The sequence below is a fragment of the Poecilia reticulata genome, chromosome 2, assembly GCF_904066995.2.
Source record: "Poecilia reticulata chromosome 2, P_reticulata-male-v2, whole genome shotgun sequence".
In the NCBI taxonomy this organism is placed as follows: domain Eukaryota; kingdom Metazoa; phylum Chordata; class Actinopteri; order Cyprinodontiformes; family Poeciliidae; genus Poecilia; species Poecilia reticulata.
The window spans coordinates 42,888,299-42,960,387 of record NC_088831.1 but is presented as its reverse complement, the minus strand read 5'-3'; the positions used below and the strand labels follow the sequence as shown (position 1 = coordinate 42,960,387).

At 38.6% G+C, this 72,089-nt stretch overlaps 2 long non-coding RNA genes across 8 annotated transcripts; one reads left to right on the top strand and one right to left on the bottom strand.

Annotated features, from left to right (window-relative positions):
* Positions 1–12,238: 12,238 nt before the first annotated feature.
* LOC103461807 (uncharacterized) lies at positions 12,239–45,216 on the bottom strand. 6 transcript variants are annotated; one of them, XR_001777589.2, is made up of 7 exons: positions 44,275–44,413; positions 39,812–39,927; positions 33,072–33,228; positions 31,434–31,541; positions 14,262–14,435; positions 13,549–13,652; positions 12,239–13,476 (listed from the first exon to the last, which is right to left on the bottom strand). It is a non-coding gene; the product is annotated as an uncharacterized LOC103461807 (long non-coding RNA). The 6 variants fall into 6 exon arrangements; XR_014086679.1 differs by lacking the exon at positions 31,434–31,541 and adding an exon at positions 23,779–24,262; XR_014086677.1 differs by lacking the exons at positions 31,434–31,541; positions 44,275–44,413 and adding an exon at positions 44,439–45,216.
* On the top strand, positions 37,581–48,216 carry LOC103461806 (uncharacterized). Of its 2 annotated transcripts, none has more exons than XR_014086680.1 (4): positions 37,581–38,248; positions 43,809–44,021; positions 44,239–44,384; positions 47,029–48,216. It is a non-coding gene; the product is annotated as an uncharacterized LOC103461806 (long non-coding RNA). The 2 variants fall into 2 exon arrangements; XR_533205.3 differs by lacking the exon at positions 47,029–48,216 and adding an exon at positions 45,294–45,489 and having other exon boundaries at positions 37,582–38,248.
* The last annotated feature ends 23,873 nt before the right edge of the window (positions 48,217–72,089 follow it).

Sequence of the window (72,089 nt, the reverse complement as noted above, 5' to 3'; positions counted from 1 at the left end):
TAGTGTTTTTACAGTTAATGGGTTGCACTTCTGTGGTTTTTGTCTCTAATTTACAGAAAACCAAAGATGCAAGATGTTTTCCACAAAGTTGTTTTTGCTGTGTTTTAACTTTATTTTTTTAACAGTGTTATACAGCAATTTACATCATTATCTGTTTCATTTTTAATCATCCATCCATCCATCCATTTTCTTTACACCCTTGTCCCTCAGTGGGGTCAGGAGGTGCTGGTTCCTCTCCAGCTAACGTTCCGGGCGAGAGGCGGGGTCACCTGGACAGGTTGCCAGTCTGTCGCAGGGCAACACAGAGACACACAACCATGCACACACACACTCACACCTAGGGGCAATTTGGAGAGGCCAATTAATCTGACAGTCATGTTTTAGGACTGTGGGAGGAAACCGGAGTACCTGGAGAAAACCCATCACGCACAGGGAGAACATGGAGACTCCATGCAGAAAGACCGGGGCCGGGAATCGAACCCAGAACCTTCTTGCTGCAAGGCAACAGCTCTACCAACTGCGCCACTGTGCAGCCCGATTTTTAATCACATCATCTCATTTGTTTCAAACATTAAACTCTTCCTGTCATGTTTCTAACCAATTTTCTGACCCACATGAATCATAAAAAGGTAAAAGGGAGATTATTTACAAAAATAAGCTCAAAACTGAGGATGGCTTCTGAGTTCATGGCTCAGCAGCGTCTGGAGGAAACAGAGGATCGGTCAAACGGAGCGAAGGACAAATATGGAGATGAATATTAAACAGGGAGTTTAAGTAAAGGTGGTTTCGTGTTCGAAGGACAAAACAGAGTTGCAGAGGAAGATCAGCCAAAGAACGGAGATCCGGGCGGATCAGAGCTGAAGTGGACGTCCGGTGAGCTGATGATGACCCACCAGACGTCTTACAGGGATTCAGGGTTTTTGTGGAAACCAAACAACTTGAACCTGGGAGGCACGGAAAAGACGAGTGTTTTGAGTTCAAGCTGCACAACCTGATTGTTATATTCGCACATGAAAATGACAAATGTTCATCTTTGAAAAGCAGAAGTGGAGCATCCTGCACAACCAAAAAGAATGCAGATAAGTGTCAACAACAAAACGTTTTTATTTTCCAGCTGCCATTGTAGAGCAGTAATAAAGCTAGCTGACCAAACATGCTGAGAATGCATGATTGAAATAAAAAGCCATTTGTATTATTTTTATTTAATCTATTAAATTTAATCTATTGCTGATTCATCTATTAAATCTATTAAAATCAAAAATCTTCTTTTGGATAAAAACCATTAAAATTTTATTTTCAAGCCAGCCTGTAGCATCAATGCAAGCCTGAAAAAGTGAAACCCACCCAAATGTTTCTGTTCATCTCAACAGGACTTGAGAGCTTACTTTATGAAAACTCAAACCTAAGACTCTTATTTTGAAGAGTATCTGTCAGACTACAAACCTTTTGGGCTTAATGACTTTAATATTTAGTTGGTTGCACTGTTGTCTTGCACACATTTTATGGCTCTAAAAGGATTAAAATTTAAGTCATCATTAAGAAAACTGTTTAAATTACATGCTTTAAGAATATAAAGGTACCAAAGATTTAATTGTGAAAACATACTTGATCAATAATTAATTGATAGCAGCAGGTGGTCTCCAAAAACATCAGAAAAGACTGAAATACAATGAATGCCGCCGAGTCCAGAATGTCTGTAGATGAGCGCAGCTCGGCACAAAACCCTGGAAAACGTCGTTTTCTATCTGTTTATTAATTAATTCCTTTGATGGAAAATGGCAGCTTAATTATTTTTTATTATGTGTCCAATTTTTGTGCAATTAAGCAGGATGATGGTGTGATTTGGAGACGAGTAACGTAATTGCTGATAAAGTCCAGGCGTCTCATTTTAAATGCCTCGGCTCTTTCTTTGAACTGTGAGATTTTCTCTTTAGGAACATTCAGGAGTTTTTCTGATTTCGTTCAGGTGGCTGTAAGAAACATTTGCCGCTAAGCTTTTCTTCCCCGTTCTGCTACTTGTGCAGTTAATGATTGCAATCTGGACATTTTCAAATTTAATTAACTTCCTGCTGTACTTTTAAGTTCTGAGGTTTGTTGTGAGGAAGTTAAAATATTTCCTCTTTCTGAGGTAAAAGCTGGAATCAAATGTAAACAGACGTTGACAGTAACTTTCCGTTCCTCCGGTGGGATTCAGGGTAAATTGAAATATTGGTTTTTATTAAACATTCTGAGCTTCAGGCTTTGAAACAAAATGACTCACAATTTGATTCATTCATAAAGGAAATCATAATTCAGAATGTTTTCTTGCAGAGGTCAATTCCAGACATTTAAATGTTTTTTTCTTACATGTATTAATTAATTTTTTTAAATTGACTTTAGTTCCATAAACCTGCAGAAATTTGTGTAAAATCAGAATATGATGCAGTTAAAGTTGAATTATTCCTTTGAATCATCTTAAAATTTGTAAAAAGGCCTTTTTGTGACACAAAAGTGAACTAAATCACCTCTAACTCCACAGATTGGGCCCTTTAGATTCTTCAAAATGACTGAAGTTGTGACATTTTGTGAAATTTGAGGAATTATTATTTTTTTTGTCTGCTGAGGTTACTGAATCTAACTTCGTTCTTTTCCCTCAGAAAGAATAAGAAAGAATATTCTAGTTCTTGACATCTGTTTTAAACTTGTTCTCATCATTTATCTCTAGAAAATTTTACTGAGAAAAAACAAACAAAACGTTTTGGAGAAAAGAAAATTTCAAACACCGGCTGTCTGTGTGATTTTTTTTTATATTGGTAAAGTGAGAATAAGTGATGGTGGCAAAAGCAAAATCACCAAGTTTCAATTACAAATGTGTACAAAATGTTTTACATTCTTACACATACACAGGAGTGATTGACAGCACTAAGTCCCTCCTCCTGGCTCTGATTAGTTGTTTCTAGGTGAATTTCTGCAGAGGAGCTCAGTTTTTTTCTGTTCTTTAACAGGCGATATGTACAAAAAATAACATTTTTATAAAAGTTACATACTGCAGCTTTAACTAAAGGACTGATTATTATTTTTAAAACTCTTTGCTAGTGGGAGCACATTAAAGATGGAGCCTTGAGGAACCAAAGATGATTTTTTTTTGTCTACTCCAATGTAAAATTGTCCACATGTCCACAGTGTCTTTGGCGTTAAAGCCCGGAGCCCCCCTGCGGTGGCTGGCTTCAATGCCACAGATCTAGAGGGACTTTACACCAGAACCGCTGAGCTCCTTCATTCAACTCGCTGCTCTCCGTGTGATTTCTGGAGGACAGGAATGCAACGTAACGACAGATGGATGCTCTTTAAATTCGGGACATTACGTGTAACTCTTTCTGTGTCCACACAGGAGCACAAAGTTAGGATCGAGTGAAGAAATAATTAAAAGGTAACGGAGAAAAATCAGGTAAAATTTAAAATTGAATGTATTAAATTGGTAAAAACAAGTATGACTTATGAATTACATTAAAAAAAAATTCCAATACAGCGCAGGGCATTCTGGGTAAATACAACCAAACAAACGTGTTAGCCTAGCATTAGCAGTTTAACCTTGAGCAAAAACAAAACAGAAATCCTACAACTGCAAAAATCTGACTCCACTCTATTTCTGTTTACATTTCGTGAAATAGGAAGTTTTTGTTTCATTTCTTTCAGTGGTTCCTGCTGCAGCGCCCCCACAGGCGGGGAGGGGAACAGGTTTTCAAAGGGTTTGGTTGGTTTGACTCAGTGCAGTGAGAAAGAAAACAGCAGCAGCTGGAAATGTAACAAATGTTGCAACTTTTGCTCCCAGCTATCAGGTGTGAAAACAAAATAAGACCAATTTGAGAGCTTTGCTAAAGTTCTTGAGATTATTTTTTCTGTCGACTCGATCACTGACTTCTTCCTTATCCGACCAAACTCACACAGTAAAACACAAAATCTTAATATAACTGACAGAAAAGAATAGTTAGCATAGTAATAGTCTAGCTGAAGTAATCTGCCGGTGGAAAAACGTATTGTTTCACTGGCAGATTATTTCACTTTTAACTCAAACTTTTCCATTAATATTAAGGAATGATTGACTTAAAACAAGCTCATATTTCTTGCTAAAAAGATACTTGTAAGTTATTTTTGTTTTCTTTCAAGTGCATTAAGATATTTGCACAAGAAACTAGAGCAAAAATACTTGGTAAGATTTTGTATTTTTGCAGTGTACAGACTAAAGTATCTCAAAGGATCAAATCTGATCTGTTTTCAAATATTTCTCCATCAATTTAACTTAATAGTTAAAATTCAAGAACATTACCACTTATCAAGGTTTAACTCCCATTCCTGCAGAATCTATGAAAAAAGATGTGGAGAAAAATCCAGAATTGACATTTGATGAAGGAAAACAGGGCATAATTATTTGACTAAGTTCACAGGAAATGTTTATTTTTGTTCTTTAACCCACAGCTTTACTGCTGCATTTAAACGTCTGGTTCCTGAGAACCAGCTAATCCCAGTCTCGTTTCTTAACGGTGCAGCTTCAACAAGCACACAGCACCAGAAACATAGATCATTGTGAGTTTGGAAGAACAGACTGTGGAAAGACACGGGGAGAAGGTCACGGGATGGGGTCAAGGGGAGCGGGACACAGATGAGCCATGAAGAACTAGGAAGAGGAGTGAGGAAGATGGATGGGAGGTAACGTCATGTCCGCTCGTCATTATCTGACCATGTGTGTTTCTCCGTCAGGATCTGTTTAGACAGAGAGTTCAAATCAGATTTCTGTGTATTTTTGCTAAACTTTAGGGATGAGGGAATGACGTTTTTAAAAAAATCTATGTTTTCGCTTGTAGGCGGCGTTACTTCCTAATGCTGCAAATATGGTTTTAATTACCAGGCAACCAGAAACAGTTTCCATAACTCAAAAACACATCATAATGCCAGTGAGCCGCAAGGTTAGAGAATCATCTGAGGTTATATTTACTGTATTTTAAGACATTAAGTCACATTTTAAAGCAAGAATAGCATTTTTACTGCGTTTTCAATCATCTGAGCCTTGCTAGATGATTGAAGTAAAACATGCTCCAGAGTAGAGCTGCAACAAATACTTTCCTAATTTAAATTATTTGGTTGATTAATCAATTAATCTGATTTTAGTAGAATATTAGAGCAACATCAAACCAAAGCATGATTCAAGAATGCTTTGCTGCAGCTGGATCCACCATGAATGCCACCACGGATCAGAGAAAACACAGAAAAATAACAAATTGAAACCGATCTCTGTGGCCGTGCTTCCATCAACATTTTATTAGCATTTTTTTTAAAGTATTGCATTGCAAAAGCGTTGAGAAAAAAAGCAGAATTTGAAACAACAACTTCAGTTTTTATGCTAACTAGAGATGTTTTTATTTTTTTTTGCTTTTCTGAAAATGCACAAAGGTGGAAACACATTTGCAGAATAAATTCAAATGCAGTGAATTTTCTCATCCACCGATTGGTCTGTGCCTTACCAGAGGCACGGAACTCTGAGAAATTTCGAACCCATGACATGTGTGGTTCATGCTAATTAGCAACTGCTACTTTCCACTGTTATGCGGATGACACCCAGCTCTATGTTTCCAGTAAGCCTGCCTCCAACCTCCCACCGTCTTCGCTTACTGACTGCTTGACTGAAATAAAATCCTGGTTCTCCTCAAATCTGCTTAAGCTTAACAGTGATAAAAAAGAGGTTCTTCTCATTGGTACCAAATCTACTCTGGCCAAAATCAAAAGCTTCAGTCTTGTAATTGATAACTGTCCCATTTCTCCCTCCCCTCAGGTAAAGAGTCTGGGTGTCATCCTTGACAGCACCCTGTCTTTCCAGTCTCATATTAATAACATTACTCGCTCGGCTTATTTTCACCTACGCAACATCAACCGCCTCCGCCCCTCCCTTACTCCCCATTCCACTGCCATCCTTGTTCACTGTCTTGTGACATCACGCCTGGACTATTGCAACTCCCTTCTGTTTGGTCTCACCCAGAAATCTCTTCATAAGCTCCAACTGGTCCAGAATTCAGCTGCCCGTATCATTACCAAAACCCCATCCATGCACCACATCACTCCTGTCCTGCAAAGACTCCATTGGCTGCCCACCAAGTTCCGCATAGAATACAAAATTCTTCTGTACACTTTCAAGGCCCTTTACAATCTCTCCCCACCATATCTTTCAAATCTTATTCATATTGCCATTCCCTCTCGCTCCCTCAGATCATCCTCCTCCATCCATTTCACTGTCCCCTCTGCCCGTCTCACCACCATGGGGAGCAGAGCTTTCAGTCGCTCTGCTCCCCAACTATGGAACTCATTACCACCATACCTTAGAAACATAAAGTCATTATCAAATTTTAAAACCGAACTCAAAACACACCTTTTTAGATCTGCCTTTTCCACATGACACAATTGGTTTGCCTGATTTTACATAGTTTTTATATAGATACATTGTTTTGTTTTATTTTTTTTAATCTATTTTTAATTGTTACATTTTATTTGTTTCTGTCACTGTTTTTTTTTTTACTATTGTACGGTGTCCTTGAGTGCCGGAAAGGCGCCTTTGAAATAAAATGTATTATTATTATTATTATTACTTCCTGTTTATTACAGCCATGCTTAGCGTTAGCATCTGATGAAATGACGCTCTGCATAGCCTGGTTGCTTTGCTCCAAAAACTGATGGAAACATGCATAATTTGCAATTTTTGCTCCGTTTTTGCATAATAATTGGATGAAAACATAGCAGTTATGACGCTGTGGGGTTATTTGAAATGAGTTGTACAGACAGACAGTTTCCTCAGGTTGGTGTCAGAGTCTGGTGTCTCAACCATCTTGTGATTCAATGTCCTAACTTTTCCTCAGCTATAAAACACTTTTCAGTTGATATCTTTTGTTGCTTTGCTGGAATTACATCAGTTTATTTTCCAGATATTCATAAAACATAACATTACACATTAACTTGTGAACATTTCATCTGGAAAAAAAGCTTCATATTTTATTTGTTTACACCTGATTGCATGCTAAATTCACTTTCTGGGTTTCTAATAAAGAGCATAACTTTTAAAATAGTTTTTGTTCAATGTTATGTTCTGCTTCTACTGTCTTCTATGTATGTTTAGTTGTGCGTGTTTTGATTAAAATCAGTCATATTCGATGTTGGTGATTCCTCAGTGACATTAAATACAGTAAGTGTCTGATTATTAAAGAGCAAACTCAATATTCACAAGGAGCTCTACTCTTCATTTCCACTCTGATATTAATGAGGTTTAATTTGTGATCGCAAATAAAAATCAGTGGCTTCTCCAGCTTTTAATAAACAGTCAGTAACAACCTTATTGGATTCTTTGTTTTAATTATCTCACATGGGTCTGCGCCAAAGCAATATGACACTTGGGATGTTTTAATACACTTATTAATATTTTCCCTTCATTTTACCTCTCAGGAAGCTTGGCCGCAGTTCACAAAGGGTTTTAGTAAGTCTCAATAGAAACAGCTAATTAAGTTAATGCTGTAGAAAGGGCTATCGATGTTAAACTGCTGATTTTGGATAAGAATAGTCTTTTGTAATGAAAATTTAGAGCAGTCATTTAAGTTTTTTAATGTTATTTATGCCTGAACATTATTTGTTTTTTGTTTAAATGGAGCCTGGTGTTTCCAAGGAGTGTTGAGGGATCATTATTTTTTATTTTTTTTAATATTTATTTGGGTGATTACCGTTCAGTTTTACAACTGCAGTGTTTCAATTAAATGAGAATTGAAATCACACAGAATAAGTTTGTTTGTGTGATAGGAGCAGCGCCATCATCCTTCCACCACTTCCTGTCGTCTTTTTCGTAGTTTCTGACAGCAGTAACATCCTGTTGTTGATCACGTGACTTCTCTGACGCGAAAAAAGTAACAGTAAATTTTGATGAAGCCGAGAAAACCACCTCATCCTGGCGCCAAAACCTTTTATCAAAAAATTTGATTTCCAAGTCCAAACCCCTGAGTGTTAAGAAAATCTATATTTGTAATTACAATTTGCGTAATATATATGGTCAGTGGAAGCGCAGCTTATGACATTTGTTGTTAATTTCTGCTGTATGTCGTTATGGAGATGAGTTGAGGGTAAAATGAAGCTCTGTTCCACTTGTTAGGATCAGGAAAACGTCTTATGGTTTTCATCAGGTCCAGTTTTCTGGAAGTTTGTTCCAGATTTGTGGTGCATAGAAGCTGAATGCTTCTTCTCCATGTCTGGTTCTGGTTCTGATGTAGATTAGAACCAGAACCAGAAGACCTGAGAGGTCTGGAAGGTTGGTACAACATCAGCAGATCTTTAAGCCGTTCAGTGATTATAAACTAACAACAGGATTTTAAAGTCGATCCTCTCTGAGCTACAGGGACTAACGAGGTCCTGTGACGTCTGTGCAACACAAATCTGGAGCAAACTTCCAGAAAACTGTCAAACAGCCGAAACGTTGAGTTCCTTTAAATCTAGACTAAAACCCGGCTGTTCAGAGTTGCTTTTCAAATGTAATAAATGGAAAATTGACCAACATGTGTAGTGTGTAGCGATGGCTCTTGACTGAATGTAATGTTCCTGGTTTACTGCGTGGCATCTTCTAAAGTTTTTGTGACGTAAAGCACTTTAAACTTTCTTGTTGCTGAAATGTGCTGTACATGTAAACTTGGTTGATTGACTGATAAGTGAAACCGTTCCTTTCACTTTGGAGAACCTGAGGTAATGAACTCAAAACGTGTTGTGTCTCTTCATGAGCCAGAAAGCGACTCCGAGCGAGCGAACATCCTCCGGGACTCTCCTTAGCTCCGTTACAACCATGTGGTGTCCCTAAGCTGCAGCCAGGGCCACCTGATCCTCCGTCCCAGTGATCACAGCACCATGTGTTAGCATCAACCATGCCTCCGCCTTCAGCTGGGACTCTGCGCAGACGGACTTAGAAAGGGAAAACATGTCTCCACGTCCGCTGGAAGTGGCACCGGACGCATCTGCAGATTGTGGCCTCCGCAGTGAGAAGATGATGGAAGACGTGATGGATGCTTCCCCGCTGCCAGATCATCCACTTTGGCAAGCCATAAGATATTCTCTCAGTTATTAACTTGGCTGGATCGCTGCCTCATAAAATAATCCTTCATCCGTTTCATGACGCGATGCCAACTGGTCTGAAACAAAATGGCGGTGTCAGAATATAACAGCAACTCATCAGCGACTCCCGTATCACCCGGTGAATGCTGAATCTTTGTGTTTTTGTGCAGATTTAACCTCATTTAAAGCTGGGTTAACTTTCCTCCCGAGTCACAGATGTGAAAAGATTCTCCTCAAAGCCCCTCATTTGCAATTTGAAGACTGATTTGCAATGTTGCATCTCATTTCCATAACGAACGCTTGAGCTTATAGCGCGGAGACGTGGCTGCCAGAGAGGATTCATTGTCTGCTTTATGGTGAATCACTGTGGTCTGGAAATAATTCATCACAGAGGTGAAGCAGCTGTGAAGTGAGAAGTGAATCTCTACTGCTGGCTCTGCGGACAGAAGTTTGGATCAACGCGGGTCAAACTTTATCTAAACTGTCAAAGTTTGGAGTTGATGGTCTGGTCCGTAAAGGACAAAACCAATAAAGAATCTGCTTATACAGAACATCTCCTCTGCTGCTGCTGCGTGTGTCGAGAATGTGTTCAGCGCGAAGCCGGAAGGTTGGCCCAGAATTCCCTGTCATTCCTCATCCTAATGGCTGCTGCCACAGACTCTCGCCAACACGCGGCTGGAAGAGAACCAAGAGCCAGGAGGAGAAAGGAGAACTCAACAGACGTTCAATCTGTCGGCTAACCTCTCTCTGAGAACAAAAGTCACTGTGTGCTCCGGAGGGAAGCGGCGAGGTGGCCGCTCCGTCTCTGCTCCGTCGTCTCCGCTCGCGCAGGAAAGGTGGAGTCAACAGCTTCATTGTCGAAACATTAGCGGCCATGTTTTTTTACATTTGTTCACAAGCAGAGAGCATGACGCCGACATCCAGGTGAAGAAACTGAATCTCACTGTGAAATAAACGGCTTCCACTTCTTCACGCCTGTAACGGCGAATTACATAATAACCAGAGAACCAAAATACTCAAGAAAGAGAAGAAAAGCTTCAACGTGTTTTTACTCACATATAAGAGAAACAAAGTAAAAAGTCTATCCTAGTAACTTATCAAATTATAAATCATTTAATATTTAAATATTACATCATTAGATGGACCAAAAGATACAGTTAAGTGGAAATTTTGGTATTTTAAAGACTGAACTGACAATAATTCATATAAGTAACAAAAAAGAACAAACTCAGGCAAAATAAAAATGTTCCAAATCAGTTTCTTTCGGTGAAAAACTTATGAAACTTTAACAAAACTGCAGGTGTGTGTCTGTATCCGGAGGAGTTTTGGTTAAAATGTTTCTGTTTTTCATTCAGTGGGAAGAAAATCCAGGAATTTTACTCAAGTAAAAGTAAAGAGTAGATAAGTAAGAATATTCCTAAAAGTAAACTTTTTCAAAGAAGTTACTCAAATAAGTGCACTTGAGTAAATGTAACCAGTTATTATTCTGATAATAATGTAATGAAGTCAAACTTCTAAATGTAATAAAACATCATTAAAACTACATTACGCTTTTTTGAAGTAATTATAATGACAATATTCATGTTCATCCTAATCAATAACAATCATGTTGTCAATACTAAATGCACTTAAATCAAAACTTTGGTCAATAAATGGTGAACTTTTGGTTATTTAGTTTCCATTTCAGACTCAAATGCAAAACCGTCAGAATTCATTTTGTTCAAGACAAAACGATTCAAAATATGTTCAAGGATTTTATTACATTTGCATAATTTATTACATAACGCAGTTTGATTGCATTTTAAAGCCAGATTATTACAAAATGTGGCGTTTGCTCCTGTTTAGAAGCGATAATGTGATGATGTGGAACATTAAGTAGTTATGTTCATGCTCATCATTATTCTCCTAATAATAATCATGTTGTCGATACTACATGATTTAAATAAAAACTTTGTTCTATAATTGCCAAACTTTCCAGTCTCCTCCTCCTCCTCCTCCTCCTCCTCCTCCTCCTCCTCCTCCTCCTCCTCCTCCTCCTCCTCCTCCTCCTCCTCCTCCTCCTCCTCCTTTCTGTCATGACCCAAAGCTCATGATCTATGGTCATGAGCTTTGGGTCATGACCGAAAGAACAAGATTCCGGGTACAAGCGGCCGAAATGGGTTTCCTCCGCAGGGTGGCTGGGCTCTCCCTTAGAGAGAGAAGCTCGGTCATCCTGGAGGGACTCAGAGTAGAGCTGCTGCTCCTCCACGTCGAGAGGAACCAGTTGAGGTGGCTCGGGCATCTGGTCAGGATGCCTCCTGGACGCCTCCCTGGTGAGGTGTTCCGGGCACGTCCCACCGGGAGGAGGCCTCAGGGAAGACCCAGGACACGCTGGAGGGACTTTGTCTCTCACCTGGGAACGCCTTGGGATTCCCCCCGGAGGAGCTGGAAGAAGTGGCTGGGGAGAGGGAAGTCTGGGCCTCCCTTCTGAAGCTGCTGCCCCCGCGACCCGACCCCGGATAAGAGGAAGAAAATGGATGGATTTTCCTTTTCAGACTCACATCCAGAACTTTGCATTAAACAAACCAAAATGTGCTCCAGGATTTTATTACATCTGCGTCGATTATTAGTTTTAATTATGTTTTATTACATTCTAAAGCCAGATTTTATTACATTAATACATGCGGTGTTACAATGTTTGATCTTCTGAAGTCATTTAATTTCCGAAACAGGACCCGTAGATTATGGCTCTTATTTTAAAGCCAATACAGTCATAACTCTGCAGCAATCTGCTTCACGGAAAATCACAGATATTCTCTGGATTCTACAAAACATTCATAGTTTAAGTGTGAATGAATCACTGCAAATTAGAAAACCTGCTTCAGAGTTTATGGAACTTCTTTCAGGTGATTCTGTCATCAGATAAAACTTAAACAACCTACATTTGACATAAAAAGGGAAAAACTGACCAGATTTAGTAAGAAAGGTTTTGTCAAAGTCAAAATTACAGCAACTGTTGTGAGAAAAAAAAAAAAAAAAAAAAAAATCATCATTTAATTTGATCAAGATTTGGCCAAACGCAGCTGTTAGTACTTCCTGATCCAAAGTGAGGCTGAAACTCACCATGCAGGTGCAGAAACCTCCCAGTTTAAACCAGTTTACACATAAACTGGGTAAAATGTCCCATAATGTTTATTTCTCACTTTCTGAAAGTTTTCATGCTTAAAGTCAGAAAGTTTCAAAAATAAATTCCAAGTTATTTTTCTTTCCTAAATATCAGAATAACAAGAGAGAGACTTTTACACACGTTACATTAATATTTAGCAACATTTCCTTTAATTTAACACATTATTGAATTTAAACTGCTGTGTCAGCCAGTTTGCTACACACTCAGCAAGAAAATCACTTTTTAAATTATATTTCTTTAACTTTATGTTTACCACGGTGCTCAAAACTTTTAATTTTACATTTTTGTTTGAAAAAATATGACGTTCCAGGATTTGTGACGCGTTTTTGTACATTTGAGACGAAGTTAAAATAAGTTTATGACCTGCTGACTGACAGGTGATGTTCAGAGCTTCAAATGAGAAAAACTCTCCAAATTAATGAAGTGTTACTGGAACCAACTGGATATAAATGGTTTGATTGACTGTAATTACAATATTTTATGTAAGAACAAATGCCCAGTCACTTTCCTGATACTTTTGCACCTCAGTAATCAATGTTCAATATAGAAAATATGCAGTTTGGATTAAAAGCTGTGTAATTTACTGACAAAGCAATAATCTCTCTTAGAAAGGCAGAAAAACACTGGAATAATCCCAGCTGTTCCAAGATGCTTTAACGTGAATTTCATCAGGTTTGGTGCAGCTTTGAGGCTAAAAAATTGGAAAATTGTCTTCCAGCATCAAACACAGGAAGAAAATAACTCAGGATTTGCACAAATCTTGAAATTCAATAGAGAGAATGAGAAATATTTTTCCTTTACGTGACAAACTCAGCATCAGAGCCTCCATGTTGGGTTAAATGACGGCTCTGGAGCTTTCAGTTGGCTGATAATGAAGCTTTTCAGCAGAAATTACAAAGAGCCAAACAACTAGACTGAAGGAAAAACAACAGGTACGAGAGGGAATAAATGGTTTACACGGAGAAACCATCCTCTGTGCTAAAGTAACTGGGTTTGTTTGATTAAAGTCTTAGTAAACCAGAAACTTGAGTTGGCTTCCAGAAGGGTCTGTCCAAAATGACAAAACGGAGCATTTCGATAATCTCGTCCTTCTTTTCTCATCTCCTTGCTGCTTTCCAAGGAGATTAAAAGAATTCAGAGCGTTTTCATCGTCTCCCGCTCTCGCATTGCCAAAGTCAGAAATTCAAGGCTTCACTTGTTGCCACCACCTGTCAGCAAGAGATAACTTAATTTTATTTTTTTAGGAAGTTTAAAGGATTTAATTAGCTGCTCTCACATACCGTGACAAGCTGGTTGGACCCGTTGGCAGCTGACTGGATTTAAAACGCTTCATCTGCAGGTAGCGTCTGCTGCTGCAGCCATCTTTGGCTCAGTTCATCTGCTGCTGTTAGAGGAGATGTTTTACATTTTACATTACACGTCAAGACTTCTTCCAAATAATAAAATACAAATTCCTGAGAGAAAATAAATTTTGGCCAAACTGTTTCTTGGTTGGATCTCTACGGAAGCAGATTAGTGCCACTGAGATAAATAAAGAATTCAGACTTTTTTAAAAATCTGAATTCTGAGCTTAAAATCCGGCAGAAAAAAAATAGTCAGAAATCTGAGAAAAAAAGTCAGAATTCGAGAAGAAGAGTAAGATTTTTAAACAAAATTTGTAAGATTAAAGACAGAATTGTGACAGAAAAAGTTAGAATTCGGCAAAGACAAGTGGCATTTTGGAGACTAAAGTCAGAAATTTGAGTTTAAAGTCAGAATTGTACAGGAAAAAAAGTCAGAATTCTTTTTTTTCCTTTGGCCCTATTGGTCTTCCGTAGATCTCACCCAGAAGACAAAGGAAACTGCAGTAACTCTTAAAAATGATTGCCAACATTAACTTTGTACTTTTGGGCGTAAACTCAGGACTCAGCCTTCTCAGCTTTCTCGTCTTGATGCAACAGTTTTCAGCTCTGAAGAGCCTCTTTGAAAGGCCTGAAATGTCAAATGCAAATACCTGCTGCCCAGGTATGCAGACCGTCTGTGTTTTTATCTCCCCTCTATTCTGTCAGTCGGCTGCTTTGAGAAGCCGTCTCAGTTCAGCTTCGTCCTCAGAGACGTCACACTCAGGTGTCAGTCACCTCCGTCAATGGCTTCAACGTTTCACCAGCCGTCTCGGCATCAAAGCCACCTGCGGCACAAAGAGCACATTGTGCGTCTCACAACAATGCTTTAAAAAACTTCTGAGAGTCTGTTTTTAACACTCGAGCCTTAATTCTAATGTGAGAACGCAGAGAAGGTGGCTTTTTCCAAATATTTCCTCTGGATACGAGTCAAGAAACTTCAGTTTTCACTGAAAGCATCTTCGTCTTCTTGTGTCACTTGGCAAAAAATAAGTGTTGTGAGTCGCCTGATTAGCAAATAAAAAAGGAAACATAATCCTCTTAACGCTGGGGGGTTTATGAGCATTGTTTATGGCTACTTAAGTGGCTCTTAGAAGTCTAAATAATCCCTTCTGAAATTACCAGGAAAAAAAATACAGAATGTTAAAGGTTTTCGATGCGTTTTCCACATATTTGACATGTTCCAGAACAACTGAAAACAAAAAAACAAACACGTTTCATGTTGAGTCACACTGAGCCGTTGCCTAGCAACCTCAGCTGAGCTCCAGCATGTTTGGTCAGCTGGTTTCACTGCTGTATGCGCTGTACAATGGCTGCTGGAAAAGACAACTGTTTGGTTGTTGGCTTGCCATCCAGAAACCACTTGTTGCATTCATTCTTGTTGGCTGTGCAGGAGGTTCTACTTATGCTTTTCAAAGTTGCACAGTTGTATAACTGCGTATCTGTTTGCAGCCATTTTGAAAATACTGAGTCGGGGAGGAGGTGGCCTTCAGCAGTTTATTTGAATTTAATGCGTCAAGAGGCCCTAAAACAGCTAAAGTCTTATGATCTAAGAATAATTTTGCGCAAAAAATGTAGTGAACATGTTTTATATAGACCATAAACCTACAGTACGCTAACCTGTTCAGGGAAACATAATGAGTCGCCTTTAATCTCCAATCCGGATCAGGTTACCATGGTGACAAAACCGGGGTAAGAAGGGAAAATCTCAAACTAAACTAACGTCAGAGACAAACTAGAAAGCCTGTCGCAGTAAGCAATAAATCAAATTAAAACTGACTGAAACAAACAATTTGGTGTTTTAACTGGAACAAAAGCAAAAGGTCAGCAGAACGCAAACCAAGAAACCAATAAAGAAACAAGATAAAGAAAAACTAAACATAAAAATCTGCAGGCATCAACATTAAAATGTAAAGTATCCAATTAATAAAGTGAGCCAATGTTCCCCACCCTTCCTCTCTCCGCTCCTCTAGTTAATGCCTCGTTGGAAGCCATTAGCCACCCTGTCCTTAATTGTGGCTAATAATCCTATCACCGTCTCCGTATCATTGCACCAAGCACCATTAAGATAAAATGGGGCCATCAAGGAGGGAAGGAAGGATGGCCGACTAATGACACTCAGAAGAAAGAGAGAGTTTGGCTGGAGCTGAAGGTCCTGAGAGCCGATATCATCGAGATTTAATGACTATCAAACAGACAGCAACATTTATTACTGACATGAAAAGGACAACTTTTATTCTGCGTCTCGGAAACAATTTCATCAGAAGGATCGTCCTGCTGCAAAGCTGTGACGTTAAGCTTTTAGACTTGCTTTCTCATAAAGGAGATAATAAATCTTGGCTGAATCCCATCTAATTAAGTGAATTAAATGTTTGTTTTCCATGTATTATTCATTAAAATACTCTTATTTAAGCATAAGAGACACTCGACGACTAAAACATTTGATCAGGAGGAAACACTGAAGTTTCTAAGATAGTTGGAAAGAAAGCGACTCAACATTTTAGTTAGGTTTATTTATTAGCAGTTCTAAGAGTTTATTTTTTTTCTAATTATTTTAGTTCAGCTGCGACAGACTGGCGACCTGTCCAGGGTGTACCCCGCCTCTCGCCCGGAACGTTAGCTGGAGATGGGCACCAGCAACCCTCCCGACCCCACTGAAGGACAAGGGTGAAAGAAAATGGATGGATGGATGCATTTTAGTTCAGAAAATATGTAGAAAAAGTTATTTTCTGAAAAACTTTTTCAGAAAATAAAGTTTAAGATTATTTTTCTGAAATAATTTTAAAATATTGTACATTTTTTTAATTAAAAAATAAATCTAAAATATTTTTTTATTAAAAATATATATAAATATATACTCGAAGGCAAGAATTGTCAAAAATTAGGACTGAATTTATGTTTTTTGGTGAACAAAAATTGAAAAATGTCCTTTGTGTTTATCAGTTAGACTCACTAAAATAATTTACAACAAAATATTAAAATGTTTAAAGTTGCCCCCCAAAAAATAATAGAATAAAAAAACATTACAAAGTTGACTTAGAATTTAATTTCAACTTGTTAAAATTTTGTGGCAAGTCAACTTGATGTAACAATATAAAAACAATATGAATACTTATAAATAAGTTGAGGCAACTTTTTAAATAAAGTTCTTCATTACGTTTTAGTTTAATTAAGTTTTAGTTTAATTGCTAAAGACAGATGAGGCAAGTTGAAGTTGTAGAAATAGTTTTTCTTAAATGTTTTGAACTTGACAGTAAAAGTTGATACAATAAGGAAACCGAGTCAAGTTCTGTCAGAAAACATTTTTTACAGTTCATATTTTCTCTGATCTGCTGATTGGTATTTTAATCAGGTGAAGTGGACGTCTCCACGTGACTGATTTACTTAGATATGCTGTATAGTAACTGAACATGAGGCAGTGTAATCTTTAGATGTTTCAGTGATGGTTTTAACCAGGTTAACCTTTGTTGGACCTGCAGAAAGTCCAGTTGGGACAAAATGTCCGTTGCTGTCAGGAAAAGGAAGAACAGCAGAGAACAGAGCCTCACCGCTGAGTGAGCTGTAAGAGTGATGAAATAATTGTGGAGTATTTGAGTTTTTCTGCACCTCAAAGCCCCAGTTTGAAAACCTGAACATGGCAGTGATAACGTTACCGTCACAGCGTGAAGCGGCCAGGGCCAAAACATTTTATTCCTGTTGTTTACGGGATCAGGGACCACGACTACCCGAGCTTAAATCTGCTAAAACCGAAGACATTTTCTAAAACTAGTAGTTCAAACATTACATGTACTTTAATATGCGCTACTGTGCACAGTGGAAACTGTTTTATCACAGAAGCTAATGTCTTCCTTATCTCTGCTTTTTTTTAACACTTAGTGAAATCTTCTGCAATCATAGCGGAGGCTCACATGCTCAGTGGTGGAGTAATGGCCGCCGTCGATAAAAAGGAGGAGCGAGTCTCCACCGAAAAACTCAGGAATGTTGAGAAAACGTTGAAATGTCTGAGCTCCAAAAGTTGAAGTTTGAAAGAGAAACACAGACATTTTGGGATTAATCTCAGAAATTTCCTAAAAAAGTTTTGTTTTGGAATGTTTTGACCTGGAAAAGTCGAAAATTTGCGAGAAGAACTCTGAACTTTTGGGATTAATCGCAGAAATTTTCTAAAAAAAATCTTGGAAATGTCAGAGATTCAAAAGTACAAAATATTTGATTTTCAAAGGTGGAAAATTGTTTTTTCTGAAGAAACTTTTTTTTTTTAGGTTAATCACAAAGTAATGCTTTTTTGTGCAAATTTTAGACTTTTCAAACTGACATTTTTGGACTTTAGGAGTTCAAAATTTCCCACGTTTTTTCTAAAACATTTCTGAAATTAACTTCAACATTTGAGATTTGTTCCATCAATTTTTCAACTTTTTTTTTCTTTCTACTTCTGTCCCAATTTTACATTTTATGTTCAGTTTTTATTGACCAAGAAACGTAACAAACAGACGTTTGTTGGTATCCTAGCAACAAAAAACAAAATGGCCGACAAAAGACAAAACCAGATCCTGTTAATAACTTTTCAAAAATAAAACTCTTCCTCTTTTCAAATCAAATCATGCTTGGTACTTAAATATGTTTCACTTTATCCTTTTGCCATTATGTACAATTATGATAAATTCAGTGAATAATAATAAACATGCAACATAAATATATAATTATGTATAACTGATGGATGTTCTTTCCTTTGTTGTTAGCAAAGTCAACGTTTTCCATTAAGTTCTCCTTTTTCAACAATCCATTGGATTCTGTTGCAGCTGTGATCAGCATATGTCAAACTTTAATGTTCATAACTCATCTAGTCAGACTGGTTACCAGAAATCAGATCAAATTCATGTTATTGGAAGTAAAGCAAAAACAGCAAAAAAGGGAAGATTTTTATATTTCAGGGATAATATTTACTGAAAGAATCAAGATGGTGAACTAAAAGATCACTAAAAGGAACGAAGTACTCGTTTAAATTTGAGATGTCAAGAGGAAGGTGATGGTCTATTTTAAGGGTAAAAACCAAAGACTGACCTCAGAGTTTCAGAAACTTCTTGACCCGTCAGTAAACTGGACCAGAACTTCCAGTTTAGAACAACGGACACCGTTACTTTCTTAAAACCAATTCAGTTCCTGCGGATGACTTTCATCTAAACATAAAGTTTTTTTAAGAAAAGATTGACCCCCAGTGGGCAGAGAGAAGCGACCTTATGATCCTTTTCTGTTTGTGGATGTTGGTTGCGCGTCAGATTTACAGGCGTACCAGAAACATGGGAATACAAAAGTTCCTGGCAGAAAAAAATATATTAATGCCCTTAAAAATTTTCGCGTATTAAATTTCAAGTATTCAATTGATCAAAATTAAAGGTGTAGTTAATACGACACTAAAAAAATCCAAACATGATGTCTTCTTGAAGATGTACATTCTTGTGTGAGGATCAACCACTAGTTTTCCATGAAATTTCTTGCTAAATGAATTTTAAAGCAAAAAATCTGTCTTCAAAAACAGATCACAGAAAGTGCAAACTGAATGCGCACACAGAGGTAACATCAAAGCTGTAAATACTTGAGCGAACGCAACAGTCCCAGAGTTTCTTCTGCATATTTTACAGAAGAAACACAACAGCTGCAGCGGCATGTTGTGAGACATCTCTGAGTAATCTGATGTCATTATGCAGCTGCAGCAACCGAAGCAAGAGCCGAGATGGTGTAAGGAGAAAGAGGCTGGCCTTGGGGAGTTTGCTTTGGCTGATCGGGGATTGACTTTGTAGCCAAACAAGTGTGAGACCATTACAAAGCTGCCAGGCACCTCAGTGTTTCTTACTGCGCTTAGTGATTTCTTTTTGGGTTTTTTTTTCTTGATGTATGCATCTTTCCCTCCAAAGCAAACGCAGCATTTTAATTAGGCTGCTGACGGCTAACCGTGTTGCCATAGAGAAGGCTTTGATATTTGCTTTAAAACGTGTTTGGCACCTATTTCAAAATGCAAGCTGTCCCAGACACCCTGTTATAGGTTTGACGGCAGCAGAACAAATGTGCTTGGGAGAAACCCAGGGCTAATTTAGCCCATTAATTTTATAACAGTTTCTAAGGTCCACTTTGGAAAGTTGAACGCTCTCCAGGTGAATTAGCATGGCTGGGACGGCTCGCTCCAAAAACAAATGTGGTCAAAGTGTAACTCGGCCCGAATAATAATTTTTCTTCCACGGTTGAGGGAAACGAAATAATTGATGCTCTGTATGGTCACAGTGTTTCAATATTTGTGTGTTTGGGTATCTACGTGCTGCTCCGAGGAAGAATATGACTTCTGTTTGCCTGTCAGTCCGCAGTGTGTACAGCAGCTCTGCTAAATTACTCATGAGGTGGAGGAGCAGCGGAGAAGGTGACCCATTTCCCCGTTCCACTTCTGTGGCCTCCCGATCCTTCTCCATCAGAGTCACTGTCACTCAAAAGAGCCGAGATGGAAATTCGCTTTGGAGGTGAAGTGGGTCTGGCCAGTGAAAGAAGTTTGGTTAATGTTTTCCTCTTTGATTAAAGTGGACGGTTATTTATCTCAGATTCTTAGCAAAGCAGGACTTTAGCAGCAGCTGTAAGGAGAAGCATAAAAAAGCAAAGAGCTACAGATGAACCCAAAGGTTGGGTTTCACTCAACGACAAGTTAACAAGCAGAAGAAAAGGTGTGGTTTGGTTAATGAATTTGGTTTCCATGCAGACTGGAGATGTGAGCTGATCTGGTTTGAAGTGGGCGACGCAGGAATCAAATCTCATTCGTTCTCAGATCTACACTTTTTCATTATGCCTCACAATCAGCTGACATAAACTGGGAGGTAGGAAAATTGCAGCTCCAGTCCAGATTGGGAGGTTTTCACAACCCTGGTCACCATTTGAACTGTAGGAAATAATAAAAGATCCAATCTCATGTGGCGATCTGTTCTGGAAAATGTGTTTCTCTGACCAATCATGGTGCACAGTAGCCTCCCTTCACGCTTTGACCAGATGACCAGTGCAGGTTGTAAGCCAGAAAAAATCCACACAGAAACCAGTAAGAACTGGTATTTTCCAGAATATACTTACCGCAAAACCACAAAATCTTACCCAGTAATTTTGGTTTAATTCTAGTTAAACTATCTATTAAGACAAGAGGAAACTTTTCAGCAAGATATAAGAGCTTGTTTTAAGTAAACAATTCCTTCATTGTGATGAAAATGTTCATTGGCAGATTATTTCACTTACAACAAGACATTTTTGTCATGTTATAACATTTAATGCATCAGTCAAAAAATGCGTCTCGAAGAGGAAAATGTAAGTCACACGAATTTTCAAAGGGGAGCCGAGGAAGAAATGTTCAAACGTGAGAAATGAAAAAAGACCTGAAGGAGGATCCAGGAAAGTTTTACAAGTAAAGAAAGACAATCTGGCGAAGGAGAAAAGGTCACACTGATTCTTTTAATATTACTGCAGCGCATCAAGTTTACGGTTATTTGTTGATGACCATTATATTCAAGACAAAACCCTCACTAGCTTAAAGTGACTTTGGGGAATAAAAACCAACATTTAAAGTGATAAAAATGGTCTTTTAATAGATTATTGTGCTGTAATTTAGTGTTTGGTGCCATTCGGTGCATAATGAAGACATGATTCACCAACCTTCAAGGATCCCACTAAGAAGGACATTTGTGAAGATGAGGCCAGTTTGTAGGAGATGATGGAGGTTCAGGAATATGAAAATAAAACCTGAACGAGGCGAGAATCAGACGACGCAGCGATCTGACCTCTCAGCAGCGTCTTTCCTCCTTCAGCCAGTTTCATCACGCCAAGGCACCGACCAGAAGAGCCCCAAAGAGAGGACACATTATTTAATAATTCATCTTGTTTCATTATTTATCTGTGGGAGATTTCCTGAATGGATACCGTCGCCATGTCCTGTAACTACCGCTTCCCTCAGATGATTTTATGCTGCGTGACAAGCTCTCAGGAAGAGAGCTAATGACCAAGCAGCACTTTTTTTTCAACTTTTATTCCCAGCCGCTTCTCGCTCATCACCTCATAATCATCTTTTTATAGCTGCTTTCTTTTAAGGACTGTGTCAGATCAAGTTGGATGCCTCTTTCACTGCAGCCACAGATCATCCTGCTTTTATTCCTCCTCCATTAAGGTAAATGTTTAATTTGTCCTTGTCTCTGCAAGAACATCTAGAGGACGCTGCGGCTACTTTCAGCTCAAACCAGTGTAATGGCTTTCACCATCACTCCTAAAATCATCGGGGCTGTTTAGATCTTTGATTGTTGCAAGTTCTTGAGATTTCATGAAACTTGCATCATGTAAATTTTATCCGCACTTTGTGCGAGTATTAATTGAAGAGCCCAACGGGCTAATATCTTCATGATTATGATCGGTTTGAATGATCGTCAGAAGGAGATCAGGCCATCTTTGAAATTAGCTCTTCCACTTTTAATCAACTGTGAAGCTTTGAGAGGAAGCAGCTGCATTCTGGCCTCAACTATCACAAAGTTGACAAGTTATGCTGCATTAATAGGAGCTTAAAAATCCTGCAGGATGCTGGCAAAAAAAAAATTAGATGTTAAACGATTTTTAGTTTAGAGAGTAAAAGGTGAAAACACGCTGAGATGAGGAATGAAAAACCTGGATGTGACCTTAAAATATATCCACAGGTGTATTAACTCCAATCCATCAGTTAGCCTATCAGAAGCTTCCAAAGTCATGACATCATCAATCATTCTGATTTTGAAGACACTAATAAATAAATTCTCTCGTTGTTGTTGCACTAAAAACATGCGAAAAATATCTAGTTATAAGTGAAATAATCTGAAATAATCAGTCTCATGGTGTTTTACCAAAGACGAAAGAAAAATCCTACAACTGCTACAATTTACGTTGTGTTTACATTTTGTGCTCAGTGTCTTCAGAGGTTTTTTTTTTTGTCATTTCCTTCAGCGGTTCTTGGTGCAGCGCCCCCACAGGCCAGGAGGGGAACAGGTTTTTCAAAGTGTTTGGTTTGTTTGACACAGTGAGGTGTGAAAACAAACTGCAGCAGCTGGAAATGTAACAAATGTTGAATCTTTGGTCCCCAACCGAGTCGACTGGACTGTCAGGCATAAAAAACACTTTTAATGGCAAAGCAAAAAGTCTTTTCCCTCAGAGGTGACCTGTAATTTTGTGCAGAGAAGTTTTAAGGTTACAAAGAAAAGCATTTGGACCCTAATGGATGGTTTTTAAATGCTCGTCTTAAAACCCATCTATTTTACTTGGCTTTCAACTCCAGCAGGTTTTAAAGTGTATGTTTGTTTGTTTTTAATTTATTTTATTGTTATGTTGTGTCTTAATGTACAGCACTTTGCATCAGCTGTGGTTGTTTTAAAGTGCTTTATAAATAAAGTTGGCATGGTAATAAAATCCACATGAGAGACTTTTGTCAGGAATAGACAGATGTACGTAAAAAAGTCTGAATTAAGGTGAACTTTTTCTGTCTATCAGCTCAGCAGAGTGGTGCTATAATCACCACTGCATGTCAACAGAAACACTATGTTTAGCTCGGCTTTGCCGTGTCTCTGACTCAGACTGTCAACAAAACTCAACACTTCCTTGTCGTTCTCACATTCAAAGCCCTCTGGGAGAGCTGCGAGACTTCTCAAGTGAAAACTCACTTCTTTGATGGCGGTTTAAAAAGGTTTAGGGTGAAGTGGAGATCCTGACGCAACACTCGCTGCACCGGTGGGAATTAGAGCTGTGGATGTGGGCAGTATCCTAAATTTACCCACTCAACAGGGAAACATGAGGAGGATTTTGAGTTCGAATCAAGTGTGAAAAAGGGAGAAATTGGATATGAGGACTCTACACTTGAAATAGTGTTGCTTTCTCAGCCACACGGGGAAACAAAAATCTCCAGTCGACTTTTATAGGATAAGTTTATGACCATTTACTTTTAGGTCACAGTTTGTATCTGGATTTAAAACATTCACACATAAAAACAGCTGATCCTCATGTATTTCCACGCGTGCTCTTGAAAGTGGTTGAAACAAAGTGCAGACAAGCTTTTCGTCTCGACACTTGCAGCCTTTTAACACCTTGAGCCAAAGCAGGACTCACCAGGATTTCCCCTGATAGTCATAACCACGTTATTATCAGGGGCACCGTAAAGCCTGCAGTATTTACGCTGTACATACGAGCCTTTAGGTGGGACCACAGACTGCTCCCTGATCGCTGACAGGCTGGAATGGGGAGTGCTTGATGAAGAGGAGCGAGTTTCTCAGGACGGAAAACGGAGTTGGTTTCTGATGCGTCCGCCATGCCTGGGCCAGAACCGGAGCGCTTGTTGTTGCCGTTTGCCCGTTTTTGATCCCCCACCCAGGGAGAAATGAGTCTCGGGTTTCACAGGTGGCATTTAGGCGCTCCCAGTCAGGAGAACCGACACCGGCTCTGCAGAAGTGGCCAATTAGGATCGAGTGTCGGCTCGCTGACACGTGAAGGCCGGAATGTGTGAGTGCAGGGACAGGAAGTCACGCTGGTGGTGACAGGATTTGTCACGGTCATGAAGGAAGGTTTTCAAACACATGGCCGCCACATGGAAACCCTGGGTTGGGAATTAAATATCGCACATATATCAAACAATCATTCACTTTCTTAACTTTTCTTTAACCTCTTAGTCATTTTATTGATTCAGTTTATCTTGCTTCACTTGAGCTAAAGCTTCAAACTGCTTTTTGCATCTCAACACCAGCAGGCGGAGTTATGATAAAATACACGTACAAATTAAATGCAACAAATACGTTAACGGTACAAAAATAATGCATGACAGAGACTGGGGTCCTGGAATGCCTGCCGCTTATGCATTCATTTTAAAAATGTCGGCCATGTTTGAAGCCCATTCCACCAGCTAGACACCACAGATTCAAAGGCTCTACATGACCCTCGTTTGTCAAAGGTTAAAGGTCATTTAGCGCTGATATTTTGTGACCTATTTTTAGTAAATGTACATTTTCTTGACTTTGTGTTCTGGGTAATTTGTAAAGTTGCACAGTCAAAATTTACCAACAAAAATGGAGGTTAATTTTCCAAAGTTGAATGTTATTTATTCATTTATGTCAGTTTCAAACTAAATATTTAATTAGTAAGGTAAATATTTAGCCTCCAAACTAAGTATTTGGTTTGCAAACTAAATGTTTAGCATATTTATCTTACTATAGTTTATAAATATAACATGTAGTCTACAAACTAAATATTTAGATAGCAAAATACATTCATGTGTATTTTAACAGTTCAGCACCAAACCAAATATTTTGTTAGTTAGTTAAATATCTTAACTTTTAACTAAACATTTAGCTTATTCATCTTGATAGCTAAATATGTAGCTTGTAGACTAAATATTTAGTTTGACAATTAAATATTTAGATATCAAAATAAATAAAGACGTAGTTTGTAATTCAACTGTTTAGCTCCAACCAAATATTTAGTTAGCAAGTAAAATATTAAGCTTCAAACTAAATACTAAGTTCAATGCTAACGCTTTTGGTAGTCCAATTTGCTAGATATTAGCTAAATATTTAGCTTGCTAAATTAGCCACATAATGTTGCTAAGTTTCACCTGTTAATTGGCCAAAAGACAATTTGGTCTTGAGTGGAAATTATTTACCTCCACTGGAATAAGTCAATTAAGATAAAATATTTTCAATTAGTTACCAGTCAACACTTCAGTAGCCAGTAGACAAGATTTATTTATTCAAAACAAAGCAGGTTGGAGCTGCTTTAATTCATCCACTGCTGCTGCTGTTTCTCTCTGTTTATTAGAAATAAGCGACTGTAACCGTAGTTACAGATTAAAGATTTAAAAACTCAGTTTCCTGTCATTAGCTGAAAGTGGAATGCATCATCAGATGCAGACATCAGCCATGCCGCGCATGTAAGACAACAACCGTAACGCAGATTAAAACGAGCGCGCTCATTCCTCACATTTTAATTTCTTAATTTGCACATTGTTAACATCGGCGTTTCATTATGAGGAGAACAATCCGCCGCTGCTCTCGGTGGCCTCCCGTCCTTTGTCCCGCATGTTTTCTTCTTCCCTCTGTGCTCACAGCGGCTGCTGTATCTTTTAATGAGATCACACTTCATTAAAGAAGCCCTTCCCCAGGTCTCTCAATGCAAACACTTCAATTAGCCGCAGCGGATAGCAGCAGAAAGGAAACGCTACGTTGAAGAAAGACGAGAGAAACGAAGGGATAAAGCAGCGAGTTTACATCCGCGTGTATCCCGTCTGATTGCTGCGCGGAGCCAGAACATGGGTCTACAGTCAACTTCTTCATGTAATCGATTTTCTGGAGTCGCTTTCATATCGTTTGCCACATAAATAAACACTTGTGTTGTTATAGCAACAACACAAGTGAAACGTCTCCCATGTCACTATGGTGATGGAGTCCATGAAGCCTTTGTCACAAGGAGAAGAGACACATCTGTGAGGAGCGAAATGCTGCGGAAACTCAGAAACTCATCAGCTGAATTCAGCGACTAACAGAGGGATCGTTTCTGCAGCATCATTAGTCACCTGGGGATCATAAACAGCCACTTAGAGAGCGGCTGAGTCACTAAACGCTCTGAATGATCGGCTGAATCAGCGCAGGCCTGGAAACCTTGAAAAACAAACCTCAGAGCCCGTTTTCTGATTCTGCCAGTGCCGACTGGCACACGTTTTGCATTTTGACTCTGATCATCAACAAACAAACAGCGAGGATCTTGATCTGCCTCTGTAGCTTATTTGAAATGGGAGGAAGAGACAGCGGCGAGTTTGTCCCCGGGGACGTTGTCCAAACACTGCCGGAGCGAGGGCCGCCCATTTGAAGCTCCGCTGTTTGGACCAAACCGGGTTCTGTTTTTAATCCTCTTAATCTTTTGAGAGCTGAGGCTTCCTGAAACAACTTGGCAGGTTTTCCGGCTCCACCGTTCAGCAGCAGACTGAGTCTTCCTCTGACCGTCCTGCCGTGTTCGTCCCTCACTGGCGTGTTTACAAAGCTTGGTCGCTCTCACCGAGGATTATCTGTTTCTAGAGATTTACCAGATTTTGACAGATTAAAATCTTTATTTATCAAACATAATATGGCTGCTTAAATCTTATTACTCAGAACAAACACTAAACAGATTTAAATGGCATTAATTTCATTCTGGTTTTAAGGGTGATCTATTATGCTTCCTTAACAGATTAGGTTAGGTCTGTGTGGCCTAAACAAAACATGTCGATTACATTTAAGCACAAAATCATTCTTAGATAATGACATTTTAGTTGTTTTATGGCATTTGTTTTATTTTAAATTCAAATAAGCTGCAGCTGGCCACGCCCCCCCAACTCAATGTTTACACTCGCACATGAAAATGGCTGCAAACAGATGCACAATTATACAACCAAACATCTTTGAAAAGCAGAAGTGGAGCCTGCTGCACAACCAACAAGGATGCAGCAAGTGGTTTCTGGATGATAAGTCAACAACAAGCCACTTTCCTCTTCCAGCAGCCATTGTACTGCGCTTACAGTGGTAAAACCAAATGCACTGAACCTCTGCCGTGGTTCCTAGGTAACGAGCTGAGCTGAGCCCGGCGTTGCTAGGTAACAGCACAGTGGGAGGTTTTTGAAACAACTCGTTTTACAGACGCCAGAACAAAACTTAGCGTCTGGGTTGTTTTTGAAAACTAGATCTCAGCTAACACTACCAAAAATGGTTCTTAAAGCAAATAATTAGCTTGTAAATTAGCTGGAGCACATAGAAATAATTAGCTTTGCTAACAAAATGCTACAGAAAAGAAAACAAGTGAACAAAACACTGGAAACAAGTTAGTCCACCAAACAGAATCAAACTGCATCGCTGCTTCGTTTAAGGGTTGGGTCATCAACTCTCCATTACGTTTATGTTGATTTATGACCTAATTCACAAGCTGTGAGCAATTAAAAGAAATATTATGAAACATAACATCACATGGTTTCAGCTGGAGGCATTTCTTACCTGCCAGCCTAAACCAGAAGACTCTCAATCCAGCTGACATGTTTCTTAGTCTTCATGATCTTGTTTGCTTGCTGATGTCCTCTAACAAAATCCTGGGGCAAAAATATTCCCCAAAAACGTTGAACCATGAACAATGTGCCTTATGCAACACTGTTGGCTTGATCACGTCCAGTCAGACCGAGCAGAACCAGAACATCTTCAGGGGAAAATCTTCTGTTTTTCTGCTCTCAGAAGTCTTTATGTAAATAGCAGAACTGGAGCAATAGGAACATCCGTCTCACAGTCGGGGCTTTATACTGAATAATTACAGTCAGTCTAATTGCTCCAATCAGGCTGAGCATTAAAAACACCTGCAGAACATTATTTAGGCGCCCCTTATGGTGCAGGCAGCTCAGAGACGAGAGAAACCTGCAGAACAGGCGTTCCACCTGGAACGTTTTGGCACAACACCAGTTCTTATCTACTGCAATGTGATCGCTTGATTAAACCGGAGAGCAAGCTGTGATTTTAATTAATCTAGCACGATGAGTTAACCAACGCTTCATGTCGGATTGTCCTTGCCAGGACCTGTAATTTCCTCACCCCGACTGATCAGGTCAGTTTTCAGGCTGGTTGGTGTAAATGAGACCGAATGAGGTTGATTTAGTCGCTCCTGAACATGCTAGCTGATTTTTCAAAGAAAGTGACGTTTTTATTTTTCCTCATGTAGGAAGATAACACTCTCCTGCAGATCTGAGATTCATTATTTTACCAACATGTGATCTGCTTCAGCCAAAAATCAAACAGAGCTTCTCTTCCTTCTTCCCTCGTTGGTGTGAAATCAGGATCAACGGTGTTGGCAGTCATCAGTTTTTCCATCTGCTGTTTGAGTGGCTCTACATGAACTTTGCATTGATTTGGAAAGTTTAGCTTGCTTTGATTTCAATCAAACAATTTGGGGATTCTTCTGTTGGGGGAACCAAACCGTTATGTTCTTCCAGTGGATCGTACGACATTAAAAGTTTGTTTTATGACGGTTGGTAGCGCTAAGCTAACACATTTAGCTTCATAGCTGCAGCAAAAAGCTACATTTGGAAACTAACTTTGTAAAATTTGGTGATAAATCCCATTGGTCTAAAACGGGAGATGTCCGTTCTACTAGGACAAAAAAAACCCCACTTTATTTTTGGTTGTTTCATCCATATTTTTTTAGAGCTACTATTCAGATTTTACTGTGATGTAATCTTGTCTTTTTTTTCAAATTATTCACTATGTTGTTGTTTGTCCAACTCATAAAATCCCCCAAAATACGTCAAATTGTACGTGAACAACACCTGATAGGTTTCTGGGAATGTGAGAAAAGCAGACGCACTTCAAAAAGTAAAAAAAATATTTTATACCATATCAAACATACTAAACATTATAGAGAATGTAAACATGTCATAAAATAGTTCAGAATAAAGTTGAGACATATTTTAACCTGTGTGAACAAACAGCCTGTGTTTGTTGTTAAGCGTCTTATCGCCTTTATGGAAAGTTAAATACTAAATAAACAAACATTGTGCGTCCAGCAGCCATTATACTCGATTCATTCTGTCAGACAAAATGTGAAAAGCCTCTGGCTGGACCCTCAGCTCATCTCAAACATCACTGGCCCAGTTTACGGCTGACGAGAGCATGTTGACTTCTGCACATGCAGAATTCATCTTCAGATTCCTCCGACTGGTCTTTATGAAATATTAATATTTCTGTGAGTGCAGAGTAAATGTGGATTATAAAAGGAAAGGGCAACAGGACCCGAGCTGGAGAACACACTAATCAAAGGCCGACCGGGGTCAGCGCAAATATCTCACAGAGAAGAGAATTTCATTTTGAGGCGTTTTTATGAAGCTCGACCACACTATAAAAATATATACCGCTAAGCATCATGGGAAATGTTCAGTCGGTTATAAAGTTGAGTTTTAAGTCACGCTGAGCTGGAAAGCTTTATTGGTTCCATGTTATTATTATTTCATCTTCTTTCATGGAAAGTCCAAGTTTTCACGTTCTTCAACAAACAACTACACATTTAGAAAGTTACAGACAGAAAACTTTGATTAAAGTACTATAAAAGGTTTTACAGTACTCACACAGCAGAGGGATCTGCACTGCAAAAACACAAAATCTCACCAAGTATTTTCTGCCTGGCTTCTAATATAAATGTGAGTTGAAATGCTACAAAACTACAAGGCTCCTCTGTTAACCCTTTAACAACGTTTTTAACCGGCGTTGCTTTGAGAAATGGCTCCTATGATGAGCTCAGCAGATGCTCAGCTGTTTCGCCAGGTGTTTGCTAATTGCTGCTGGCTAGTCTGAAGGAGCTGAGTGGGGTAGCGCTGCTCTGTGAGCTGGAAGCTCAGAAACTTTGAAAATATGACTTTTAGGAGGAGCTTCATCCTCAAAGGCAAAGCTAAGTCCACCCAGGCGTTTGAATGGTTGCCATGGAGATCAAGTGATTTCTCAAACATGAAAGAATCAAGGCAACATGTTTTGATGAGAGAGTAACATTCTAACATGATGTAAAGCTCAAAAGTAGTCAAAGATTTGGTTGATTAGATTATGAGGTGTTGTTGCTTTATGGCAGCGGTGTCCAAAAATGTGGCCTGAGGGCCACATGCGGCTCCTGGAACAACACCGTGTGGCCCCCCGACTGCAGTTCAAAAAAGCTACCATTTTGCTTTATTTTCGCAAGAGAATTTCAATGACAAATGTAGTTCTTTAACAGACGTGCCATCTTTAGACTAAGAGATTGTCTAGATCAATGGTTCTTAACCTTTTTTGAGGTACCGAACCCCCAGTTTCATGCGCATTCACTGAACCCTTCTCATTTCCCCAGATCCCCCCGCCGACACAAAATACTTTGCGGTATTCTGATTTAGTAATGTAATTATATTAGCTGTGTTACCACCCCCTAGAGCTGTAGCAACCCCGAAAAGATGCGACTAAGGAGCAGATTTAGACTATAGAATTTGGTAAAAACGGCGAGGTTTGCTGACACAAGTTCAAATCCATGCTGAGAGTGGAGCTCCTTCAATCAGCTCCTCCGCAGCTATGATTGGCTAAGCAATGTAACGTGATCCTCTGATTGGCTAAGCAATGTAACGTGATCCTCTGATTGGCTAAGCAATGTAACGTGATCCTCTGATTGGCTAAGCAATGTAACGTGATCCTCTGATTGGCTAAGCAATGTAACGTGATCCTCCGATTGGCTAAGCAATGTAACGTGATCCTCCGATTGGCTAAGCAATGTAACGTGATCCTCCGATTGGCTACGCAATGTAACGTGATCCTCTGATTGGCTACGCAATGTAACGTGATCCTCTGATTGGCTACGCAATGTAACGTGATCCTCTGATTGGCTACGCAATGTAACGTGATCCTCTGATTGGCTACGCAATGTAACGTGATCCTCTGATTGGCTATGCAATGTAACGTGATCTTCTGCAGCAAGTGATGGCAAAGCGGCACGTCATCACGACTTTACACAAGTGTGTCTTTATCTCCAGCGGCAGAGGCTCAGCCGAACCCCTGAGGTTCTATCGAACCCAGGTCAAGAACCACTGGTCTAAACCAAATATATTGAAAAAATTACCCAAAATGTTAGGAAACTGTCCAACTTTTGTTAAGATTAAAAAATAGTCAGTTTGCTTTATGGGCTGTTGGTGCAGAAACACAGAAGCTCCTGATGGAGTCTGAGCTGGCACAGAGCAACCCGCACCGTCTGCTGGATAGATTTACCTTCAGGGCGTCCTGGGAGAGCCTTGGAGAAATCAGCTGGGGCTGCATGAAGAGTGACGAGGAACGGGCAGGAAATGGCCCCCGGGCCGCACTTTGGACACCTCTGGACTAAATTATCAAAACAAATCTGTTGAAAACATTTTTATTCCTTCTTTTACATTAAATCATTGCAAGTGGTGTTTGGATTTCTTAAAAGTTCAGTTAAGACGAGAGTTTTCTTTAAAAATAATGAATCTGGAATAAAAATAGATGTAATAAGACAGAATGAAGTGGATGAACTCTGGATAGCTTATCGATCAATTCTGGGAGAAAAGTTCAAGTTCATGAAGGAAGAGCAACCTAAACCCTGCGCCTGTAAATGTGAAAGTGATTGTAAAATTTCTCTCTTGGCAGAAATGTTGACTTTAAAAGTAAATATAGGCTTTTAGGATTTGTATGTAAAGGATGAAGCAGCAATAACTTCCTGGAGGCTAATGGAACCTCTCAAGGTCTTTTCCAGGATAAATAAAACAGAAAAATCAAACGCTGGTAGAGACGGTTTGTTTCTTACTTTGGCTAACATCAGCATATTTCAAAATCTGTGGTGCTGAAATAACAACATGTGGCCAAAAGTCTCACTGCAGCTATGAAGCAATAAATTTAGTATCTGTCAGATCTGCACATTATAGCCTGATAAAGATAATTTTCCTTTCATCGGATCATCTGGGTTTATGTTCCCTCCATCCGGTATGCGACTCAGGAAAAGGTCGTATCAAGTCTCTGCAGACCCCACACATCCTGGACACAAACTGTCGAGACTTTTACAGTTTGTGCAAACAGCATTACGGCGCTTTTAATTTAAAAACTCATCCCAGGTTTTCTGTTTGATGAACAGGATGCCACGTATTAACACTGATTTAACCTTTTCTTCTTAATGACAACAATAAATGTTATGACGGTGCAACAGGGTCACAGTTTAAAGCAGCTTCGTTTTGTTGGAGTTCTCATAAAATAACTTTATTCTGGTTACATTATGTCTTTATTCTCATAATATTTTTTTTCTCATATTTTTCTATAAAACCTTATGGATTTTATTTTGTAATTTTATGATTTTATTCTCTTAGAATTTTACTCATATTTTTCTTAGCCCTAATTCTCAATTTTAAAATACATGTTTCCAAGAAAGAACATTTCTTTCATATTGCCTTTTTTGTATTTTCTAAATGTCCTTATTGAGACTTGAAGTCAAATTTCTGGTTTGTGTGGAAAAACTTGACAAATAAAACCAATTCCGATATAAATAGAATATGTAAAATAAATATTGTCCTAACAATTTGTGTTGATATCATAAAAAAAAAATCCATAAAAATACTTTCAAGTCTTGTTGTTGGTAGGAATATTATTGCAGTTACAGTCACTATGACAGAAAGATTAAATGTACATTACTGCAGATAACGAACTGATTAATTCAGTCCGATTTAGTTCCATCCGTCAGTTTATTTAAAAAGTTTGCAGACATGTTTTCAGATCAGCTGATGGTTTGTAGATTCATGAGTCAGCATTAAATGTTGGGGGAAAGAAATGGAGCGTTCACAGAGCAGCAGCATGAATCATCCCAGCCGACAGCGAGACAAAGGTCTGAAATATGCAATAACTCACCTCACACTGCGAGTCTGTCGCTGCAGGTTGGATCTGAATACATCAGATAGAGGGCTGAATTCTCCAGCCTTCAGAGGAAGGGCACCGCTGTGGAAAGTGAGATGGAGATGCCATCGTTGTGGGTTCTTTTTTTTTTTAGACGTCCAGGCCAAAATAACTGAAGATGATACCGGTGAAGGGCGAGAAAGAGACGGAAAAGATTCAAGATTACGTCAGAGCACAGCAAAAAGGCCAGTGTTAATTTAACTCTGAAGAGTGTGGACTCTATAAACACTGAAAAAGTGTTAATATCAGCTCTGTGGGAGTTAAATCAACACTGGGAATTATGTTGTTAACCCTTTTACGTGGGAGTTTCGAGCGTCTGCCTAAATAAATCTTCCTTATTTTAATTGTAAGTAGTTCTTTAAATGTCCTGTGAGATGATATACTTACCCATGTATCCATAACAACCGGAACTTTCAATATCCAGCAAGTTATTTTCGCAATATACCCTCTATTAAACGAGTGCCCCCCGGATTAATTACACTCTCTGCAGCTGCAGCTGCTAAGTTTCCGTATTAACCCGATACTTGCTGGAAAGTGCAACGTCTCCCCTTTCAGAAACCGTTGGAATTTTTCAGATAGCGCTACGTGTGGCGGAATTACGGTACTGCAAATTTAGAGGTGTCGGCAACACGGTCCAGTCTAGAAGGGTTAACTCCCACAGAGTTGATATTAACACTTTTTCAGTGTTTATATAGTCCACACTCTTCAGAGTTAAATTAACACTGGACTTTTCTGTGAGGACGTTTATGTTCTGCTGCACAAATTCACACAAACAAATAGTTATTTTTGAAAAAGTTTCTGGGGAGATAATTATTATTTTTTGCCTGTCATGATTACAACTTTTGCTGGACGTTAAATTTTCCCAGAAGTTATTGCGATAATCGATAATGCTGCTGTTCTGAGGACATTTTCCAGTGATATAATGGTCTTACTGGAGAACATTTTCCCAAAGATCAATAAACTTTAAATTCTAACAAACATTTTACACTGGAACTGGAAAACATTTTAAATATCAAAACTAAACAGAACAACGTGAATTATGAAGTCTCCGCAAACAAAAAGACCAAAACTGGAGACTTTTATCATCCAGTTTCTGGAACAAAGAGAAAAACAAGAAAAACAGCAAATTATGTAAAATGAAATTATTGATTCATTTCAAATCCGATTATTATTATTTTTTTTATTGCAACTGGTCTAAGTGTGAGTCCTAACAATTCCAATAAAATGAAAAGTAATGAATCTTTTTTTTTTTTTAAATCCTACTTTAATCTTTCAGGTGATCAGATGTTTATGAATATTTAACTTATAACCTATGATCTCTTGCATGCTCCTCAAAACGGGAAATATGGGAAACGTAACACTTAAGTTCACCAAATGTGTGCCGACTTCCAATAAAATATCCAGAACCTTCAGTATTAACATCAGTCAAGGCAAAACTATTCAAAACTGAAGGTTTTTTTTATTACATTTTGCTCCCATCATTACATAATGCAGTTTTAATAATGTTTTATTACATTTTAAATCCTGACTTTATTGCATTGTTACATAATGTGGGGTTAGAAGTTTCTCTGAGATTTGTGCTTGTGGGGCTTTGATTGCTGCCATGCATGGATGGAAAGAACAGCCAGACTGAAGTTATGCCACAACACTTTTCCCTTATTTTCTGTTTTTGAACCAATTTAGAGGTGACCTTTCTTCATGACCTTTGAGGGTTTTGGTCAGTGTCTAATGTCTGCTGCTGATGTTTGTAGTAAACTCTGCCGGTTTCTGTTTGCATGTGATTCATCACTCCCGTTGCTCTATAAATTCAGCAACTTTTGGACATTTTTGAGCCAGAGGAAGAGGTTTCCACACTTTGCTTCACAGGAAGTGTAATTCATGAGGTCAAACTGATCATTTATAAGCCCTTTCAATCATAAAATACCTTGAAAAACGGCATCAAACGGCGTCTCCAGAGGAACTAAAAGCCTTTCTGGTGAGCTCAAACAAAAAAGACCAAATCACTTCCAGGTTCAGGTGATTATTTAAAACTTCTCACACTTACTTCATAAGTAAGAACAACGTCAGCTTCTTCCATGTCTGTTCTTCATTAATCAGTCGACTGGCATTGAAAACACGATGGAAGCCAAAGTTTCCAGCTACTATAGAGCGGAAAGCTGTGAAAATATTGATCACATTTTAAGCTGATGCTTAAACCTGGTTGGCTACTTTCTCAATCATGTTGAATATTAAACACACATCCTCCACTGACTCCATCCATAATTCTCATTCTGAGCGCTGGGAAGTTTTATTGAAAACAGTGATAAGAATAATCCTATGAATCCTTCAGGAGAAGCAAGTTTTCTGCATGAAATGTTATAATATGATCTGATCCTCCTCTAAGACAGATGTAGATGGTTCATGATGATACAGAATGTTGTAACTTTGGTTTGTATTGATGGGAGTGATTAAGCCGGCCTTGGGTTTGTGAAAAAGCGGGCGCAGCCTTGGATTCAGAAACGAGTCGATGCTTCACTTGGGGATGTGAAGCTCAAAGAAGCTCAGATCTGCACAAAGCCAGACTCTGATGGAGCGCTGCTGCTGCTGCTGCTGCTGCATCGGCGCCTTTGGCAAAACTCATTTCCACTTCTGTGACAGCAGCATTAATGCAGAAAGTCCAGCAGAGATTTTACAGCGACATGAGCTGCTTTATGCACCACTTTCTTTTTCTTTTTTTCCACTTTAGCAGAAGATAACCAGATTTTTCACACTTTCCAAAGGTTAGGATGAGGAAGAAGAGGGAACAGCTGCAGAACTGGGCCCCATGCGGTCCGCAATCATCTTTTTGACGTTGTTTGGTTTCTAAATTCTCCCAGAAAGTCCAAAGAAGCGACAACAACAACTTTAAGACATGCTTACAGAAACAGTGGGTCAAAATTTAACCTAAAAGTTCTCATGTGATGTTGCATAACCAACCGGGCACTTTGTCTATGTTCACACAGTAGATGAATCCGGTCCAAACCGGATTTTTTCCGGCAGTCGGAACGATCCTAATCTTTTTATTCCTATAAAATATACTGTAGTTTGTGGCTGAAACATAGCAAAATGCAAAGTTCAAGGAGTATGAATACTTTATTAAGGCACTGTTATGAGGTCATATACTAAGTTCACATTTATCCAACTCCAGTCCACTTGTCTAGAAAGTCTGGTTTGTTTGTGGAGGTGTGAATGCTAATCAAACTCTGATGCGAACCAAAATAGCTCTGGTGAACTCTGGGGCGGTTTGAATGCATATGTGGATGCCAAGTGGACCAGAGACCGCTTCAACAGCAGGAAGTGGACTACAGCACACAGCATTCTGGGTAAATACAAACAAAACAAACGCGTTAGCCTGGCGCTAGCGGGAAAAATGACTGCTACAACTGATGAAATCTGACGCCACTCCATTTTTGTTTACATTATGTGACGGGGGAAGTTGCGCTCAGTGTCTTCTTCAGAGGATTTTGTGTCATTTCTTTCAGTGGTTCTTGGTGCAGCGCCCCCATAGGTGAGGGAGTGAACAGGTTTTTCAATTAGTTTGAAAATGTAACAAATGCTGCAGTTTGGTACCCCAACTGAACCGAATCTACAGACTATCAGGTGGGAAAATACCCACAGAATTTGTATAAATCAGTGAGTTAGTTGATCCTAATTGAAAATCATTGTTTTAGCTAACCTAAAGTGTAATAATACAGATTTTAATAAGAGTTATGGTGCTTCAGTCAGCTGAGAATGAAAACATCAGATCTTGAAAAGCCAAAAAAAAAAAAGAAAAAAAGAAAATACTCCTCTGTGGGTTTTTGTAGCTTTAACATTTGTCGCTGTGTGAAAGGCAGAGCGCACGAAGATAGCAGCGGCATGTCAAGCTGAGTTCAAATAGTTCATATTCATCAAACAGAGAGCTGTGATGCCTCTCGCAGGAGGCTTTTCTGGCAGGCAGGAAGACAGAATGGGAGTCTTGTTGCAGAGGGGGCTCCAGTGCTGCTGATGGTCCTCCACTCAGAGCGCAAAAAAAAGTCAGCCTCCGCAAAGAAAATGGACTTTTGATAGAGGGACACGCAGCAGTTTTGGCATATTCCTACACTGGAGCCAGCAGGCAAAAAAAGCACATAACAATAAAGCTTCTGCTTCTACAATCTATCTGCATAGGGGAATCTGCCAGCAGTGACACTTCTGCTGTCATAAGTGATTTCAGCTCCATAACTAAAGTTAAACCGGTTCTTTCCAAGAGTGCAGGGATTTATTTTTGTGTACACAAGACTGCTGCGGATAGAAGTTTTCCTGTTCAGCCAAAATCCTTCTGGAGTTCAGCCCGCATTCAATAATTTCTTCTATCTGTCCGCAAGGCAACATCTGTCACTAGCAAGCACTGCGCTGTATTTAGGAAAACTAGAAAATATCTGAAGGAATTGTGCCAAATTGTGCCTATTGGTTGGAATCCAACATTCTGATGTTGAAAATTAGCAATAATGCTAAGGTTTACTGAAATGTTGACTAAAAAGTGGACTTACTCCATTCAGTGTGCAAATAATAATATGTAAGCCAACATTAGCAACAATGCTAATGTTAGCTAAAATTCTCTGAGGTACACCTAGCATGTTGACTAACATTGGTTTGCTCCACTGAGTTTGCAAACAATATGCTACAATTAGCTCAAATGAACTTTTTTTCCTGTTGAAATTATTCTGTTCATGCCATAGCATGAGGGCTATCACTAGCATGTAGCATTAAACTAAATCACTTATTTAAGTGTCACGACATTTTCTTGTAGGGAGAACAAATGTAAATATTTCTAATTAAAAGTTGTGGATTTTTACAACCTTGTACTGTCAAAGCTGAATTATCTCCCCCAGAAACACAAAACAAAACATAACAAAAAGGTCAGAAGGTACATCTGTTTGGCATTTTCACCCTCTGCAGTATCAGCTGCTGTCAGGGGATTCAAACAATGATATCGCTGTCAGAGAGACGGAGTTGAGGATGAAAGACAGACAGGATCCTGACAGAGACAGGAAGAAAGAGAGGCATGCTTATGATCACTCTCACTCAGCACAATGAACATCCTCATGGCTGTTTATCGGCCATGTTTACTCTGGGATTTCCTCCATCATACGGTGAGGCTCTCTGTTTCCAGTAGAACTCAGAGCTGCTTTAAGATATGGAACACAGTTTGATCATTTTACACATTTTTTTATGTTCCTTGTTAAAATTACACATACACTCTTGAGGAGTGGCATCTTAAAAGACAAAAGATCCACAAGCCTTTTCAAGACCAGACCTCACCATGTTAGATTGCTTAAATCTTAGTGATTCAATCCAATTAACAAATCAGTGTAACAGAGTTTTAGTTTAACAATCCTACAGACATGAAGTTTGTCAAAATTTGTTTATTCTTTGAATTTTATTTGTTTAGTCAAAAAGTTGCTCCTCCAAACGTTTATTGAAGCATTAAGTTCTGTTATGCGGCTGTTGACGGTTGGTGGTTACCGTAGCAACCGGTGACTAACAGCTCCGCCCCCTTTTTTTTTCTGTTGCCGTTTGAAACTGTGGTTTGTTTCAGGATCGGCTCCGTGTTTTCTTTATCACTTATGTTTTAACGTATATTTTAGACACATTTAAAACATAATCATTGTTTCATCATGAGTGTTATGTTTTGTATGTTTTTAACCTCTCTTAGGGGTGACGATGTGTTCTTGTGATAAAATCTGACTGTATAGATAATTGTGTTAGTTTTGACATTTGCTTTGATATTTTGTAATGTAATTTGTTGTAAAAAAAAACAAAAACAAAAACAAAACAAAACACAATAATTTGATTAAATCCAACTGCTTCCCTTCCTTAATAAAAATATTCTTGTTGAAGCATAGAAACTAAGACTTTATTATTTTTTTATGACCTTGCACATTTTGGCAACTCGATAAAAAGTTTATTGTTTCTATCAGCTGGTACAGTTGAAACCGAATTTTAAATACACCAAATAAAAAGACACAAACATTTTTTTCTCTGTGTCTGAAGTTAAATATGATCCAACCTTTCTTGTTTTTCTAGAGGTGTTTTTTCATTATTTAATTAAAAGTATATAAATATAATTATTTACACTAAACTTCCTTTTTCTCACAAAATGAATTAAATATTGATGCTAGTCGTTTAACATGCTAGTGACAGCCCTCATGCTAACATTAGCGTTGTACCTAAAATAAGCATTTTAGCTCATTTTTGATTTAGTAGCTATGTTTAGCATACTAGACGTAGCAAGTTAATGTAAGCCAACACACTACTGACAGCATTTAAGCTAACCTTAACATATTGGCTAATTTTAGCTTATACGCTAATGCTTACATACTGTGTGGAGTAAGTCATTGCTAGTCAACATACTAGTGGTAACCTACATGCTACTGATAGTGTCAACATGCTGGTTGCTCTACATGCTAATGTTAGCCTTACAGCTAAAATGAGCAGCTTAGCAATTTTTCTATATATTAGCCACATTTAGCTTGCTAAATGGAGAAAGTCAATGAATGTCCACATATTTGTGATACCTCACATGCTACTATCTATTCAAATGTCTTCAGAAATGTTCTAGTTTAAAGTAAACTTCCTTTCTCACACAAAATGAATGAATTAAATATGGAAGATGTTTCATATAGACAGACAATCAGTTTGGCTCTTTGACTCACCGAGGTAATGAGGCTGTGTAGTGCAGGCCTCATCAGCCTGATGGAGATCATAAGCCAAAAACCAGGAGGTGAACAAATGGTTTGATCTGCAAAGCGTTTAAAAACGTAGAATTTTTCTGAAACGACATAGAAATGAAGCAACGTGATTAAAAGCTGCGTTAGTTTTTTTTCATTTCATTTATTTATTTATTTCGAACAGACATTAAAACAGTCAAAAAAGAACAAGAAAACAAAATAGAATGAGACAAACTCAAAAAATAAAATATAAAACAAATCATTCTGCCCATGTGACATGCAATTCCACATTCTCTGTTCGAAAAGGAGCAGGTAGAAGATACATCTTATAATATCCTGCCCCCCTCATACTTGTCGATGTATTTATCAATTGACTTTCAGAACATCAACAAGAGACAACTTGTTTCCACTTTTCACTATGTTTAACTATGTACAATTATTTTAAGTACTATCTATATAGTCATCTACACCATAAACCATCAAACATGTTATATAGCATATTTTGAAATGAGTTCTGCTTTAATCAATTTTTTAAACTGGTTTACATTTGTAATTTTTTTAATCTCATCATTCAATCCATTCCAAACATTTACTCCACACACAGATAAACAAAAACTCTTCCTGGTTGTTCTAATATGTTGTTTTTTAAAATACCCTTCACCTCTTAAATCATAACCACCCTCTCTGTCACCAAACATTTCCTGTATATTGTGTGGAAGTTTTTTATTTCGGACCTTAAACATGAATTGTGTAGTTTTAAATTTGACCAGGTCCCAGAATTTCAGTGTATTTGATTTGATAAATAACTGGTTTGTGTGTTCCCAGTATCCCACTTTATGTAGTATATGGATAGATTTTTTTTTGTAAGACGTATAATGGCTGTAAATTTGTTTTGTATGTATTCCCCCAAACTTCCACACAATATGTTAACTGTGGTACGATGAGTGTGTTATATAGAATAAACAAAGATTTATAGTCCAGGACGAAACTAATTTTTCTTATAACAGCTACACTTTTGGCTATTTTAGATTTTACTAGGCTGATCTGTGGTTTCCAGTTGATTTTATCGTCTAACATGACACCCAAGAATTTTATTTCATGTACTTGTTCTAAATCAACCCTTTCAATTGATATTTTAATTGGATTATTTTCCTGTTTTTTATTGTTTCCGAATATCATGAATTTAGTTTTATCTAAATTTACAGCTAGTTTATTATTTTTGAGCCAATACTGTAATTTTTCCATTTCTGCGTTGACCACTTCTGAAAGTTGTTGAATATTTTCTCCAGCACAGAAGATACTGGTGTCGTCTGCAAATATAATGTATTTTATAAGGTGTGATATGTTGACTATGTCATTTATGAACAAATTAAACAATTTGGGTCCCAAGACTGATCCCTGTGGAACTCCACAAGTTATATTTAGTATATCTGACCTCTGACCATCTAATTCTACAAACTGTTTCCTTTCTCCAATGTAGCTCCTAAGCCAATTTAATGCCACCCCTCTAATGCCATACCTTTCTAGTTTTTTTAACAACATGTCATGGTTAATGGTATCAAAAGCTTTTTTGAGATCCAGAAATACAGCAATTGCTAATTTCTTTTTATCCATATTGTCTATAATTTCTTCTGTTAATGCCATCAGTGCCATTGAAGTTGATCTGTTTTCTCTAAAACCATATTGACAATCTGTCAAAATGTTTTGCTTTTCAATGAAATTATCTAACCTTTTATTAAACACCTTTTCTAGTATTTTTGAAAATTGACAAAGAAGGGACACAGGTCTATAATTACTAATAATATGCTTATCTCCAGATTTAAATAGAGGCATAACCTTCGCTATTTTCATTGCATTTGGAAATGTTCCAGTTATGAATGACAAGTTGCAGATGTAAGTTAGAGGATCTGCAATCTCATCAATTATCTTTTTATAAGTGACATGTTAATGTCATTCCAGTCCATTGATTTTTATTGTTGCATTGATTAACTATTTCCTTAATTTCAGTTTTGTCTACAGGTTTCAGGTACATAGATGATGTATTTTGTTTTATACAGATTTCCGGTGTGTCCACATCCAGTGGATTTGAATTATTTATTTGATCTGCTAACTTAGGCCCTACATTTACAAAATATTCATTAAATCCATTTACTATCCCAGTTATTTCGTTCAGGGTTGTGTCATTATAAGTAATATAGTTAGGGTGAGTAGTTTTAGAAGGATTCTTTCTAATCAAGCTATGTAAAGTTTTCCAAATTCCTTTAATGTTTTGTTTATTATTTTCTAATATTTTAGAATAATAATCTTTTTTGCATTTTCTCATAATAATAGATAATTTATTTTTATAAGTTTTATATTTATGCTCTGATTCGAGCGTTTTATATTTTATAAATTGTTTATATAGATTATTCTTTTTCTTACATGCGTTTTGTAAGCCTTTAGTGATCCATGGCTTATATTTGTTTTTTTGCCTGTAATTGCAAGGTACAGTTGGACAGTTTTTATCATAAAATGCTTTAAATATTTTGATAAATATCTCAAAAGCTTTATCAATATTTTTTTCTTCATACAACCCTTCCCAGTTCTCCGATTGTAAATTGTTTCTTAGTGCTCTTATTGAGTCCTCTGATATTATTCTTTTGTATGTGATTTTAGTGACCTTATTTATTTTCCTGCAAACATCTTCTAGGATAACAAACACTGGAAGATGGTCACTGATATCGTTTATAAGAAGTCCACTTCTCAATTTACTTTCCATGTAATTGGTAAATATATTGTCAATCAGGGTTGAACTGTGTGTTGTTATTCTGCTTGGTTTAGTAATTAGTGGATATAAACCTAAACTATGCATAGTATCGATAAAATTAGATGCACTTTTAACCATATTTGGATTCAACATGTCAATATTAAAATCTCCACAGATGAATGTGACCTTTTGATGCGTCTTAGCAAACAATGTTTCCATGTAATTTGTAAAGACTTCAATGTCAGATGCTGGTGCTCTGTATACACAGCTGACTATTATATTTTTCTGCTTCTCAAACTGGATTTCAATAGTAATGCATTCCATTACTTCCTCAACTGACACTGACATTTTTTCTACCACCTTATATTTGAGTTCATTTTTTATATACAAAGCTACACCTCCACTTTTTTTATTCTTTCTATTTACATATTTGAACTCATACCCCTCCAGTGGGAAGTCTGCTCCCTTCTCAGAGGTGAGCCAGGTTTCTGTTATTGCTATGACGCTGAATGACTTTTTTAATTGATCTAAATATTCTTTGATTTTTTCATAATTAGCATAAAGACTACGGCTATTGAAGTGAATAATTGACATTTCTTGATCCAAATTATTATACTTAAAATCGAAGCTGACTTTCCCATCTGCTTGGCTCTTTGGTGCAGGTGTGAGCCGAGTCCCAGCAGGTGGGAGGTCCTTTCACCCGAGACAAAGCCAGTTAGTAAGAACTGTGTCATTTTCATTAGTCACTTTGTTGATTTAATCAAAAGCAATAATCAGAGCTAATGCGCAGTAATGAAGGATTAATATTAAAACGGCTGGTGAAGGCTTTTGAATCGGCACAAAAACAAACCTGAGAATCGCTGCAGATCCGAACTGATCGACAAATTATCTACAGATGATTCAAACCGAGAGGCAGGAGGACGATTCTGGACGTAAACACTGGTGGAACGGCTAGCTTAGCTTAGCTTAGCTTAGCTTAGCATCCATCCATCCATCCTCAGTCAGCTGCCATAGAACAAGCTGCTTTACTCTTTAGATCCCAATAATCTCTGGACTTTAGGTGTTTTATTCCTCCTTTGAATTCTAAATGTTTTTCCTTCATGATAAAAACAATAAAAGCGACCTCTCCTTTTCTCTGCAGGGTTTCTTCAGCTGAGTGTTTGGGGAACTGAACTGATGTTTAGCGAGGTTATTGTAATAAATCTAAATCTGACTTGCCCTTTTTGTTTTCTACAGTAACAGACGGACTATGAAGGTAATAAAACTCCTTCATAAGTCTTCAGCATCACCTCGGTTCTCATCTGGAGATGCTTAAACATCCATATGCTGCTTCTCATATCTAGAAAAAGTGATTAATAATACATGACTTCATGACGGCTACATAAGAAACCATATGTTCACTGTCCTCTCAACAGCCACATCTGCAATCTTCATGCTAAAGAATAAAAGGTCTGTAGCTTGGACTCAATCATTAATAGTGTAATTGTAAATATCTTGCATCAGAAAGACAGAAATGTGTTTGTAAAATCAACTTGAGCTGAAAGGAAGTGATGCATAAATCACGGAAATTAAGTTGAGTTTTTCCTTCCCTTCATGAATAAGTAATTTAGCCTCACCATATGTCATCAGGTGAAACTGGACCAATAATATCATGAATGAATTACAGATATTTCAAACCGGAAATGTTTATGAGCACCATTACCATTCTGAGGAGGAATAAACAGAAAAATAACAGGAGAAATCCCGGAGCTGCCTTAATGTCTCCCACCGTGTCATCACTTCATCGGCCGTGAACGCAGCCAGCATAACAAGGTGAGGCCGTGTCCACGTATCGCTTCTAATTTCCGTCCGTGCCAAAGAAATTACCGTTTGTTCTGTGATAATGTCTTTATAATTCCGGTTTCCTCCATTGCGCGAGCGGCCGACCGGCCGGCTGGGCGCATGCGCGCTGCGACAGGACGCGCTCTGGGTTAGATTAACAACAACCTGCAGCCTCGGTGTGAAACATGGAGGGGACAACGTGGCGACAACCCCGATATCAACGTGTGACAGGATATAACGATCCTGACTGGTGTCCAAAGTGCGGCCCGTGGGCCTTTTCCGGCCCCTGGGTTGATTTAGTGAGACACATGATTCCAATTCAAGATAATTACAAATTGGCACAGGTGGTTGAAGATTTTCCTTTTCATTTTTAAACGGGGCAGACAAAATTGAAATTTTACAATAGAAAATGTTAATGTTTTGGATCTACAACAAGAAAATTATTTATTTTACTCATTTAATTAAAGCAATGCAACTTATTTTATTGTTGAGTGGGTCAAAAAGTCAATCTTTTGTTTCTTTTTTAATCTTTTTCAGCCTTTTTTTCAGCTTGGTTTTGGTACTCAGTCATTTTGACCTGACGTCAAAATGACTTGTACATTTTAAGGCTTTTTTTTCCTCAGAAATCCACTAATAAAAATTGACCATTTCATAAATCCTGTTGTCTGTGGACGCAGCGTCTCATCTGATGACTTTATGATTGAATGCGTTCCTGCGGTGCGGCTGACGAGTCTGTTATCATGCGGCGTCCCATAGAGACGGAGACCGTGACAGCTTCCTCAGAGCCGCTCAGGCACAATTAGATAGATGGATGATGGATACATAAACATCCTGCTGCTGGAAAAAATACAGCTTATTGCTAACTAGCTCATAATGGCTGCTGTTTCTTTGTGTCTGCAGAGTCCTGATGTGTGTGGTTTGAAGATTCCCAGCATGCAATCATCGTCTGTAAAGAGAGTTTAGAGAATAAATGAACTAATGAAGAGGTTTTAAACACCCACAGACATAAAAAAAAACATATATCGATGGGCTGTCAAATAGAAAATGACCCATAAGTGATGAGCTGTAATGACATTAGCTGTGGTCACATTCCTGACTCAATGTACACTTTAACTCATCTGTCTGTGATAATAGAAAACCAATCGTTGTTTTTTATAGTCACTCTTTATTTTAATTGATTGAAAAGACATGAGGACGATGAGTGGAATAAAAATGGGTCATAAAGAGAGATGGGAAGAGTTAATGGGGTAAAAGAAAAGGTCTTAAAGGGGAAAGTGGAGGAGGAGTGGGATTTAAAGGCAACATAAACAAGGATGAGAGGGAAGAAGTGTTTTATAGAGGAAAAAGTGGTTCAGGTAAACGTGAAGACTCCATAAAGATAAATTAGAGGGAAAGAGGAATCAGAAGGTTGAAATGAGTGAAAATGAGGAACGAAGAACAATTATATAAGCCCTGCGACAGACTGGCGACCTGTCCAGGTGACCCCGGCCCTCGCCTGGAACGTGAGCTGGAGAGGAACCAGCAACCCTCCTAAGGGATGAGGGTGTAAGAAAATGGATGGATGGATGGATGGATGGATGGATGGATGGATGGATGGATGGATGGATGGATGGATGGATGGATGGATGGATGGATGGATGGACAATTATATAAGAAATGTAAGGATGAGGAGGAAAAGATAAGCTGGGTTTTCAGAGAGAATGGTGAGGATGAGAGGTGAATAAAAAGATAAAAACGGCTTTTATAGAGGAAGAGAAGATAAACGGAGGACAAGAAGAATAAAGGGATGGAAAGACTAAAAAGGGAATGAAGAGGATAACGTGGATGAAGAGGAGGATGAGGAAGATAAGTGGGTGAAAAGGAGGATTTTAAAGAACAGTGAAGAGTATAATGTGGATAAAAATACCAAAGAATGAATAAGAATAATTACTGGGATGATTTGGTATTAAAAAAAGGGATGAAAGTATATTTTAGAGGAATAAACAAGCGTCATAAAGACAGATGATGAAGACTACGGTGGTGAAAACGGGTTGAGGAAGACAAAAAGGATTACAGGGTTAAGTTTTTACAGGCAGTGCACTGTAAAAACTCAAAATCTTACTGAGTATTTCTGGTCTCATTTCTAGTGCAAATATCTTGGCACACTTGAAATAAAACAAAACTTACGCATAGGTGAGTTTTCAGAAAGATATGGGAGCTTATTTTAAATCAATAATTTCTTAAAATTGGTGAAAAAGTTCTAGTTTCATTGGCAGATGATTTAACTTATTACGTTACATTTTTCCATTTTATAAGTGAAATGTCTGACAATGTAACTGGTACTTTTTTATTAATTTTAAGGAATGAAAAAATGGTATAAAAGCTTAAAACAAGCTTCTATATTTTGTTGATAAGTTCATTTTAAATCAGTTTTGTCTTAATTAAAGTATACTAAGATACTTTCATTGGAAACTAGACAAAAATACTTGGTAAGATTTTGTGTTTTTGCAGTGAACTTAAATTCTGTCCTTATTTATCTCAGATTGTATCCAGAAAGCTGTAAACTCTCATACTGCCAATGTCAGGGTGCGACTTGTTCTCTTGGTTAACATTAAATATTGAAGTTTTCTCCTGTTTCTTTGTCTTTGCTTCATAGAGGAAACTGTTGGGAACAACGTATTCGTGGGAACTACATGCTACAAGACTCCAACATTTCCTCTTTTATCAGTGTGAGCGCTAAGCAGTCAGGAACAGCAGGAATAAAACCACAAAGTGTTTGATTTCTGCAGAAATGCTGCATTAGCATTGAGACTGAAATGACTGATGCACCACATGCAGCCAAGATTTATCTGCAGTTTGGAGGAAAAAAACAGAGTCTCTCAAAAGGTAAGTGTTGGAGCATTAATATTTTTATGTAGGGATGCAGAGCAAAGATTGTGTCAATATGAAGAGTCTGCAGAATATTTCCTTCAGCGTCTCACGGCGCGGCGCTCTGATGAGGTCCTGCTGAGCTTTTAACACCTGGTTACAGCTTCAAACCTCTGAATAATGAAACAGCGTCAGGTGTTTCACGGAGTTTTCCTTTAAAGACGAGTGAGGCAAGTTCTGTCGGACCATCAGGAAAATAAGAGAGACAAAAATAAAGCAGGAAAAATGAAACAGAAAACAGGTTTAAATACAATCATCACAGCTGCGTTGTAGATTTCCTCGGATTGCATCATCTACTTTTCCAGCGATAGATTCCTTCTGGATGTTAACATTTCAAAGTCAAACAGTTTAACAAAGGGCAAGTGAAAACATGGAGGTTTTAAATAACAGCCCCCACATAACGCAGCTTTTAAATCAAAACTTCTGCTGATTACTGAACCCGTTTGTTTAGGAAATGCTTCGCTCCCTGCAGTCAGAGCGATGCGATAACGCTGAGCAGCCGTAGATCTGATTATTTCCCCTCACTTCATCCTCAGAGCTGCTGAACGCCACATGCTACAAAGTTCATCATGACGATTCACTGAGGTGAAGCTCATCTGTCTGTTTCAGAGCTTGGATGATGATATGAGCTCTTATTGTGCTCATGTTAACATTTTTATTGATCTCAGAGCAGCTCAAACTGTATAAAACGATACTGCGTTGGGAAATTAAAGCATTTGAGGACAAAATGTAACTTAAAAAGAAAGTTTGAACACAACTTGATTTTTTTTTTCACATGTTGACACATTAATGAATGATTGTGAGGTGGAAGAAGAATGACGTGCTTTTACAGAAATCTGAATAAGTTGATATGCATTTTCCTTCAGACCCCTCTACTCTGATACCCTCAGGTAGAATGAAGAAGAGAAAAGATGGATGGACCTAAATGCGGGAAAATCCAGCAAGAAAATCTGTTTTAGGCTGGTAAAAAATGTATACATTCATGATTCAATCCAAGGTTAAATGGTTTCAATCAGAGCATATAAATGTGTTAAAATAGTTCAATTATATATTGGACTGAAATCTAATTCATAATTAATGTATAATTAAGATTGAGAGTTGTTTTGCAAAGAAAAATGGACAAAAATTGAGCTTCCAGCACAACCAACAAAAATGCAGCAAGTTGTTTCTGGATGGTAAGTCAACAACAAAACACTTTCCCTTTCCAGCAGCCATTGTACAGAGCATGCCGTGTTAAAACCATCTGACCAAACATGCTGGAGCTCAGCTTAGGTTGCTAGGTAACGGGGAATTCCTGCTGATTTGTGGCGTTACGTCCAGGAGGTTTTTGGAACAGCTTATTTTCCAGACACCAAAAAAAAAAAACCGCTGGATGTTTTTTGTTTGTTTATTTTATTTGTTTGTTTTTATGCACTTAGGTTGTTTTTAGAAACAGCAGAGACTCAAACAGTAGTAGAAAAAAATGCAAAACGTGAATTTTGCACAATCCCTTTCCTTTAAAAGCTATTTATAGGCAAATCAAACTTTTTGTTGCTCAATATTATGAATGTAAAATTGAAAGCCCATCAAAATACATAAAAATCTACTTGTATTCTTTTTGCATTTTTTATTTTGTTGGAAATGCCACCACTTTTCTCCATTTCCTCGTTTCCAACATTCCCATTTCTGATTGTCAGTCTCACAGCGATTAGGCCTCCATGCTAAACAGCTACAAATCAGTGTAAGTGAGAGCAGATGGCGTGGAATCATCTCTGCGTTGAAGGACATTTGTACCTGAATGAGGCCTGTGTTATGAGGTGAAGTGGACTCTCCATTGAGCCAGCTGGCAGCCCATAATAAGCCCGAACTGCTCCAAGCTGTGATGTTCAATACGACACCCTTTGCATGCCACGCAGGTAGGAGTGAAGCCCAGGGGTATCTTTAAATGACGCTCGGCCGGTCCTGCCTCTAAAGCAGAAAGTTGTCAAAGTTAACAGAAGGAGAAAAGGGGAAATAACTAATCGAACATGGCTGTTTTTGGCTGCCATTATCAATGCAACGCAACAAATCCTCACTAAGCCAGAGTGTCCATAATCATTACCGAACCTTGTGAGCCATGGACAAAGCTGCAAGTCAAATGAGGCATACTGGTTTTAATGGGCTTTGCAATTTATATTCTCTTTCCCAGTGTGGCAAATCCTGCCATTTAAGTCCCATTGGCTCCATCTAATGAGAGGCAGCCTACTGCAGAACGGGGTTTATTCTCAGGACTTTGCAATTAAAGGCAGATTTGTTTGGATTTTCACCTAGTCACAGAGGAAAACCTCAGTTCCACCTGCGTCGTTTTCCCATTCCTGTGGCTCTGAGGCCGACTCACACTGTGCATCTGGTGTTTCTGTTAGTTCACCGGCTTGTGTCCAAGCTTCATGAAAAAGAAAACTGAAGACAGAAAAACAAACGCTTTAATGTGCTTTAATGAAGCGGCTCTGATTGAAATGTCAAAACTAATTCATATAATAGACCAGTTCTCCTTTTTTAGATCCAACTGCTGTAGTAAGTTCACTTTTTTAACACTATTTTTAGTGTTAAAATTCCACCTTGACTGCTTAATGATAAACTTTAGATCAGAAAGTTAACAGACTAACAGGATAAAGACGATTTATAGTAAGCAACAGTAGCAAAATGGACAAATAACGGAGATTAAAAGTTCAGGAAAACACGATGGAAACACGTCTGTGTGTGTCAGGGGTGAATTGATGAGGCAATTGAATCAAAGATGGTCATGCATTATTTCCACTCGTTCCATTTTCTTTTTGAGTTGTGAATGTCCGGCATGCCCGGATTATTTTCCTGCTCTTCGCCTGCTCTGGTTGGGTAAATGGAAAGACTTATTTAGGCTGAGATGAAAGGCTGAGGTAAGACCAGGGAGACTTCAGAGGGTTAGCCATGTGATGCGCTGTTTGAAGCGCATGCAGACAGACAATTTCAAAGACATCTGGAGACCGAATGGCCACTGGCACGGAGTTGCCATGGCAGCCATGTGCAGCACTATCCTCCACTCTAGCCAGGCAAGCTCTGGCTGGATTATAATTAAATAAAACAAAACAAACAAAAAAATCCAGTGCTGTACAGGAAAGTATTATGCAATTAAAGCAGAAAGTTTCTCCCTTTACCTTTTGAGTAACTGAGTTAAAGAAGATCAGATTAAACTAAAAGGAAATGATGATTCTGTGAGGATTTTAAATTATTTTGGACACACAGTGAACACGACTCCTCAGCAGGAAGCTGGGGAGCTTTGGAAAGAAAATATGAAGATTTAATTCTCTCTTTTCCATGAATCTCCCTCAGCAATTCTGCAAAATCCCAAACTCATTCCTGATTCTACAGAAATCACATGGACCAGAAAGCATCAGCCAGTCCTCTGACACTGTTTTAACTTTAATTCTGATTCACTTATGGAATTATAAAGTGCTTTAAAATCATCCAAATATGGAGGCCAAATAAAGCGCATAATGTAAGAGCACAGCAAAAACACAAAATCTTACCAAGTGTTCTTGTCTGGTAATTTACAGGTATCTCTTCAGCAAAATGTAGGAGCTTCTTTTAAGTAAAATAATTCCCTAATATTGGTTAAAAAACACTTATTCTTTTGGCAGCTACATTTGCTTATAACAAGACAATTTCCCCATATGACAAGTGAAATAATCTGCCAATGCAACAAGGACTGTTTTCACCAATATTAAGCAGTTATTTACTTAAAACCTATATTTTGCTCATAAGTTACTTTTAAATTAGTTTTGTCTTAATTAAGAGGTCCAAAGATATTTGCTCTAGAAACTAGACAGAAAATATTTGGTAAGATTTTGTGTTTTTGCAGCAAACCAGAGAAAGCAAACTAAAAGACATGATCCAAACATCTGGATCGGTGAGAACATGAAGCTCTGCAGGAAGCTGGTCCAAAACATGGCTGCTGCCACCGAAAAGCTCCAGTTATCCCAGCGTAAATGTCCAGTAAGAGCCCACTGGATGACCCTTTATGTAACAAAACAAAACGAGAAAAACACATGGGTCTACTGTAATACAGCAGCAGAACGCATGGCGAGTTTCAGACACTGATAAATTCATGACAGTTTGATTTGAGCCACTTTATATTAAACTAAACAGGAGCTGCAGTCTGAACAGCCATGTTGCATTTGATCTGACTTTTACGTCACTGATGTGAGACCTGCATCCTATTTCTGCACCAGAACAAGTCAGACCTGGTAAATCTGGACATAAACAGTGGCTGAAATTTATAATTATGAAATTACGAATGGCGAGTTTGTAACTGAAGCGCATCACATCATAATCCCACCCTCTCAGTTCTGACTTCACATCCAAACAGAAGAATCTGCTGAAGTTAGTCAATGATCCACAAAGTACTTTACTACTAGCTGTGCTTTATTTTTTGAAGTTGTGACGATCCTGTCGATCTGAAGACGGCGACGGTTATTATTATTTCCGTAAACAGATTGCTGCTGTGTGACGTCTACGTTCTTCTGCACATGTTGGCTGCTTTGGGGTCATAAACTGTTTGCATTTAATTAGCAGCATGAATGATCGTGCAAAAAGAAATCAGATTTATTAAAAAAAATACAGTTAGATGAGAATTTATTGAGAATCTCCGTGGTGGTAAATTAGCATCCAAAAAACCTAAAGAAACAAACATCGTCTCTTTGTTTGGCTAAGATTTAATGGACGCTGAATGCAGTCAGCTTTGTTTAAAATGTCCTGTGAAAAACATCCACAGCAACGCTCAAGAAATGCCACAGCAAATAAAATAATCCAACGCCACAAAAGGAAGGCTTACTGACGCACGTTTAAACTCTTTTCTCTGCACAATATCCCAGTCACACCATCCACAGCAGATGTTTTTACAGCTGCCAGTGCAGGAAAGCAAAAACTTTAACACTCTTATTTTTCTGACATGAAAGAAAAGCAATTAGTCACAAAGCATGAGGGAGAAAAGTGCATGCAATGAAACTCTGTGGAGACGACTTCACTTCAAGCGCCGACTTTGTTCCAAAGAGACTTTTCTCCTGAAATGATAATTAGCTTTCTTTCCCCCAAACTCTGGAATATTGCTCAGGTATGTCCTCATGCGTTAAGGGAAAAAGTGTGTTGGCGCCTTTAGCATGGGAGGAAAACAGCATAACCAAGAATATATAAAAAAAAAAAACAACAACTAGTTTTCCTCACATGTACAACTGGATAAATAGGAAAAGATGACAGGAATGGATGGAGCCGTGAGGAGTGGGACATAATCCAGGATTCAGTGGAGCCAGCGGCTCTTCAACGGCATCGGGCCATGGTCACAGAAACAGGAGGATGAGGAGAGATGAAGAGGAGTAAATAAAGTAAAATAGAGGCTGGGAAATACACAGAGTTCAAGAAAAGAAGCGCCTGAAGCTAAAAACAATCACATGAGCTCTGTTCCAGCAAGGACCACGCAGAAGGTCAGAGCTTTCACTCTGGCCTTTCATTTTGGAAGGAAAAACACAGACCACCTACTGCGGCTGTTTGCTGCTGAAGATATTAGTTCTGTTCTGGAGTTACTCTTTTTGTTTGTTTCTCAGACAGAAACATCTCGGCTGGAAACTCCGACGTGGAGAGGAGGAAGCTTTTGGGTAATAACACGAGCCGCAAAATCCGTCCTTATTGCAGCCGGGGAGCTTTAAGACGGGTTTTCACTCCGCCATCCTAATCCAGATCAGAAATTAAAAACCAAGTTCAGGAAACCAGATCAACTGACATTGTATGAAGTTTTAGAACTAACTTCATACAATGTCTGGAAAAAATAGTAACCACAAAAAAAAAAAGATCAAGTTAGGCAAAGTTCAGCTTCAGCTTTAAACACGGTTTAAATCTTTTTCTTTTCTTCCTCAGTGGTTTTTCAGAAATTTTCATTTTAAATCCATAATATGTTGATGTATTTCTAACAATGAACCAGGAAAGGTGTGAATGCCCCATTAGAGGTTAAAGTAACTCTTTATCCTCCCAGAAATGGTTTTCACATCATCAAAGTATGACAACGATTTAAAACATTGATGTGTGGAGATGTGGAAGTGGGTTCTGGCAGGTAAACAATAAAAGTACACCAACTCAGACCAGTGAGGGTCTAACAAGGGAAACGCAGCCAGTTTGGGAGTGAGGCGGGTCTTTAGGGCTGGAGGTGATTGGAGCCGATGAGCAGGTGGGAACTGACAGCTGCACACCTGGAGCCACTTCTGGTGTGAAGCAGGGAGGGAGAGCCGGAGCCGGAGGAGCCGGAGCCAAAACCAGAGCCGGAGCCAGAGGAGCCGGAGCCAGAGGAGCCGGAGCCAGAGGAGCCGGAGCCAAAACCAGAGCCGGAGCCGGAGCCGGAGCCAGAGGAGCCGGAGCCAAAACCAGAGCCGGAGCCGGAGCCAGAGCCAAAACCAGAGCCGGAGCCAGAGGAGCCGGAGCCGGAGGAGCCGGAGCCGGAGGAGCCAGAGCCGGAGCCGGAGCCAGAGGAGCCGGAGCCAGAGGAGCCGGAGCCGGAGCCGGAGGAGCCGGAGCCAGAGCCAAAACCAGAGCCGGAGCCGGAGCCAGAGGAGCCGGAGCCGGAGCCGGAGCCAGAGGAGCCGGAGCCAGAGGAGCCGGAGCCGGAGCCGGAGCCGGAGCCAGAGGAGCCGGAGCCAAAACCAGAGCCGGAGCCGGGCTCATGAGAATCCACCAGGCAGAGACGACCAAGCTTTCAACCTTAAACCGACGATCCGCAATGTTTCTGTTGGTCAACCAACTTCAAACTGAGTTTCAGTTTCTGCTTGTCAGAAATACATTAATGGAAAAAAAAAAAAAAAATCAAGTTTCACAAGAAATTGTCTGCAAAGATTGCTGAGATTTTTTTTTTATTGTTTTGAAACCTTAAAATCTTGAATGTGACTTATTATGCTTCCTTGACTAGATTACAATTTTACAAAACATGTTCATTTATATTTTTATGCAAAATCATTCTCAGATAATTAAATTTAAAGCTGTTTTAGTCACTTTAAATCCATATAAGCTGCTGCTGGCCACGCCCACAAATCTCAGCGTTTATACACACACGTGAAAAAGTCTGCAAACAGATATGCAATTATACAATCGCACATCTTTGAAAAGCAAAAGTGGAGCCTCCTGCACCACAGGACTACAAAGAATGCAGCAAATGGTTTCTGGGTGGTAAGTCAACAACAAAACACTTACCCTTTCCAGCAGCCATTATACAGTTTGTAGGGCGGTAAAACTAGCTCAGCTGGAGCTCAGCTTGGGTTGCCAGGTAACAGCCGTTGCTAGGTGATGGGCCAGAACCTGCTGATGTTGATATTTTTGAAATGACTCATTTTCCAGAAATAAAAAAACATTAACTTATTGACCAAAAAAAAAAAACAAAAAAAAAAAAAAAACACTGGTTAATTTTTTAAGCAGTAGAAACACACATAGAAGAACAGCAACTTGCTAAAAGAGAATTTTGCATAACGGGTCCCCTTTAAAAGTTTTGGAAGAAGTTGTAATTAGTTGTGAAACAATCCTGAAACAGAGACTCATTCAGTGTGTCAGTGTTTTTCTTTTCATCAATAACTTCTGTCGCCCAGCGAAAAGAGAGCCGGAGAGGCTCAGCTGCCGTTTGAATCCGCTCCGGCACACAGATCCTCCGGATGCCACCGAAACCCTTTTTACAGGTTACAGCAGTCACAAAATCAATCGCATTAACCTGTTTGCAGTAAAAATCAACTGTGAGGGTAATAAGGGTCAATTTCCTGTTTGGAGGCTCTTTTCGGAAAGAGACTCCATCCTCCAGCCCCGAAGGACTCTGTGTGTCTGAGCACAAACACCAAACAGGGAGGATGCAAATGCAAAGATTGACCCAAGGTCAGTCAATCAAACTGGAGCAGCAGGAGCCCGGCCCTTAAGGGGCCCACACCATTCCATTATATCAATCCGTCTGCCTTCAAAAGCAATTCCACAACATCAATAGCGTGCTATTGTGTGGACCAGACGTGGCCACAAGGGCCGATCGATGCTCATATATTCCTTCTGTGGATCCCCTCTTTGTTTCTTGCAGAGGTTGGGGGAGAGTATTTACCAGGTGTGGACTTTCCTTTGAGAGAAGCTCTAATTTATTGGTGAGGGCCGGCGATGGGGAAAGCAAAGAATGGCCCGACTTTGACACAGCTGACCACCGAGAGATCTGCACACACGCCGAGTACCTGACTGCTAAATTAATACAGTCACAACAAGCGAAGCGAGGAAGAGGAGGGGGAGGAATGCAGCGGCTGCAGCTGTGCACTAAACTCTGATGTTAGATGATCTGTAGTAATTTATCATTTATTTACTTCAGTAACGTAAATATTACTGTAAATCATTACAGTTATTTGTTGAACTGTCGATCCATCCTAAAAACATAATGGTTCAATACATCAAGACAAGTAAAAAAATGATCCTGGCATTCATATTGATGTCAAAGGAGACCTGTTATGCTTTATTGGACAGGTTATGATTATACAAAACATGTTCATTTTTTACACAGAATCATCCCTGCATGATGAGATTTTATCTGTTTTAGGGCGTCTGTCACTTTAAATAAGCTGCTGCTGGCCACGCCCCCCCAATTCAACGTTTACACTCGCAGCGCAATTATACAACCGCACATCTTTGAAAAGCATTAGTGAGGCCTCCTGCACAACCAACATGAATGCAGCAGCTGGTTTCTGGATGGCAAGTCAACAACAAAACTCTCTGTCTTTTCCAGCAGCAGTAAAACCAGGTGATCAAACATGCTTGGGTTGCTAGGCAACAGCTAGTCTTGGCTGGGGTTGCTAGGTGACGGGGCATGGACTGTAAATTTGTAACATTTTTTAAGACTGATTTTATAGATATCACAAAATCATTAACTTATTGCCCAAAACAGCTTCTTGTTTTGTTTTTTTAGTTTTTACAATTATGCTGTTTTTAGCCTAATGGTCGAACAAAAATGTGTAAAATATGAACTTTACGTTAAAGCTCCCCTTTAAGTTCAGCCTACAATCAGTTAGTTCATATTCAGTGGAAGTATATTTCTTAAAAAATCTCAAGTTTAAATTTCTAAATGTATTCACACTGTGGTAAAAGTTTCCTTTAGGGTTTCAGGTAAAGCTGAATGTTGAGCTGCGTACCGAAGAAAGGCTGATATTTTTCAACAGTCTCTTGTTACTAAATAAATTAGGAGGCTGACATTTTACACAAAAACATCCCTGCGTTGTCTCCTCAGCGGGTCGATCCCAGAACCGGCTCTTATTTCTGCTCTTGTTCCATCTGCGCTGACCTCACAGACACCATTTCATTCTCCATTACCCCGTGGATGCAGTACAGTAGCAGCGAAGGTCGGCTCGCTCCGGCTTCCTGCCTCCAATCACTGGCCTCGCCGCGCCCCGCTCTGTGACGTTTATGATCCAATCACGCGGCCCTGCAGCGGTTCTCCGTCACTCAGAGCTTTATGCAACGTCTGCGCCTTCGCTAGGTAAACACAGGAGTCCATGTCAAGGAGTTAGCCTTGAAATAAATAACACCGATTGGCTTCCAAATGGAAACAACAGGGGCTGTGAATTGGTGTCATAGTGAACTGGATGATGTTAACCTGGCTGGGAAAAAGCTGAGCACTAAAATAAGTTTTGGAGAATTAAAAAAAAAAAGCTATTTAGACCATTTGATTCAGGGCAGGACATTAATAATCACTGAATATAGGGCCTGACTGCAACTTTAAGGTTTCTGTTGAGGTATTTCACTTCTTGCTATTCAGGAAAATATAAAGTCCAGTTAGAACAGCAAAACCCTCAAGAATCTCTGAAATAAAGGCTATTAATAAAGAGTTTTACTGTGATAAACTGTTTAAACAGCATGAACAGAAATACAGATTCAGCAGCACAACATGATTTTGTGAGCCACATATAAGAATTTTTCAAAGATTTTTGTTGGATGAACTCAGAAATTATAATTTGCGACAGCTTATTAGCTCCAACAGTCTAAAATTTGTGAGAAAAAAAACTCAGAACATTTTTTGGTTACTCTTAGAATTTAAAAAACAAACAAACAAACTTGGAAATGTCTGAATTTGAAAAATCAAAGATTTTCTAAAAAAAAAACCTCTGAGATTAATCTAAAAAAAATTCTAGAAAAATAAGGAAATTTCTGAGCTCCAAAAGTCAGAAATTTGAGAAAAAGCGGAATTTTTTCTTTTAAATCAGAAATCAGAAAATTTAATAATAATCTTATAAATAAAAAAATGGACATGTCAGAGTTTGAAAAGTCCAATATTTTATAGAAAAATCTCAGAAACTTTCTAAAATGAAACAGTGAAATTTCTGAGCTCTAAAAGTCTAAAATTTGCTGGAAAAAATTGACATTAGTCTCGAAATATATGAGTTTTTTGGTGTAATTTTCTGGCCTCGTTGGCAGTTTTTTGTATTCAAACATAGACCTGAAGTCGGAGGTGCTGCTTTTCCTCCGATTGACCAAAACCTCTGTTCAACCAGCCACCTGTGGATCTGTGTGGGGTTGACATTGTAGTTTGTAATGTGAATTTTTGCTGCTAGCATCTTGTTGCTAGCAGCATGTTTATTTTAAAGCATGTCTATTTGGTGTTTGTTTGCTGGTAATTTAATACCTGATTGATGTATTTGCACCATTTTATCCCTGGTTGAACTTCACATCTTTATGCAAATAAATCAAAGCAAGCTTTTCTCTAATCATGCATTTTTAAAACATGTTTTCTACAGTGCTATAATTTAAAGATTACAGTTTTTATAGCAATTTAAAGAAAGGAGAGAAAAAGCAAAGACACTTTTGGCTTTTGCACAGCGTCGCGTGCGCTCCACACTTCAGTGGGTGCCACATGAGGCTCTGGTCATACTGAGCATTGTGATATTCGTTGTGTGACTGACCGGCTTTTTCCTTCATTTCCTCCTCAAACAGTATCCACCTGCTGCGCTGCAGACTCCACGCCCGCAGGCTCCACGGCGGGAGCTAAACTGGCCCAAAGCACCATCAGCCACTTGCTTTGGTAGAAATAGATTTTCTAGCACAGCAGCAATTTATGCACATGTGGGGGAAAAAGGTGCGGAAAACAGAGAGGCTGCGTTTGATTGAGATTACTGAAACTAAAGTTATGAATGTCACCATTTCAAATGTTTCATTCCTCACTTCTAAAACAAAACTTGGGGAAAAAAAATGCAAATACCAAATGTTGGGCTGTAAAAACATAAACACACTTTAAGAGATGGAAAGTTTCAAATACAGTGAGGAAACATTTTTATAAAGAGTCTGAAAGTCTAAATTTCTTTAAAAACAGCTTGACGATTTCAAAACTGTTGGAGTTCTTTGGTGAAGATATGAAGCCATGATTACAATAATTAAACATGTTTCCTGCTTTATACTTACAGACAATGTTGGATTATCCAAAGAAACAAAATATTCTGTAATTACAGGCATGTAGTAACCAGAAACACCTCAGGTCTGACCTCTCACACACATTTACCCGTCGCCTCAAAGAGCCTTTAAAAACACCCGACGAACGTTTGAATCAGTGTGTTAAAATGATGTGTTATAAGTTAACTTTAAGGTGAACGTTAAAGAGGCTTTTAGCTCAAATGAATTCAAACTGAGCTTGTCCAAGTTGTTTGGTTTTGGCTGATATAAATGTTCATGTGTCTGGCAAATTTTGTGTGACTTTTTTTGTCTTGTCTCTGTTTCTCCAACATTTTCCCTTAGAGGTTTGTGTCCAGTTCATTTCCACCAAAACATATAACTGAATTACCAAGACTGTTCTGTGAGACAGCAGATGTAAATTTAAACATTTTGAATGGCTCATTTCTTTTTTGTTTTTTTTCTACCAAACCTTTCGTCTTCCAGGACAAACTCCAAAGGAGTCAATAAGCTTTTTCTCTAAATTCAAGAAACCATTTCCTTTTCCCTGTAGATCAAATTTAGTGTAGTCTTTTTAAATCTTGGTTTTGTGTTTTTGGCTGAATTAATCAGTGTGTTTCTGATAAATATGACTTTTAAAAATCTGATTGAATTGTTCCCTGAAATGGTTCTTTCTTCACAAGTGATGTTTCACAGGTTTTAGACTGATTCTGTTCATGTAGATTAAACTATTTAATATAAAACACAAATGCACTTTCGGCATGAAATAGTTAATTCTGCAAATGTGACTTTTCTTTTACTTCACGTCACATATTTCACCCGTCATCTGCAGTATTTTCTGTGTATACAGCATGGTATCATTCCAGAAACATTTGGCCACTTAACGGCTCAGTTTCAGCATCAGTTGGTGTTGATCCGACCCAAATGTCAGAATCCGAGGACAACTCGTGTTGGGGTAATTGCTGCGTGGGCTGCATGCTGCCCTAATGTCATATGCTAGGTTTGAGATGAGCCACAGTGAGTGCTGATAATGAACCAGGGCAGGTGGAGAGGAAATTGCTTCACTGTATTAAATGTATTGTTTAAGTGTAGTGTGGTGAAATAACAGCTGTTTCTCTCAGGAGCGAGTTAAAGTGTATGATGAATTGGTTCCTGTTGTCATGTATGAAATGTTAAAACATATCTAGTGCTAGTTTTAACTGAGACATGAGAAAACAAAAAGGATGTAGTCAGGCTGTAAAATCACCTGATATCACAACAGATTCAACACTTATTTTTATGAGACAAAATTGAGTTACAGTGGAAAATATGCTTTCAAAAAAAGTGTAAAAATATTTTAGAAACTTCAATTATTCTACATTTCCATCCCTCTAATATCTGATATTTTACTAGACCATTGCAACACCTCTGGTGTGCAGAGTACAAAATGTTAAAACTTTTTATGAATGTTGGCATAAAGTTAATAAATGCATTCAGTACTTCCCTCAACAGCTTTGTAGATTATCATCTTAAATCTTTCTCAAAACCACAGCCTGCATTCCACTAATGCCTGCTGATGCATATTCAACACATACCAAGTACATATTGGAAGACTCTGCTGTTATCCCAATAGTCAAGATTATCCCTAAATATGCCCAATTTAGCTAATTTGCACAATGCTTAAATGATAATTTAGCAATAATGCCAATAATAATATCTAAAATCTGTGAATTCTTCAGACTCCCTTTAAAAACATAACTACCTTTTGTGGTGGTTCAAACAGTAAATATCACTTAATATCCATTAATACTCATAATGGAAACCATTTACCTCAAAAGATAGAATCTGTGGTCTTCCTTATTTCTGCTTGTGTGGGTTCAGCCAATCAGCGTCAAGGAAAATGAATGGTGCTCCTGGATTGGCTGTTTTGAAAATGTCAGCCAATAACATGTCAAGTAGCGCTGCGGTTATATGTTTCAGCTTACCAAGTTTAAATATTTTATATATGCTTTACAACAAAGCTGAAAAACAAATAGATGGGTTCCACTCTGCTGTACTGAAATAATTTTTTTAAATTGTCTTGACAACAAAAATACAACTAGCCTAATTTAAGCATAATTGTAAACAAATTCAGGAAGGAAGAAATACCTGTGGAAGCACTCAGGGCTGACTGCTTTTCTGTTTGTTTTCCTTTTTGTTTGGTTAATTATGTCAGTATATTTATGTACATTTACTTTGATTCATCTTGTAAAAAACAAATATATTACTGAATATCTTGTTCATCTTGTGCTCCAGCCTTCGGTTTCTGTTGTGAAAACTGCCTGAACTACTGAGTGAGCTGTTTATTTCCAGTAGGGATCTTATTTACTCGTTTTCAGAAATATGACTGACAACTGCAAATTCTCAAACAATATCTGGAACTGAGAGACAGCTCTATAGTAGTAGGATGAATTTCAGCTGTCCACTGAGTTCCAGAGCCGGTTGTGCTGGTACCGTCTCGTCCTCTCCTCTCCTGCAGGGCCCAGACTGTCCAACCAAACTAAATAACTTCGACTTCACCAGCCACCAGGCTGACAGGCCTTGAAAAGGTGCTGTCTGCCCCCATGACACAACAACACTGCTCCAGTCATCATAAAAACCTGCCAAAATGTACTTTTTCAAATTGCCTTTGTCTTTCTGTTCATCACACGCTCACACAGTCTTTGTACTTTCAAGTTCTCAGTTTATGTTTCCACAGATTTCTTTCCAATTCCTGCTCTGGTTCATCTATACCCTTGAGATCCCAAATGGTTTCTCTTGTCTGCAGTCTCTTGATTTGGCTTAATGACAACATCTGACACTGGAACGTGATCAGCTGAATAAGTCCCCCTGCAGCTAGTGAGACAGCCAGAGGAAAGCGGGACCAGGGGAAGCTGATTGGCAGCTTTTTCATTTGCATGTCATCTGGTAAACTCTCAGATTCTGGAAACAGACTTGACCGCCTGACAGAACCGTTACCTCTAGCTGGGCTCAACCTGAAAGGGATCCGTGGTTAATAGACTTTATTTGAGAAATATTTATTTTAGATGTAAACACAATACAGCAATAATACTGTAGGCTGTTGAGTTTTTATAGATTCTAATAAAATATTGTCACATGAGCGCCGCCATGTTGTTAACACTGCAATGCATTCTGAGTCCAACTGTTCTAGCTCCATCCAGCCAAAACACAGATAAGCCTTTTTAATTTGAACCGGAGCTCATTGAAATCGATCAGAATGTAGAAATCAGTAGAGGTGATGAAGATGAGGAGAAACAAACGGAGGAAGAGGGCAGAGTTGGCCCTAGGAGCTGGTGTTTGCTGTTGCCTTTAGATTCCTAAATGAAACAGTGATGCTGAAGGTGAACTGTGTGATTCGGTGAGTGGTTCTGTAGCTCTGTGTTTGGTTCGGTAACAGCAGTTTAGGGTCCGGTGTTTCACATTCAGTATAGCTTTGTAAGTATTTCAAAGCGCTTCTAGCACTGCCTGCCTGATGTTTCACCCTGTGACATTAGCTCTGTGTCCGGTCCAGTAACAGCTACCTAGGGTCCAGTCTTTTGTCCGGTGTCAGTCGTGGTTTCACATTCAGTACCAGCGGCAATAGCATTAGCTTAGTTAGCATTTAAATGAGCTCCCACTGCTGCCTGTTTCTCATGTTTCTCCCAGCCTTTTTCACCCTCTAGCCACCAGCAGTGGGATTTAGGCGCTTTGTGGAAAAAAGCTGTCAGCATGGCATTTATTTTTAGCTCGTTAAGATAACAAGCACTTGTTAGAGCCTTTGTCAGTTTTGCTCTTACAAATAAATCAAAGTCTTCTGGAGAGAAATGTTGTGGGCACAAATGTAGGTCCCTTGGAAGTCGTGTTTGGCTCTGGCTCGTTCTTACTGCGCTCTTCTTCTTTTTTTCCATGTGGAAAGCGATTCAGATTCACCTCACTGTTTTTATTTTTAAATAATAGCCAACACTGAAGCAAATTTACACCAAACACAATATGACAAACAACAAGCCTTCCTGCGTTTACTCTGTAGATTCCAGTACAGAATGGATCAACCCAGCAGGTTTAAAACGGCGACCTCCATGGCTGAAAAATATGACAAAATATTTACACTTTCTAAAGTAATTATGAGTTTTGACGTATAACAAAGAGCACGTTTTTAGTTGATAGAAAAATTACAACATTTTAAGGGAAACATGTTCAACCACTCTTGGATCTTTTTAGTACACAATATGTGTTGTGAATTAGGCTCCTAATCACTGCGTTAGGAGCAGGATGACGCAGTAGTAGAAACAACGGGGGTAAAGCCTTTATCCCTGCAATACCTGAGTGTAACTCACTGTCTCTTATGAAACTGACTGAAAATATATTGTACTGTAAGTGAAACTGAAGAAACACGTGACAGGCCAAATGCATTAGCAGCTAGACTTCAGGGCACCTGGGAATTTGCTCTGCTGCTTCATAGACCTTGTCTCTGTATGACTTATTCACTTAACATGGTGGTAAAATCCCAAAGCTTTGGAAAAATATACTTTTCTCCTCTCGTGCTGGAGTGGTATTTATATTAAAATGTTGTCTTTAACATGCACAGTGCTCAGCAGACATCCATCTTCCTGAACGGTCCATCCCCACAACACAGACACTCTGACTTCAGGGCTGATGCTCAGCGATCAGCCTGTGAGGAAAAGCATCTGATTCTGTAGCGTCCTACTTTCTCTGAGCTCTGTGATGTAGTCGGGCTGATCTGCAGGGATTCAAACTGAGCTGGCATTTTTTCCTGCACTTTAAAACCACCTGTCCATTTTCTATATGTGCTTAAACGTTGCAGGATGCTGCTTCCCATCTCCAGTGTTAAGTAGGCAGGAGGCGGTGCATCACAGGGTAACACAGAGACACAATGCAGGACGGCTGATCTGCCTTTGTACCTGCATGTATTTGGATATAGAAGTCTGAATACCCACACATGCTCATAACTTTCTTGCTGTGACAGAACTTTGGCTAAAATGAAAAAAATAAACCAAACTGTTGTTTAATGTAGATATATAGGCAAGTGCAGGTTTTGCATTTCCATAATTACCGACATCTCAAGAAACAAAAGATTTACCAAATCACTGAACGGCTTAGAACCAAAATACATTAAAGATCTGCTGTTGTCATAGCAACCTTTCGAACCTCTCTGGACTTCTGGATCTGGTGTGCTCTGCACCCTCAGAACCAGAACATGGAGAAGCAGCATTCAGATTCTATGCACCACAAATCTGGAACAAAGTTCTAGAAAACTGCAAAACAGCTGAAAAAAATCTAGACTAAAAACACAAAACCCATAATCACTGGTACATTGATTTGATGGGTATTGATGTAATGTTTGTCACAATAGTGACTGTGTGATGTTTTAAGTTTTTTTTCTTTATGTTTTATAATATAAAATATCTTGAACTGCCTTCTCGCTGAAAGATGCTACACAAATAAACTTAACTGGTTGGTTGATTGATTCAGTCTGTATAGATAAACTTTAATCAACTGACACAAAAGCTTGCAAATATATACAAACAAGCTGAGAGAATAAATACCACTGAGAGTGTTATCCATGTATGACTAAGATAGTTTTCATCCAGCTGCTCTGCCTCAGCTCTTGGTGCTGATCCACCTTTAAGGCTCAATCTTGTAACATGTCAGTCATTAATCTTTCTGTGGAGTTTTAAAGAGAAACACTGATGTAAGCTAGCCGCTAGCCAGAGGGAGGTAAATAAGCTCTAAATCACCAGTGACTGATCTACTTTGTATCGTCTCTATAAACCTCAGACTTCACTGCGTCCGTGTTCCTCTTGGTTGTGTTCAAGTTTATTGAGGGACGAGTTTTTATCCGACACAACTAGCTGCTGTGACTCTAAACGGAAAGAATGAATTTATTGGTTCTGACCCAGAAAGACAGTCTGGAATACCAACAGGATTTGTCGGTGTATTTCCTTACTGACCCACAGAACCACTGATATCAGTTAGCTGTAAAATAAGCAGCAGAGATGCAAACAGAGATGTTCTTTCCTGTCAAGTAAAAGTACTTTTTTTGAGTAAATTCTTGAGTAAAGTTTTCAAATACTGTATTGTAATAAATAATTCAAGGTTAGATTTTTGTTGGAAAAATCTCCAGAGATGTTTTGATTGAGTTGCTATCAGACATCTGTTCTCTTTGTCTAGAAATATCATCCATATTTTACCCTCTTTTTTACAGCATTAACCTTCTCCACCATGTTCACGTTAATAAATAACATCCACAAACATGTTTGCCCTTCTGTTTCTATTGTTTTGCAATTTTACCGTAAAATTCATTATTGAAACTAGTTAGACCAACTCTCCAACATTTTAAGACACATCTGGATCTCTAAGTCCATTTCTGTCCTTTGAAAACGTCAAATCTTTAACACCAAGGTGGAGGCAGTTCTCGCATGTATTCATAACAACCCACAAAATCAAGTTCAAGAAATTCAGAACAACATACAATAATCAGAGAACCTGTCCGTCCCTCACTGGGGGATAAAACCAAGAAGAATTTGGGCAAATTTGATTTGAAAATGCTCAAAGGGACAAACTTCTCAAGGTCGAAGGTCTGGCTGTAGATGTTTGGAGTATCCAATCATTTATTGGCAGTAAATTGATGTTTTTTTGGTGTCTGGAAAATGAGTCATTTCAAAAACTTTCCGTTACCTAGCAACCCCAACTGAGCTCCAGCACGTTTGGTCAGCTGTACAACAGCTTCTGGAAAAGAAACCACTTGCTTGATTCTTGTTGGCTATGCAGGAGGCCCCACTTCTGCTTTTCAAAGATATAGGATTGTATAATATAGACAAACAATAGACAAACAGAATGTATTTCTAACAGAAAACCTTTACACAAACTAAAGAAAGAAAGTCAAAATATTACTATTGGGAAACAAACTCGACCACTAACAGAGGTGACTGATGGTTGATTATGCGACATTAGCTTTGTTTTCCCCCAAGTTTAACGTTAGATTTAAGTTGCATAAATTTTATTTTAGAATAATAAAGCTCAGTATAGTTGAATTAGTTTCAGAGTAACACATAATTGCAATATCAGCAGAAAAGTATGAATTTACAGTTGGGACGCTGCTGTCAACATTATTGATACTGAGGATAAGGAGGAGTCCAATGACAAAACCCTGAGGGATCCCATTAGCTCCAGTGAGTGATTTACCCCATCAAGTGCTTTTGACACATCAGTGGAAAGTGCTGCAGAGTGATGATTAGTGTCAGGGGCTTCAGGGAAGTCATTGATTGATGTCATTGCTGCTAATATTGTGTTTTGTTTCCAAACCCAGACAGAACCTGAGATAAAATGTTATTAGGGAGCAGAAATCCTTCCAGAACCTCTCGTGGCTTTGAGGCCTAAAACAGTAACAGCGTTTGTATTCTTCCTTAAGTATCTCCACTGATAATTAAGAATCAGGCTGTTTTTAAGCCTTGTGGATTTACACTTTTACTGGTGTGCAATCTGATGTTTCTGCCATTTGGTGAACTCATTCAGAAATAGCAGCTGTCTTCTATTTTACCCACAGAATTTATTTCAGAAGTGGGCCGCAGTGTTCTGTACATCACCTCCATCTGTGCCATGAGGGAGTACTGCTGCTGATTTAGCTTCTTTCACATTACACCAAACATGACCAAGCAGCTCTAATTTATCTTCTCCTTTTGCTTCCTCTCTCTCGCTCTCTTCACTCCAAAGTTTCTCTTCTCCTCTGGGGTGACCACTAGGAAGATTTTACAACTTTACATCTTACGCTTCACTGACTGAAATACGATCTAAATGTTTGTCAGTTTCCCTCTTGGCTGCTAATGTCAGCTCCGGTAACCTTTCCCCCCTGCGCTGACCGCAAAACTGCTACAATCACACATTTCCAAATGCTCAGTGTGGGCAGCTGCAGTTAAAATTGCTTTATTGGCTGCATCGTTGTCTGAAAAGCTCAACTGTAAATTTGTCTGAGAAGTATGCTTTACAGCAGCCTCCTTATTCCCTCCCTTCTCCAACTTCTTAATTTGTCTGAGTGCTCTGAAAAGGCAAATAATTTGGCCCAAGTAACATTCTGTGCTTTACTGTAATTTTCTTACAGGGTTTCACCACATTTGAGTAATACTGGTCATTCTTGCTTTGGGATGCAAACTTTCTTCCAGATTACAAAAAAGAACTAAAACATCAGGAAAATCCTGAATGTTTAAATCTAAAGTACATATGCACAACAAGCATTTCTCTTTTTGTGCTTTTTGGCCAGAATGATGGCAGGCTTTGCAAACCGTACAAAACCCATTGATAATTAGAGTTCCTTAAAGAGGAACTTATGTAAAATTCATTTTTTATACCTCCATTAGTTGCCTACTGCTTCTACAAACAACCTAGTCACTTAGAAAAACCATCCACTAAATTCATGTTTTTTGGCGTCTGGAAAATGAGCCATTTCAAAACCTTCTGACTGTTGAGTCATGCTGCACCGTTACCTAGCAACCCCGGTTAAAACCATCCTGTTACTTAGCAACCCAAGCTGAGCTCCAGCACATTTGGTCAGCTGGTTTTAACACTGTATGCGATGTACAACGGCTGCTGGAAAAGACAACTGTTTTGTTGTTGACTTAATATTCAGAAACCACTTGCTTGATCCTTGTTGGCTTTGCAGGAGGCTCTACTTCTGCTTTTCAAAGACATAGGGTTATATAATTTCACACCTGTTTGCAGCCATTTTTAAGTATAAATTGGGGGGGCGTGGCCAGCAGCAGCTTAATTGGATTTAAAGTGATAAGAGCCTCTAAAACAGCTAAAATCTCAGTATCTAAGAATGATTTTATATAAAAAATGTAATGAACGTATTTTTTTATAGCTCATAAACCTATGCTAACCTGTTAGCATAACAGATCACCTTTAAGCCTTCTAAACATCCATAAAACCTTTTTAGTAAGGGCACAGTTACCATGGTAACAGGGTTCTAATTGGGGAATTGGTGAAATTCAGATTATGGACGGTCAAATTGTAACATTTTCCGGTGAGTGTAGATGTTAAACGCTGCCTGGCGGCGCAGTTGGAAACGTTTCCACCTTGAAGCAGGAAGGTCACAGGTTTGAATCCTAGCCTGGAGGATTTGTTTTGTCTGGAGTTTGCATGTCCATCTTTGGGTTCTTTCCAGTTTCCTCCCACGATCCAAAAACACGACAAGTTGGGTTAATTGGTCTTTCTAAAGTTCCCTCATGAGTGTGTATGGTTGTTTTTTTTCTGTGAAAGCAGAAAATGCTTAATCAGGAATGAAAAGATAAAATATAGAAAAAATATATATAAATGCTATTTTGCTGGTGGAGATTTGAACTTTTTAAACACACCTGCTTTCCGCATCGACAGATAGTTTATCTCCGCTTACACAAAGATCACAGCATTGACTTTCTCTTCGCAATTACAGTTTGATTAAACATTACCTCTAAATGCCAGAAATATCAGCGCATCATGTGAATTTCTAACATTTGCTGAGCAACATTAGGCTCCATTTTAATAAAGCGCTGTAATTTAATGGCCCATTGATGTAATCACTTTATATGTACACTGCCCCTTCTCCAGGGACTAAGTGGATTTAACTGCTCAGTTAATAGAAACATTATGAAGTGATTTCCTTGTTGCACTCAGAGAAGTCAACTGCCGTAAACGCTTTACAATGAAACACAAAGATACATGCAATATGTAGGTTTTCATAACTTTGAAGGCAAATCCAAGCAGATTTTTGCACTTTTCACAACAAACCCTGCAGACATAAATCAGATTTGGTTTGTCAGAAGGTCCAAATGGACAAACAGAACATCTACCAGTTAGCATGTGTTGGCTCAAATGGAGGGATGTTACAATTAAAGGTTATTATATTTGACTAAAACTAAAAAACATAACGTAAACTGAAACGGAGAAAACATTTTTGTTCACTGAAATTATTAAAAATGGTAACTAAGGGAAAAACGTGTCTGGTTATGTATGAACATGTTTCTTCTTTCTGACTGACTGCTTGTTCTCTTGTTTAAATCTGTTTGAAATAAATAAACAAAAATAATCACAATAAAATACTCTGACTTATTTTGAATTCTGCATCTGAAAATGAACCAAAGTATTTATTTATTCATTTGATTTCCTACAGACAGAAAATACAATCAAGAAGAAAAAAAAACTAAAATAGAATGAAACAAACGTAATAAAAGGTAAAACAAATTATTTTTGCCCAAGTGACATGCAAATTTTATATTTTCTGTTTGAAAAGGAGCAGGTAGAAAATACAATATTTTATAATATTGTATTTTATAATATTGAGTATCACAATAAAATACTCTGACTTGCTTTGAATTCTGCGTCTGAAAATGGACCAAAGTATTTATTTATTTATTTGATTTCCTACAGACAGAAAAGACAATCAAGAAGAAAAAAATAACTAAAATAGAATGAAACAAACGAAATAAAAGGTAAAACAAATTATTTTTGCCCAAGTGACATGCAAATTTTATATTTTCTGTTTGAAAAGGAGCAGGTAGAAAATACAATATTTTATAATGTAGCAAACACACTAAAAAACTAACAGTAAAATAAATTATTTTAATTACAAATGCTACATTTTAAAATAGTAAACATACAAGCTCAGGCTCATTTATTAGGATATTATTTCTCAGTTTGTTTGGTTTTCATTAATACTCCCTGGAAAACGCAGCAGCAGACTGTAAACATGAGGACAGGAAGGGACCCATACGTTGAGCGTTTCTGCCTCAGATGTTTTACTACATGTGAAAACTCCTGGAGAGAGAAGAGGGAGTTCAACACAAACTGTGAGATTAAAATTCTCACACCCACTTGTTGGTCTCTGTCCTCAAACAGCATCAGATGATGGAGAAATAGGAGAACACAGAGATAATTGAGTTCACTTTCATATGTTTACGTGTATTTCATCCTTCTACCGGCGGTTTGGTTTGTTTATTCACAGAAAACATGAAAAACACACAAGAAGGTATAGATACACATCAGGCAGGAGAGGCTCTCACTGTGGTTCCTCTATTATTCTACAAATAAATGTTACAGAGGTTGAAGCTTTGCTTTTTCTGGCCCTGAAGCTTCTCACTGTTCAGGTTGTGGGTTAAATTCTAGTTCAAGGTTGTTTGGATATGGGTTTGTAGAAGCAGAAGAAAATGTCAATAATCATCCTGATTTCCACAGCTTCTCCTCTTCTGTCAGTAGCTGAGTTTTTATTAGAAATGTTAACAAAAAAGACAATTTCACACTTGAAATGGAATTAAAATCACCTGTAAATTAAGTTTGTTCGCGCAATAAATCAGGATATGATCTTCCAACTACTTCCTGTCTTCGTCTTCTTCGTGGTTTGCACCAGTAGCAACATCTGGTTGTTGATCATGTGACTCATGTGATGTGAAAAAAAGTGTCTTGCATTTTAGTTTTGCAAAATAAATAAATTCTGATATGGCCAAAAAAAAATCCACCAAATCCTAGTGGCAAAACTTTTATCAAAAACCTTTTTCTAATAGGTGTGTTTCCATTAAGCACATTTATCTTTTGAATGTCAAATTGTGCAATTATATGGTGAATGGAAACGCAGCTATAGACCAGATTCATGCCAAAAATCTATTGTCACAAAAAAAAAAAAAAAAACTTAGGAATGTTCTATTTTTTAAATCTACGATGAAAAGTCTTACTTCTTCGTTTGGATCCAGTGTTTTTTCTGCCAACATCACCGACTTTCTGACTGGTAGTCAGTCTTCCTCCTGTCTTACGGCCACTGAATGATTTATTTCTATAAAGTACACGCCTTTATACAACTAAAACATAGTTTTCTACTGCATTCATCAGGATGCACCGATTATCGATCTTTAAAAGGCCTGACCTGCCGATTCTGATTTTGGCCGAGACAATTATTTTTTTTCTGAAATGTTGCTCAATATAGAACAAAAGTAGCTGAACTGGCAACACCAGGGTGACTGTTGTTAACTGTAAACATGCAGACATGACCTGGTGGGTCTGTCAGCCAAACCTCTCACAGGAGAAATAAGATCGGTGGATAAAATCGGTTTCACATGTAAAAATCACTGATCTCCCACAATTAAAGAAATTGTCACCGATAAATCAGTTGGCCAATAAATGGGTGCTGCCCTATTTGTAACTGTTGTACATTATTGAACTATTTTAATGTGGATGAAAATGTTTAAATAGAGAAATGTTAGTTTCAGAGTTTTTGGCTCTATCTGCCTTTATTGAACAGTGAATGGAAAGAATTCAGGGGATTAAATCTTTAAGCTGTTTAGTCAATTAAAGCTTTTTTTCTGACCACATTTCCTCATTAAAGACCACAGTTCCCCACTTTCTGTCACACTTTTAATAATTCATTGGCTGTTGGTGTCATTGATTTGACCCTTGTTCTCACACAAACTAACATCTTTTCCACACATGGCTGTAGAGAAAAGGAGAAACTCCTCATTGTTTTTTGCCTCTTTTGGTTTAAATAAGTTGTTTCCAGGTGACAGGTGATCAACTGGAGGCCTGCACCAACCGGTTAGTTAAAAACAGGTTCATCTCATTGCTTCATGTCCTTCATGTTGTAAATGTGATTTTATTTGTAAAATTATTTTTGGCGAAGTGATAAGAATGTTGATAAATAAATATAATTTGACGTATTTCTTTCCACATCCTCTCAGTCTGTTAGGCTGTAGGAAGCAAACATCCAGTACAGCGTCGTACTGATGCAGCATGATAGCAGCACACAGTGCAACCATCAGACCTCGTCTGTTATGAAATAACAGATAACCCCCTTACCCTCTTCTCTCCCTCTCTTTTCTTGATCTCATTCTCTTGTCTGCCTTTTCAACAAGTTCTGTCATCTATCGTTTTCTCCCCCTTCCCTTTGACTGAGCTGTCTGCCTCTCTTTTTCTCCGTGCTTTCATCTCCCTGGCCTTATTCTTTTTCTACTCGGTTTCATGTCCCCCATCTTCCTAAATCTCCGTTTCTTCCTGTCTGTCACGTCCTGCCGTCTCAGTGGATTTGGCGGCTCTGCAGATGTAGGATGGACGATGACTTACTTTCCCCTCCTGAGCGTGCCCGGGGTGGGGCGGGCAGCAGCCAGGCCCTGAGCGGGCATTAGCCTGAAACATGGAGCTTGGCGCTTAACAGCAACATTTGGAAAGCTGACAGGATTCACAGCTTTGGGTCAGCAGGGGCAGAGCACTGCGAGGACTCAGATTCTTAAATTGAGGACAGGATGAGCCAGGGGACAGCAACATCTTTCAGGCGAAAGAAGAATCCCAACAGAGAAAACACTGCAGCGGGTTTTACTGGAAATGTGTTACATCAACATCTTT